Below are 71348 nucleotides of genomic sequence, written 5' to 3' on the forward strand. Positions count from 1 at the left end.
TGTATATCAATAATAGGTTTGTATATACATTTAATATTCATCATTTTGAGTTGGTGTTTCAGGTCAGCCTAACTGAAGTCTGGTGCTTTCATATCCGTATCAGTACAACCTTAAAGGTGACGTGATGCCATTGTTTGAATGCAAGCATAGAGCTTGTTTTCCTGCCTATCTTAGCAAAAAACAACAGATTTGGGACATGATTGATATGATACATACTGTATATATTTTCATTTCATTTTTATATAGAATACAGAAAAGAGTCAAAATAAACACCTCAAAGAAATGTTTTTAGGATACACATTTTCTGTTTAACATGCTGCAGATTGACATCACCCTTCAGTTGAGAAACAGAATCACAACTATTTTGCTCTTGTGATTTATGACGGCTTGCATAGCCTCACCACAGCAAGTATTGTATCATGTTTGCCCATTAGCTGGAAGAAGAAGTTAGACAAACACGATGCTCATGGTGGAGGCAAAAGCAAGCCTGCGTTCCAAAACACATAAACTGCTTTTAGTACATAGTGCAGCTGCCCTTGCAAATTACGTACTGTTGCATGCAGCATGCACTCAATTGGGACATACTACTTTGTCTTAACATTGCACCTCAAACTTTGACCCTTTTTGCTTATTTGTCCGCCAAGCAAATAATTGTGGGTCAGGATAGCCAGAAAAACATGTTGGCTTGCATACTGCAAAATGCGACCGGATGTAGTAGGACATCCTGGCATTTTTTTGACATACTGCATTTGACACACGATATATTGGGACACACTAAATCTTTCTCTGGCATGCTGGCAAGTGAACAGAACAAGATCACAGGGCAAATGAGCAACTGTCACTTCTGTCTTTTGTGAGACATTTTGTTTAAGTGCATATTCCTCTTAACTGTGTAGTGGCAAGTAATGCAAGAAGGGCAGAAACTGTGTGGGTGTTGTGCTGAGATTGAAGACCCACTGGCAGTTTCACCTTTAAAAAGCACAAATAAGTGAGTGAATAATCTAAAACCGTCTTCGGCCAAATAAAAGCAAAGAAAACTTGTTCTGGGAAACACATTTGCATATTATGTGTTTCACCTGGTATGCTGTGGATGTTTGTGTATCCTTTAAGAGAGAGAAAATGTTCTTCTACTGTAGAATAAATGATTTAAATGTCCTGAATCAGTGTTCCTGTACTCTCCACGAAAGTTTAACTCAAGACAACATGCTTTACACGTGTATGGGACAACAAAGTAATGTGATCATGAGTGTGTGTGTAAAGTTGTAGATACTGTATGATGTGCCCTTTTTGACTGCATGTTGTGATACCACGTCACCTTTTTAACACGTGAGTCACATTTGAAAGATTCCCGAGAGGTCACTGCTATTATAAGACAACCACTGGCCCGGCACCTCACACCCTCAACACACCACATAAAACTCTTCACAGGAGCCAAGCGTCATATGGCGGAGTGATTCCGGTTACTTTTCCTTGGAGCTGCTGATTCGGGCGTAAATAATGTCCACAGTTTTCACACCGCAGCAGCTGGGGATATTGTTTATTTGCAGTGGTTCCCTTTCTAGAGACTATTTCACCAGCTGTTGAACTCCGGGGGGTAAAGATAGTGTGAAGAGGGAAACTTCACACCAGGCTGCTCATGTGTGGCAATGCCTTCTGTTTTACACAAAGTAAAAGAGATCTTTTAAAAGTTGCCTTTCATTAGCACACTATGACCAAAACATGAATAAACTACTTACAGCTACCTTTTCATCTGCAAACTAAAAGGGAGGCTTCAAAATAAATAGGAGCTGTAATGTGAATGTTGGCTTGTGAGGACATTTATCCACAACAAGCAAATAATGATAATGCCCCAGATAAATCCATGGACATGATATATCATCCACATGGAAGTTGTAAAGTTTAATTGCAAAAATGTGTGTTTGCAATAAAATATTTTATGTTGCTCATTATGTTTCAACCAAAGTGTCAACTAACTGCAAGCTAACACACTGGGGGTGTGTCTCTTCAAATAGCCTAGGGTGGTTTCCTCTGAGGAATGTGTGCTCTGGAGAATGAAAGTGTTTTGCATTTTTGTCTCATTGCCGTTTGGTCCCAAAAAAAAAAAAAAAAAGAAAAAAAAAAAAAAAAATAGGGTGACACCCCTGATGCTCCCCCTCTTTAGATTCAGTCGGAGGTCAGTTTGTGAGCCGCTGGTGTCAGAGCGGCAGGATGCCAAGTCTTAGTATTGAAAACAACGTTAAATCACACTTCTAACACTACAATTGTTTATTCTGGATTTTCCTTCATGTAGAAATACTTTGTACACATTTACATTTTGAATTTGAGACAGACTAGTGTGAGTTTTCAAACAAACTATAAACACTCGAGAGCTCTAGCATTTATCTAATTTACAATTCTACTATCAGAAGCATGACTAGATATGTTTCAGCTAGAACACACGGAGGGGGAAGTTCAGCTTTTCAATATTTATAAAGTGTGTGCCATAAATACATCAACAACAAGCTTGTCCTCATGAAATGCTAAGAAAAGAATAAAAAAAAAAAAGAAAAAAGGAAACGTGGAGATCAGTCAATCCCTTTAAATGTTCAGTCACTGCACATTCAGGTCTGTGCTCAGAATCTACTGTCCCGCTTCTCTAACAATAGAGATCCAGGTCAACGTGCGGTGGAAACGTCCAGCAGCGGTGGCTCATGCCTGTCCGGAAAGCTCTCTGTGCTTTAGCTCTGCCCGCCTCATCCCTGATACCGGCAGGGCCGAGGGACCTGCTGGCTGCATGGGAGGAGGGGTTCTGGGCGTCCTATTCATAAAAGGCCCTGGCCTAAATTGGGCCTTCACAACCTAAAGTCTAAAAATAACAGAGAGAGCAGGAGAAAGAGAGAGACGGGGTCTGTGCTCGCGTGCAGAGTGAAGAAAAGTAGCACACCTCCTGTATGGGAATTCTGTGTGTGTGTGTGTGTGTGTGTGTGTGTGTGTGTGTGTGTGTGTGTTTTTCCAGTGGCGGCGGTTTGAGAAAGGACTCAGTACATTGCGTCCTCGTATACGTCCGTCCGCAGGCAGAAGAGGATCCCTCCACCCAGCATGAAGATGGTGGCTCCCCAGCCGAGCCCGTAGCCCCAGTTGAACTCGTGATAGGTCTGGAGAACCGTTCCATCGATGAACTTGATCGGGTAGAGGACCAGAGCGCAGGACTGCAGAACCACTAGAACCAAAAGAGTCAAACATACTGTTACAAACACTACTAGACACACACTTATGTTATAAAATACATTTCTGCTATTTCTGTCTCTACATGTTTACTCTTCATCTGTTAAAATGTCAAACTCTCCTTTCATCTTTTCACCTTCTTCACTGCCTTTGTCCAACTCTGAATTTAATGGTTCTTTTTTTCAAGATAAATCCTTCTTTTGAACTTCTTTCTATGTATTCTTTCTGACTTCGCTAGTTTCACACCTAAACACAAAGTAAGTTTGCGCTTTCAGCAATCGCGTTAAGTCCATAACAATGCACTATTCAAGTATAAAACATATGATGTCGGTGGCTTTGCTCCTGTAAAAACACAGATCTGACAGCTAACGAGGCTGCTGAAAAGGCAGAAATGTGACTGTGTCTGGATTTTTTCTTCTTAAAGACGCTGAAGGATAAAGGAGAGAAGGTTTTTCGATGTCTGCAAAGGGAACCGAGAGTCACTGAAGGCAACAAGAGAATGGTTATGTAAAGTGATTAACTTCTTCAAGTCCGTGCTTCTGCTGCTTCATCTCATAAAAATGAGCCGATTTTCTGTGACAAGAATAACAATGAAAAGTTTGAGTGTTTTTAGGGAGTCTGTGGATAAAAACAGGCTTTCGTAATTTGAGGCTTTTAGTACCAAACCTTCCTCGCTGTAGAACGATTTAAATAAATAACAAACAGTATTTAAGAGACTTGAGGAGTAAATTGATTGATTTGTTAAGCTTGATTCCTGTGACGCTTATAAAATAATCGTTTATGAAACAGTAAAATTGTAAAATACATTTAGCCATGGTGCATTTTGTTGAAAGCTTGAAATTAATTTCTTTAGCACTGCTTAATGGAGGACCAACAAGTGATTTAACAGTGTGAGATAAAATTAAGTGCAATAACAAGTTATAAGATGTGTTTTTTCATCAATCATATTTCTATTTCTCACCCAGTCTGACATCTCCACAAAAGATGAAAACATCAAGAGAAACAATCTTTATAACTCTTCTGAAGTGGGTTTCTTGCTCTTCTGAAGTGGCCCGTCTTTGGCCCCCTGACAATGACTTAAACAGCACATTTCTGCACTCAAAAGTAAATCATGTGCATTCCCTTTTTTCTAAAAATTGTCATTCTTCTGACGTTGACATCGCTGAAGGAAAATTACTTTAATGCCTGCATCATCGTGAATCATTTCCCCCTTAAATCATTCAGGACCATGATGAGCTACCGGTGGTAAATGCGTCATTATGAGAGGACGTGCATGTGTGCCATAAAAGGCATGGTCTACTCTCACAGCAGCTACCTTAGCTCCCTTTAGTGCATGCTAGGTGACTCTTGAGGAAGGGACTTTGTGTGACCGCAACTCCGCCTTTCCTTCCTACAGGACGGAGTAGAGGGGCGTACAGGAGGGACGACGGCAGCTCAAGAATGCGCCGTTGTGTTGATGGAGCCCAGACTGAGCGCGCAGCCCGCTGAGGTCATATTTCTGGACAGAAAATAAATACCACACAGCCACGGCCCTGCCAAGGGGCATTTAACAGAGTCCAACTGCTCTGCTGCTGCTGCTGCTGAGGACCGTATGCCTGTAAGGAGACCTTATTCTCGAAAGGCTCTTAAAGCAATTACACACAGGAAAGGATAACGCCGCCTTCCCACGCTTTGCAGTAAATGGCTAACAGTCGAAGGCACAGCCGTTGAGCACACACTGGTCCTTTGTGACTGATGGTTTCAGAGACGGAACTAGAAAAGAATCCCTTGTATTTCCCCTCCAAAGTTAGATGAAACATTTTTGAGAACATTATACTTTATTATCTATCTGATCCGCTTGTTTCAGACATTGAGTCTAATCTATAGAGCTGTTCCCGACCAAAGAAATTCTTTGTCAACTAATCGACAGATCTGTAAAATAGTTTTTCTACAAGGAATCACACAAAGGCACCACATTAAATCTTGTGTTCACCAGAATTGTGCTCATAAGTTTCTTGGAAATAAGTCCTTAAACAAGAAAAAAATATTAAAAAAATAACTGAATGAAAATAAATCTTAGTTGACAAAGAACAAAACGACAAATTAGTCTGCTAATCTACTAAGAGGGGGCAGCACTAAATAAATCTATGAAATGGGCCACATCGAATGGAAAATGATTCTATTTGTATTGACATATTTGGTACAAACAGAAACCTTGGGATCTTATGTGGATTTTAAAACAACATATCTTTCCACACACCATGGGTTTGAAACACTTTGTGGTATATACACTTATTCACTTGCTGAAAGTAAGATGAGAAGATTGATACCGCTCTCCAATGTCTGTATGAAGCTACAGACATCAGCTGGTTAGCTTAGCGTGGCTCAGTCCAAAGGTAACAGACTTCACCTACCAGCACCTCTAAAGCTCACCAATAAACAAGTTATATTTTGTCTCCATCAATGCAAAAACCAAAACTAGCTCTTTCCCCCGTGCTCCCAGTCTTTATGCTAAGCTAAGCTAACAAGCTGCTGGCTGTGGCTTCATTTTGAATGGACGGATATGAAAGTGGAATAAATCTTTTCATTTCCACAAACTCTCACCAAGAAAGCAAATAAGTGAGGAATTTCCAAAATGTCATAACTATTCCTTTAAGTTTAGTCCACGGGCAAGATGTAAAAATGCAGCAGGAGGGGCGTTATTTATGATGCATGACAGAATGTCTGTTTCTTATATAATCTAACTTAATTTTTCAGATCTGGAACTGCACATGAGATAAGTAGCGGTAAGTGGTCAGACTTTCATCACTGCTGTTAAAGTAAATTGAGCACAGGTTATGAGACAGTTATAGTAACGCCTGCATATATGGAACAATGTGTCTTGACTGCTTTGGTTTTAATTATACGTTTCATAAATAGATCCTCCCTCAGCCGTGTCAAAGGACCTTCTCACAAAGCCTGCAGTGCAAACTTGAGGCAGTGCTGGGTGAGGAGTCTGTGCTGGATTTTTTTTTTCCCCTCAGTGACTTCACTTCTGTGGTAAGTCTACAAATTCTGCGGCTGCTTTTTATTTTTTTCCTTGGCTCATGATCCGGCAGCTCCCTAGACTCCACACCACAGAAAGAATGAGCTCAACCAACAGGCCTCATTCAGCTGCTTCTTTCCTTCTGCACCCTTCTACTTGAACAATAAACCCCTGTCTATGGAAATTGTTGTGGTGATTGTATATATGTGCCGTCTTTCTCTTTTCCAAAATGTGCATGATGTGTGGGAACATTGGATAAACATTCGTACAGGGCGGACACACATGTGAATGATTAAAAACTTTTAACGGGGAGACTAATAGAAAGGAAGACGAAGACGTACCTGCAGTGAAGAGCAACACGGCCACGGTGCGGTAGTGGCGCCTCTGTGTCCCCCTGCAGAGGGAAATCAGGGCCACCAGAAAGGCCAGGAGAGTTGCCACAGCACCGGCAACCAGCAGCACCAGGGTGGCAATCTGCCAGTCTGCAGGACGAGACACACGCAGGTTAGAGGGCAGCAACAAAAGCTCGCCTCGCAACGCGGCACTGTTGAATTGAACCGCTGTGTTGACAAACACAAAACAAGAGCTAATCCACACAGAGTGAAGCGAGTGAAGCAGAACGGACTCAGGGCCTGCAGGAGGGACGGGAACCTGATCAGTAACTCTGCCGTCACATTAATCGGATCAAACTAACTAAATGTGCATGTTAATACAAATAATTATAGATTTAGAGGTTTCACGTTTGTACTTCAAACTCTACATCAACAGCCGATGACTTGAAGATGAAGATATTGAAACCACAGCTGCATCCTTCTAGAATACTGTCAGTAATCATCTCCTCGGAGTTTCAGCTTTGCGGCTGCCGGGTCAGCCATGGCGGCTTTTTAACAGCACAATTCTTTTTCTTCTGTTCGTTCCAAACAAACTCCAGTCGCTCCTGGGGGAAAAGTTAAACCCATCACTTCTCCCGAGTCAAATTGTTAATCCTCGGAAAGACCTACACAACATAATATGTCACATTTGAAAAGCCTTTCTGAACTGAGCTTCTATTCAGTAAAGCAGAAATGTATTCAGACGTGCTTTTCCATTCCTGCCTGCATTGTGTTTTTCCGTATTTGATGTCACACTTGTCGGAGGCAGAAGACGGTAACACTCGACTCAAAAGGAGAATTTACATTTGATGAACAATCATCTCTTTCCTCACAGCTCCTGCTTTTATTGACGTCAGGATAGTAAAAAATGTACTTTTCCCAAACCACACATCTGAACTCGATTTGATTCAACCACAGGAAAAAATAATTCTAACATCTTTCCTCCATTATGTGGTTAAAATTCTGGTTTTGTCCAAAAAAACCCACCCTTCTCTTTAAAGAATATTGAACAGTGCACTCTTAATCACAAGTGTATAGAGGCTGTAAGTTATTACACTGTTTTGATCCGCATTATTCTAGTCGCTTGCAATTTATCGTGTCCGCCCGATTACGTCACTCCAAAGACAGACTGAAATTCAAGAATCTTAGGATAAGTATGAGGATGTGTGCATAATAAATCAGCTTTGCCTTTTGGTGAACTGCCCCTTTAACCTCAACACGCCCCTCCACTGTTGCTTTTAATGAGCTCTGCAGACACTCAAAGCAACAAACCCTCCTCCTATTCACCCCAACACATTCCACAATATCAGAGAGCGGTCAGTTACCCCAAAGCTGTGTTTCCCCCCTTGCTGTGCGTGGTGGTGGTAAAACAAAAGAGTCACTCAGGCCCCTTCAAATAAATGAACAGAATTGGCAACAAATGTTAAAAAAAAGCTCAATAAATCTATATTTGATTTTATATGGTTTGCATTTTAGTCTTTTTATCCTCTACTACTAACAGTCCACTGCTGTATGTTTCATAGAGACTACTGTACCCACCACCAGCCAAATGCTGGTAAATCTGGTGCATTTAATGAGGATGTTCTCCCCTGGTGGGGAAAGGAATGGGGCTGGAGGCATAAATACTCCATTCATGTGGCTTCTCTCCTTGACAAAAGGCAACCTGGTGGGTGCAGCCCTGGTGAGGTGGATGATGGAGAAGATGCTGAATGTCTCTCTTCAAAAAAAACCACTCATCTCCTTCTGGTGGTTGGAGTGGGTTAACTCTGTGTGTGCCGTAGGGATTATGCTTCTATGGAAACTGACATTGAATCGACTTAGAAATAGTAATAAAGCATCAATGGAACTAATATAGAATCAACTTTTATATTGGATGCTGATTCACCAGCTTTGTTAACTTAATTATCATTCATAATAACTCTAAAAACACCCTGCCATTTGAACCACCAGCATGGTCATTAAATTCAAACTCATTCTTTCTCGTGAATGAGTCAAACGTTGCTGTAGGAGCTGAGCATCACTGAGTGTTTGACACCACGTCACTGCTCTGGTATGAACAGAGGAAAAAGCACCAGCAGCACTAGAAACCCCTGATCAGCTGCTGCCGAGAGAACAACAAGCCAACTATAACAAACTATTCCTGAGACAGTGTACGTTCATCAAACATTCCTCTTTGTTTATGTCAAACATAGTGATGTGCAGCCTTAATAACAGACCACTGGTAACATGCTATAGTTTGAAACCACCCAGAGTTACTGTTTAAATCACAAAATCGGAGTTTTCCCTAAAAAAAAAAAAGTTCTTTAAATTACTACAACCTTTGCTTTTTTTCTTTCTTCACAATGTCTGGTTATTCTCTCTCCAACAACAACATCCCAACGCCAGGGACAAACACTAATAAACAAACAAATAAACCAAAAGGTGCCAACACAAACACCGTCTACCTACCAGATGTGAGGGTGGAGAAGCAGCTCCACTGAGCCTCCTCCGTCGGATGCCGTGCCTCGGACTGGGAGCAGGACTCCCACAGGGACAGGGAGAAGTGGTCCGCGGTGACCCAGGCTGGGCTCAGCAGAGCAACCACGTCCAAACACAGCGCCAGGAAGACGCACAGCAGAGCGATCAGCTTGAAGGGCCGGAACACATACACCTCGTTCACAGACATCTTCTCACGACACGGTACACCGCCTGCAGGTCAATCACACTGGGAACGAGCTCGCTGGAGGTCCGCGTGCGTCTTCAACCCACCATAGCATTCACTGCTTTGTGTGCGTGTGTGTGTGTGAGTTTGTCCAGCTGGAAAAGTTTAACGGGAGACATCCGGTTGGATTGGGTTTTCAAAATAATCGCACTTCTGTTTGGGACACGTGATAATCACTTCTGAGCTGGGATGAGAAATGTATTATTCTTGTGGCTATCCTATTCCATAACACTATTTTCAAGTACCACTCTTGGACCAATCAATTTAATTGTATTCTGGTTATTATTGCTGACGTAATGCTATTAATCTATTACTCCTCGTTATCATATCTATACCAACGTAAGCCTTTATGTTTTTATCTGACTGCCAAAAATAAAATAAAAAAGGTCCAAAGGAACACAAAACATTGATTTTTACTCCTTTTTTTTTTTTTTTTACAGTCAATTGCTGTTTCATATTATTTCAAAACAAGAGAAACTTAACACTAGCCTACACAAATCAAGAATTATTTCAACCCAATCCCAAATTTAAATGAAATGTGTTGGTCATATTTTCAGTGTTACTGTAAGAGGACATTGGCTGAATGTCAGAGGTCCCGACCTTCGAGGGAAGAAAGCATTATAAAACATACACTTTCAATTCATATAACTTAATATATGTGCTATTTGAGACACGGTAATTTGCTCAGTGTGCTTTTATTTTGAAAGCCAAATTAAGGAAACTAGACTTGTTTTCGCCTTTTGGAGACAGCGTCATCTTTTCAGGAAGTTTAAGGCAGTCAAAAGAAAGTGCTTCCAAGAGTATAAATTCAACAAGGCTGTCCACACACACACACACACACACACACACACACACACACACACACACACACACACACACACACACACACACACACACAGGTTTGTAAGGAGGTGAGGTGATTTAAAAGCAGAGAGGACAGACATTAGTAAACATCAACACCGCAGCAGCAACAATATAAGGATAAGGACATTAAATGCCCTTTAATTGATTATATGAATGCATGTTTTCCCCCCTCAGACTCAAAGGTACCCAAAACCTTTGGGCAATATTTGCATTTATTGCCATATGTACCCTCAGAACAGGTGAGTGACGCTCATTTATGCAGCCAAAAATATTATGCAAATGTATCAAAATTGTTTGAAAAACAAACAGATTTATTATGTTAATATTAATTTCCTTCCATCTCAGTTTAGAATAATGTAGTGTGGGATTAAAGGACTAGTACATATTTTTTTTATATAATATTGATAGCTCTCTGGGGTGGTCCTGAGACATTAGCTCAGTCTTCTATGGACAGAGAATAAGTCTTGCTGTACTGTGGTAACAGTCCAGCAGATGGCAGACATGTGACATTCTGGATGCTAGAACCCACATTATTTCTGCTGTTACTGCTTCTCACCACTAATGCACCACACCTTGTATAATTATTAGTAGCAGATGACATTTTATGGGCAGTAGCAGCTGCAGCATTTATACGGACATATTGACCACAAAAGACATGAATAATCCAGTGCTTGCTGAAAATCGTGGTACAAAATAAGAATAGAGCTGTCTGTCAGCTTCCTGGATTTTTCTTTTAATCCTGTTTTGGCTTCTTCACACAGCCAGTGTGTGGGCCGAGCCCACTGATATTTTTATTTACCTCTTTTGATAACTAAACCTTTGATCCAAGCTCAAACACATGATGAGTTTAATATCTCTCACAAGCAGCTACAGAATTTCTAAACACCTAATAAATCCCCAAAATGAAATGACAAGTATATCATTAGACTAGATTTGTCCCCAATATTGTCTAATATTCATTCAGGTCATATGTTTTGTGAAATATTTCCATCTTGTGGATAACTAAATAATGTATGAATTCTAAAGCAAGACAACAACAACAATGGAGGATGTTTTTTAGTGGAAGTATTACTCGCTAATATATGTGATGGAAACTCTTCACAAGCAGCTAGTAAACTCATAAAATAGTGACATATATAAAGTTCTGGCTTTGATTAATGATCTTATTAATAACACAAGCAAAGTTCAGCAAATGTGGATAATCAGATGGAAGTCAGACAATCCAAATCTTTTACCTATAATCACTTAGGTTCAGGAGAAGATAACCTATCTTAATTATAAGACTGTCTGTCTAACATGGTGAGCTTATCAAGTTTTTTTTACGTGGTTGCAGTCAGTTACTCATCCGCTCCTTGATTTTTCAGAGTGGAGATGATAAAACTTCCTATTTACCAAATCCAGTAAGATTTGTCAAGATTAAAGGAACATTTATCAGCATAAGTAGAGACAAACACCATATCTTCTAGATGTGCTTGTGTGACCTTCTTCACACGTTTTTGGTTGAGTGATTTATTGACCAGCTGTCATGCGTCTGTCTCGTGATGATAACACGCTAATGAGCAGAAACCAGTTTACTGTATGTGAGCTATTGTTTTTTCTAAATATATCTGCTTCAGTCCGTATTAAGTATAGAAAATGTGTATTGCATAGTTGCAAGTTTCATTGATTTTTTGTGGTATATTAGATTTTTTTTTACCAACAAGCTTATTTACCTGTGGCCTGTTCTGGGAGATTAATGTTGTGTTGAGGTTCATGTTTCTGTAGATACTGTCTTTTTCCTTTCTTCCTAATTTTTCTAACTTAATAAATACATAGTACAAATAGAAATACACAATTACTGGTGCTATACAACCCCTCTGTTTGTGTGTACAAGAGGAACTTTCATAGCATTTGTGTAGCAATCAAAAATGAATTCAGTAACTGATTCATATAAAAACATAATGGATTTTGACTTAAAGCTATTCAGTTCTGAGTATTTGCTCTCCAAATAAAGTTATCTAGTGTAAAGTACAAACAAAGCAGATTTGAGTGCTTTGAATTGCACCTCTGCTGCCTTCTTGCCCGGTGTATTTTAATTCTACCCCTCTCATTGATTAGAGGTTTTCAGTGTGTCTGACATAATGAGAGTTCGAGACTAATGCCACCCTTCTCAGTCCTAATGGTGCTGCCAGGCTGCCAGCAGGCCATCTGAGAATCTAGTATTAGGCGTATCCACGGACAGAGCATTGCTCATTTCTTCTAAATGCCCCTCCTCCCCGACAGAACAGGCAGAGCGCTCTGTCATCCTCCTCCAAAAGCCCCTCATTAGAAAATCTGCCGAGCAGACAAAGCTACTTGAGACGGCACAATGGTGACTCCCCGCATGGTGATCTGAAAGAGCATGAAGGGAATCAGGGTCGTGTTTTACTTTTTTTTTATCCTCTCTCCCTAATTCTGAGTTATCCACGAAGCCACCCATCTACAAACCTGTTTAGTTTCATCCACCATGTTTTTAGATATTCAGACTCCAACATGCCAACACAGGGACTCACGTTTACTCTGTGATGAAGAGAATAGACGAAAGTACACAAAACTCAACAAACGTGATGATGACACACATCTGTGATTCAGCATACTTCATGGTGTTGATGAAGGACATATTGGGTCTCTGAGAAAGAAAAAGCTTCTTCACCAACTACTCATCAGATGACGTCATCGTCTATTGCTCATCACAGTCTTCCTGGAGTGGCTGCAGCTGACTAGTCTCAGAATAAGCCTCTCAAGGCTTTTCCGGCTGTGAGTAAGCTTCCATGGAAACCGATGAGGCTTTGTTTAACGATGCCGTCTGTACTACAGAGGTCTGTCCTGCTCAGCTTCCTCTCTTTACTGTAACAAAAACATCACACCATCACGAGTCATGCCGTGGTCAGACTGTGTGAACAGATGTATCTACTTAAAAAAAAACCAACATGCTCTCATTCCAACTTGTCACATACCGACGCTTTGTCAGACATACTTAGCGTCACTTTCTAGCCAAGCGCATGTTTTATACAACAGTTCATTTTTATCTAAAGTAACCAAGTTTTCTTCCCCTCTGATGGCTCAATAAGAGCCACTGAAGCATTCATTTTCTCTGGACTGGTTGTTTAGCTCATCACTGTCTCTCCTAGTTTAACCCGATGGCTCATCACTAATGACACATATCACATGTATCTGTGTCTCCTGAGCAACGTAGTCACCAGAGCACACAGGGTTTGCTCAAAGTCCCCTTGAAACCTCAACCTGTTCAATATTTCGTCATGACAGTTGCATTTTTGTCCCCTTTCGGCGAGTATTTCAAGTCAGTCCAGCATACAAGTGCTTCTCAGAGCAGCTGAGGTTTGAAGTGCCTTGCTCAAGGTCATGTTGACTGATACCGTTGAAGGAGGCGACGGAGCGTCTCCTTTGTTTCCTGCGTCCTGATTTAGCAGCTTGCCAGGGGATTTAAACTGATAGCTTTTCAGTTTCCAGTCTATCCTCAAGACTACTGCGGCTGCGATGACTCTGCAAAATGTTGAGACGGGTTGTAAGAAGGGCAGCGATAGATTCATTTGGACTGCTGAGATGAAGGCTTTCTCATGGCATCATCATCATCATCATCACCGTGTCATCATTTTGTGATTTCAACTTACAACAAGTTGGAAAAGACAGCAATCAGGGTCATGAATATAATTAATATGCTGTTTTTGTTATATTTTCATCAATTGGATTACATGTTTTAAGTGAGACCATCTCAATACTTTGATATTGGACAATGATGGAGTCACATTGTGTGTCAGAACAACAAAGAACAAAGGCATTTTGCAGGGACCGCTGCAACTCTACTATACCTCAGATACAGAATGATAAATATGGGTTTCATTTGTGTTGAGGGGAGACACATGCAAATCCTAAATTTTCATGCACTTGTCAATTTTGAGATTTTGGGCTATTTTGCTCTCATAGGGGTTTGTTCATGTATCATTCATAGCCTGATTCATAGAACATTGTATTCCTAAAAACATTTTTATGGCTGTTGACAATATTTTCTGATTAATGGAATGATACAAAGAGACATCTAACATTGCCCTCAGTAAAAAAACCTTTGATTCTAATATGTAAACCAAATTAAACAACTTTAAACCTGCAACCAATGCTCACATTTCTGTTCTGGAATTGGATGCAATGTAGCACATATTTAAAATTTCAGAAAACTTGTGCAAAACTGGGCAAGTTTCATGAGGTTTCATTTTTTTGACTCAATGAAAAGACTCCAGTGTTTGTGTTGTAAATGCAAAGCTCTGCTTGGCTTCACAGTCCCTCTGCAGTCCCACTGTGTTCGTGGATGTCCACCTGTCTCTCAGTGGTTGGACCGCTCTGGGCCTGTCTGCCAGCTTGCAGACATCTGTTTACTTCCTCCTCCATCAGTCGTCATGGTTGCAACCGCCCCCACAATCGCCACCAGACCCCTCCCCTCGCCTCCCGTCGCCGTCCGGCCTTCTCCACCCCTCTCTCGTGTTTCCCCCAGACACCAGCTGTGAACCACTTATGCTTATCCTGCAGTCAACCTCATTCAGCCTTGTCATATCGACGGCCAGCACAGCACTCTTTCTGTCCTTTGCTGTTTGTTCTGACGCACAAACACTTTATTCAAATATGCACACCGAAGCTGGCTATAAAAACTAATTAGGTAGATTAATGAATACATCCATTGTATGTGTTTACTACACGGCAGGAAATGGCCTCCAGACCTACGACACACGTGATCCTTCTAACTTCTAACATAAAAAATGTACATGTCACTTTTAGCACATTATTTATCATGTGCCTGTTGCACTGGAACCTCTGGTTGACCTGACCAGCATGACGTAAGCTGCAGGCTATAAATCTGTTGTTGGATTCAGTACATTCAATTTTAAGAGCTGTCCATTAGTCATTACTAACAGGAAGGACACGTTTCATCGTGCATCAAGTTGTAACATATAAGTTCAATCAATCCTGGGTTTTCAGATGCACAGTATCCATACTGTATACGTACACATGCTATGTATGTATGCCTAATGTGAAAAGAATAAGAAGTTCCTTCAGGCAATTTAAAGATGAATGCCGACAAATTAAAGTTCTGAAGTGCTGAAATTATTAAAATCAATAAAAATAAAAAAATGACCTCAACCTTCATGCATCATATGGCATGGTAGCACTGTTTCACAGTCAGAGAAATGCTTCTGACGTGTTATATGAAGAGTTTTGTAGTGAAACAAGGAATTATGTGACCAGATTTGAAAAGTCACATGTTCACTTGTGGCATGAAATACAGTGTGAAAAAAGAATTTGACCAAGAGCCAGATCTGCTCCTCCTGTGCCCCTAACCTGATAAACTACCTCCTGCATTGACACGTTCTTGGCTCTCCCCTGTCTCTGAAAGTGGGCAGTGGACAGCAGCCCTTGGGGAGCTCACTGAGGGAGGTGCGGAGCAGCCAGTGATCAGAGTGAATTAGAGTTATGCGTGACATGCAAAGGAGAGGCTCCAGAATGTGACAACAGCTGAGTTTTAAAGTGAAGCTTTTCCGCCTGAGGGGAGAGGAATAGACGACAAAGAGAGCGCGGCCTGCTGTGAAAAGAGTCAACTCCTTTTGTTGGCTTTCTAAAAACTGAACTCTTATCCATTGGTCCTCTCGTTTAATGCGGTGGGCCACTCGGTGATGTCTTTGGCATCAAAGCAGAGCAATTAATGAACGCGACGGTATGAATCATTTTTGCTGGCCTTAATCCAAGCCTTTGTTAATATCCTCACACCCTCAACAGGTGAATTATCATGTGCAGCTATGTAGATAATGGATAGAAAAGAGACCTACTTCCCAAATGTCTTCTTATGTGTTTGTGTTGTTATATTGTGTAGACTAAATTATTTTAAATAAGGGTATAAAGAAGGCAACTTTCAAGTCAAGAAAACCAGCGTTTACATAAACTGTGCTTATTTGCATTAATATAATGAAAACGAATAAATTGTTTGCACTGTTGGACACTTTCTTATTGCCATTATCTTTATTTATCTATATATTAAAAACCTTTTCCTTTCCAGCTTGTTGGGACTCATTTATTTAACTCGTACTTTCATCTTCCGTTTTAAAGTCAGTGAGCACACATTAGACCAAAGAAACTTCATGGAACTTTATTGTATTGTGGCCCAGTTTTGAGGCCCAGTACTGTTCAAGGAATATCATAACAATAGAGTTAATTTGTTTGGGGATTTCTTGCCACACTTTAGCCTGTTGGGAATATCATGTGACGCCTCTGAAACTCTACGTCTCACCTTTCCTGGATGTATGTTACTGCCCATAGAGTCAACACTGTGCCGACAGAGCTGTCACAAAGCCTTTTTATTCAAGTCGGTTACATAGCTACGAGGTTGAGACCAGTTTACATCCAAAAGCTTGTGATTTAATAAGAAATAATGACCAATGTGGGTTGTTTAATGACATGGTGTTTTGGTTTCTGCAGTTTGACAGTTACTTTTCCCTGCGTGATATCTTTAAAGGAACCACACAGCCTTATCCACACAGAAACATATGCATCTATAATAGTAACTGTGCATAAGTTCATGCAAAATCAACCACAAACATTTGTTCTATTGGCCTTTAGGGATCGGCTGCCATTCCCATCAGCAGATATTTTATTATTACCGTCATAATTAAGTGCAAACATGTAAAATCACTTCTTGAAAAGTATAATACAATGACTTTTTTCCCTTTGATGCACTTTTCTTTTGAAGCTGTGTGACATATTTTCAGACTACAGTGCAGGTGCTCTGTCAAAAGCAAAAATAAGAAAGTAGGCTGAATGTGTCACACAGAACGTGAGCGATCTTATGTTTAATCATAAACAGACAAAAACATTGTTTTTCATGCACTAGTCTTTCCAGATTCAATTATATCTATATTTTGAAGGTTTTTGCAGAGGGGTTTGCTCATATGCATAGCCTGATTTACAGAACATTTTATTCCTAAAACATGGCAAAAATGTTATGGTTTTTTTATGGCTGTTTCTGATTTATGAAGTGATACAAAGAGTAATCCAAAATTCACTCTGTAAAAACCTTTGACTCTAATCTTTCAACCAAATGAAACAAGAGCTTTGAACCTGACTCTATCCAACGTTCAGATTTATGTTATGGAAATGTATCAGCACATATTTAATAAGAGAAGGCCTTATTTGCATATCTAGACATGAAATTCAAGAAATCTTCAAATAAAAAAAAATCCCCTAATATATGTTATCAATTGTAAAAGTTTCATGGTGATATCTATTACATATTACCAGCTATGTCGACAGAGTAAGCAAAGCTCCAACAACAACTGACACGGAGGGAGAGCGACTTCATTCTGTGCTCAGGTAGAAATACTATATAAGCACTATATCTATATCTATATCTTTACATAGCAAATAGTTGTTTGCCGGTATATTATGTTCAGAATGTTAAATGCAGCTCTTTAAGGAGTTAAAACATGGTTCCCTGACTGATAATGAAATAGTCAGAAAAAGGGAAGTAAAGCACTGTTAGGCATTGAAGCTTTTTTTTATCTTCCACCAACAGAGCGAAAGCATCAAACTGTGGTTTTTGTCAAAGGGACTCAGCTGATTGCACTGGACACACACAGAAAGCCACAACCTTGTAATCTGGAGCTTAATTCAAGAGAAGAAAATGCTCTATTAACTTTTTGACAGAAAGTAGAAGTGCCCCACACCCAAATATCAGGAGATCTCTAATAAATAGGGTATCTCATCTTTCATCCATAACTTTTGTATTATTATTATTTATTTTATTCACTGCATGTCCATGTACCTTTTGGTGAGGCTGATGTGAGCTCCACCCCAGCCCCACTCTGACTGGTACCTACAGCATTTCCACGGTGGGCGGGTCCAGGACTCGTTGGCTTTAGGACCCAGTGGCTCCTCCAGCGAGGCGGTCTCGGCTCTCACACTGAAGCAGACAAAGGCGAGGGGAGAGACGGCGTGCCGCTATCCTGCAGCATCGACTCAACACGTTCACTGACACTCCCCCCCCCACCACCACCACCACCACCCGAGCACACACTCCCTTCTCTCCGCAAGCAGCGACGCAGGTGAGTCCGCTACTGGGTGATGGGATTATTTCACAGACTTTTACTTGTCAAAGGAGAAATGGAATTGGCACACAATTGGGTTTTCATCTGAAGTGGGGCGAGTTGAGATGACATCGCAGGTACTTGCGTGTGGAATGAATGGTTTTAGGTTTCTCAGATTTGTGCAGGTGGATTGTGAGTAGGTGTGCGCAAACCCAACCCCCCTTTTTTTTCCCTAAAGAAAAACTTGCATTTTCTGCCGCTGCTCTCTGCCATGTGGCCGCATGATAAATGAGAAGTGTGGCATCAGGAAACTTTTTTTTTATTCCTTGCTTTTGCGACTGTGATTTTAAACTAGCTGTGCTGTGGCGTGGTGTCCTTTTTTGTGTGGATTCGATCACTGTGTGTAGATTAGCTCTGGATGAAGAGGACTGGAGAGTCATAATGTGGTTGTCAGGAGTGTGTAGTCACCGGGGTGTGTTGTGTGGGTGGCTCAGCCAAGGAGCACACTAGCAGCCAAATATATCAGTGATTCCACACCAATGTTGCTGCAATGCTGTTAATGCTCGGCACAGCCTCTAGCTTGGGGGGTGCATTCATTTGTTCTGTGTGATTTTTATATTCAGCTATTAAGATGAAACTCTGTGGTGTGTCAATCAACCACAAAGAGAGGTGATGTAAAGCTACATGGCATCTACTTTAACACTGGAAAGCTGTGATAGTAGTGGACCATTATTGCTTCCAAGATGCACTTTCTGGACTCCTGCTGGAGAATGAGCCGGCTGCTCCTCCTCCAGCAGCAGCAGCAGCAGCAGTGATGGTGATGTCACTCTGAAGGAAAGGCCCCCTGGTTGAGACAATGGACTGTCCTAGTTGATGCTCCACTGGGAAGGGTCACTGTTAGCTCAGCCCATTAGTGCAGCAGATGGGCTCGAAACCTGGCCTTTGTCAGCTGAGGAGCCCCCCAGAAGTCCCACCCCTGTCAGTGTGCCTGTCACATAAAAAAAAAAAAAAAAAAAAACCCAAGTCAGCAGCACAGCCATGGGGTTAGCGTGGACTGCAGGGCCCCGCCACATGGATGGGTGGTGGCAGCATGTTTCCTACTATTCTATTTTAATGGCCGCTGTTTGTCCACCATATGCACCGCGCAGCGCATTAAACCATGGAGGACGATAAAGGATTAGAAATGGGACAAATGAGCATTATTAGACATTGTTTCCTTCACTGGTTTAGATGGGTGGAATGAAAAGGGTGAAAATGTTTTTACTTGTTATTATGTTGAATGTTCATTAGAAATAAGATGGTAGTGTGTCATTCAAAGCTGAGGCTGCAACTATTTTCCTTATCGATTAATCTGAAGATTTTCTCTATGAAGTGATTAGTTAATAAATTTGCAGAAAATTTAGAAAAGTGTCCAAGGGGAAATCTTAATGTCTTGTTTTTGTCTGACCACCTCTCAAAACCTAAAGATATTCAAGTTGACATTGATATAAAACAGAGAAAAGTAACAAATCCTCAGATTAGTGAAGCTGGAATCTGAGAACAGTTGCCATTTTTTGCTGGAGAAATGACTGAAACGATTGATTATAGATTAGATCATAGTTGTCAACTAATCTCTTGTCTGTCAGCTAATGATTTATCTGCTAATCATTTCAGTTCTATTAGAAGAAACGGTGTTTGGCTGTTATGCGCCAGACAAAACACTTCAGACATGTGAAAGAAGTGAAAAGACTTGAATTTCATAAGTTTGTAAAGGCGACATGACCGTAAATTCACATTATTACAATTCAAAGCCGATAAATGATAATAGTGCAAAATTTCCCACCTCTACCTAGAAGCTCTTCACTGAGCATTTGGTGGAAAATTGCTACAAAATGGTGCATAATTTCTTTCCAAGCCAAATTGTGCTGTCAGGTCTTGAACTTCAAGGATGAAAACGTGACTTAAAGCATCCTAAAAGACTTACAATGTATGTGTAGTTAACAAGCCACTCAGAGATGACATGAGTTCAAACACCAGTGACCTCATAGTCAATAGAGTTGAGTCCTGTAAGCTGATTACGACCTGGAGGAGAAACAAGTGTCATGTGAAAAAGAGTTCATTGACAATGTGATCATGTCAATAGAACTGAGATGTAAACTGCACGGATATCTTCCTCTTTCATGTGGGTGGGTGGGTGTGAGTGTTTTATGGGTGTGTATCCGTGTTCACTATATGAAAGGTACGGTTCAATGAGTTTCTGTGGCTTTTGAGGACTGGGTTGCGGTCATGAGGTGCAGGTGGGAGGTTAACAGGAAGAGACCAGTCTTTTTAAATGGAAAAGCTGCTTCGGCCTTCGGCCAGTCCGTCTCATAGCATAAGTGGTTTATTGTGTGTTGGCCGAACAGATGCATCTTTTGCATAATTTCTGGGAAGCAGGAAGAGCTGCATCTCCGGTAACATTCAAATCACCACTATTTTGGGACAAATAACAGAGTTAACAATTTCCTTCAAATGAAGAAAGCTTTGAATTTAGTCTAATGTGGTGACATGAATTTGCATAGAAATCCACCAGTAACCAATATGCTGACTTACCGTAACACCAAACCCACCTAACGCTACTCTGAGAGTCCATTATTTTTACTGATGTACAATATCAAATGACTTAGATTTGTGATATTATACACATAACTTTGCCGCACATGCTTCACTAAATGCATTTACATTACATTGAACACATTGGCAGAATATTAACAGCTGGACATATTAACAGCAGCAAAGAAATAGACAAATTCTTCTTCTAATGTGACAAAAACACATCCTGACATGATCTGAGCAGATCAACTCACTGAAACGGGAGAAATTAAATATTGTTTATGGTTATCTGTTGGCTCCTGGAGATTTTGTTATTTAGGTCTCAAATGATTTCCGAAAGACTTATTTAAGAACTGGACCCTTGAGCTTTATTAATAAGCCATGTGATTCATTCGTTCAAAGTAAGACAACCCCTCACAGGTGTATGTGGGCGCCGCAATACAGAAGAAGGGATGTATCGAATGTGCTACATGTCTCCCAAAAGAGTTTCGCCAAAGCAGAGTAACAGTAAATCCACCTAAACATACAATTTCTTTTCAGTTTTTAATACATTTTTAACTTGATTTGTTAATCAAATCTTTGCCATTGGGAACCCTAACCAATGTTTGCCATGTAGTTGGTCAGACATCTTAATCTCCATCTGTGTATAATCCTGTTTTCCTACCCGACAAAATCTACATTTTTTAAATCCCATGTTGAATGAAAACTGATTCAAACATGCTGTGAAAAGTATTTATCTTAATTGACATCAGAATTGCCACTGCCCTGTGCCACAGGAGGCCCATTGGATCATCTGTAAAGATCAATTTTACGTTTTTAATATGTGAGGGATTGCAGTGCCGTAATATTCAGCACAGTAGTAGTTCAAGGACTCAAACTTTGTATTAATGAAGCCACATACACAGCGTTCTTTGAAGTGGTCAGGATGTGTCATCAATCACTACTTTTTAATACAGACACATTTGTCTGGAGCCCTTAAGACCAGCATTCAATAGCAGTCCTTTAGTCTCACTTAAAATGATTAGTGGTTTAATTCATTGTCTGCCTGTATGCATCAGATGAAACCATTATCGTTGTTGTAGGTTTATAGAATTTGATGTTTAAAGTTAAATGAAAATGCATGTCACCTTGTATGTACTAGAAACTCATAGTAGGGCTCTTAATTGACTTCAGATTTCTTTACTCAATTAGTCTTTTTAATGTTTTTTTTCATGCTGCATGACTTCCTCCCAAGAATCTGTTTGGTAAACACCAGATTTAAAGTGGTGCTTTTGTATGAGTCCTTATGTAGAGTCTGAGTTTTCCAGATCTGTCGATGAAACTTCACTAAAAATGGATTGAAGAGTTAAGTTCACCTTGTGTTATGGTGAAGTCATCCAGGACGAGATGAAGTCATATTTTTTTGGTGACTGATAGTAGAAATGATCCTAATATACTAGAGGATATTAGACTAATATCACTAATCAGACATAGTGTGATTATTGGTGACTTTATCCATAGCTTGTTTGGGCCATGTTGTTGGACCAAGCCAATATTAAATCCCAATTTTTTATTATTACTGCAGCATTTTACTTTACATGCATTGTTTTCCCTTTTCCCCAGACTCTCCGGAGCTGGTCCCCACCACCACCACACATCTGTCACAACCATCTCAACCTAAGTCATCATGGAGCTAGACTTTGGACACTTTGACGAGCGAGACAAGACATCCCGTAACCCGCGCGGCGGGCGCCTGAATGGACTTCCCAGCCCTACCCACAGCGCCCACTGCAGCTTCTACCGCACCCGCACTCTGCAGGCCCTCACCAATGAGAAGAAGGCCAAAAAGGTGCGCTTCTACCGCAACGGAGACCGCTACTTCAAGGGCATCGTGTACGCTGTGGCCAACGACCGATTCCGCACCTTTGACGCGCTCCTGGCCGACCTCACACGCTCACTTTCTGATCACATCAACTTGCCGCAAGGTGTCCGCTTCATCTTCACTATTGATGGCGCGACCAAGATCGACTCAATGGATGAGCTAGAGGAAGGTAAGCCTATCTGGTAGGATGCACTGGTCGCTTATTATTATGTCATTTACTGAGATGAGGGATCATTTGGATCGGGGTTTTCTTGCTCTGCAGTTTCAAGTCAGTTTCTGCGCTGAGAAGATTTGAAGCATAACATTTCCAGTTTGGAGATTAGGAGTCTTATGTTTTCGGTCTAGACTCCTGTAATCTCTTCATATGATGTGTGGTCTTCCAATCTGAGGGGTTGCTTTGGGGCAGTCGAGTGACATGGTCCACCTCTCAACTTTTTGCACATTGTATATTTTGTTAGGCTATTAAGAGGAAACGTGTATATGACACTTTCTTAAAATCACACATCATGCCTTGTTAGAACTAAACAGCCATTACTCGTATGAGATTGTATTTCATGGGTCTACCTTCATAGAATTCTTGAACTTGCTGTTAAAGCTGAAAGCAGGTCTTCTATGTTGGCCTTCATTGGACTCAGTTTTTGGGCATTTAGCTTTAGACTCTGGCAGGGGTTCATACTGAGCCGTAAAGCCAGCTCTCTACGGCTCAGTATGGGGTAAATGGTTCATTAACAGACAACAACAGCATCAAATTGATTAAATAAACCTCCAGCCACAATTTTTGGGTTTTTACTGTCAAGCGTCTCCTCATGAACAGTGGGTGGAAATCCCAATTAAAACTACAAAGTGAAAAGAAAGGAGTTTTTTTGTTCTATCTGATAGATGAGCTAGTATGAAGGAGTTGGTTGTTGTCTATATTTGGCATCAGAAGTAAATTACATGCGTACAGAATAATGTTCCCAAAGATGATTTGAAATCCTGTTTTGGTTATGGAATAAAATCTTTGCTTGGCACCAGACTAGATGATCCAGGCATCTGCCTGCCTGAGGAAAGTCATATTTCAGTGCAACCTTTGCCTAGATGCAGCAACATACATTTTTAGATCAACAACCATCAATCAGATGTTTCCCAAGAATAATTCATAAGACCAGAGTTTAAGTCCTGGCCCACTTTATGGAATCGTTCTAAGGAAATGGGGCGAGGTGAACTTGGGGTAAAGTTAGAAGAAAAGCTGCTGCGTAATTTGTTCAGAATGAGATCAACATCTCTGCTGTGTGTGTGTGTGTGTGTGTGTGTGTGTGTGTGTGTGTGTGTGTGTGTGTGTGTGTGTGTGTGTGTGTGTGTGTGCGCGCGCGCAGCAAAGACGGGGCAGCACAATAAGCACTGTGGGTGGTGGTGGTGGTGGGGCACATCATTGTGCTTCCTCTTGCGGGATATAATTAATTGCTCAATCTCCTCTGCACTGTATAATCCAGTTCTGTGCCTTTTGTCGTAATTTCTCCACATTTGGCCTAATTGTTGCCTTCTAGATTCCGCTTTTGTCCAAATTTCTCTTTACCTCCGCCTCTTTCCCCCTTCTGCATTTTGCCTCTACTTCAACTTCTCTCCCTGTCTGAGCAAGAACGGCAGAGTCTGCTGTAAAGGCTGGCGGTCGATAAATGGTGATTTAAAATGGAAGATTGTTTAGACAATTTGATGAAGAATCAGCCAATTTAAGAAAAAAGACATTTGTGATGAGGCTGTAGAATATTTGAACCCCTTTGCCAGATTTATATTTTCTAAAAAAAATGGTAATTTCAAAGAATTCTTGGACCTTTTTATGACTGAATAATGACGAACAAGGAAGTCGGTCAGTCTCACAACAGGCTTCATCTGGAAGAAAGATTGTTCATATTTAAGTCTAAAAGTGAAGTTGTGTCTCTGCTGTATTGCTGTTACTATTGGTGTGTGCTGTGAAGCAGGTACCTGGTTTCAGAACCTTGAAGTTTACATTTTTTTTTCCCTTTAACACCAGACAAAGACATGCAGGTGTGAGCTACAGCATAGTTCATAATCATTTTTATACCCTTAAATAGTCTTTAACAGGAAATCTCAGTTTGTTTCCCGTCTCAAGAGGATTTTGAAATTTACTTTAAACCTTAAATCACTAAAACAAAACATTTCCCACATCATCCCAGTTGAATCTAACCAACCAGATACTGTAGTTTTTGTGTTCAGACATCCAATCCAGAGACTCCTGTCACTCCTTTAATTACGATGGCGATGATTGGCATTTAGTTTGTGGAGCTCTAAGGATTAAGAAATAACATTTTGAAAGCTCAATAGCAACATGTCTCTGCAGAACCAATCTGGTTACTCGAGGCCTGCTTGTGTACAGTTTTTATTGACACCATCTTCACTATGTGATATTTTCATAAAGTGAAATTATTTTTGTTGTGACATTAGATTGTTGTTAGAAAGCCCAGAGATTCCCCCCACTGGTCTCGATGTCTGATAAATTGAGTTCCTGCAGGTTCAAAGGTTTCTGAGCGAATGCCTCTGGGAGTCTCAGGTGTCGGAGTGGAATAGCTGAGTGTGTTACAACACACTAACCCAATTTTTCTTCTGCCGTCACAGGGGAAAGCTATGTTTGTGCATCGGAGAACTTCTACAAGAAGGTCGACTACACAAAGAACGTCAACCCCAACTGGTCCGTGAATGTAAAGGCCTCTGCGAGTCAGAAGAACATGCAGGCCTTTGCTGCCAGAGCTGCCGGCGATTCCAGGGAGGGCAAGGACTTTGTTCGACCCAAGCTGGTGACGGTGATGCGCAGCGGCGTGAAACCACGCAAGGCTGTGCGCATCCTGCTGAATAAGAAAACGGCACACTCCTTCGAGCAGGTGCTCACCGACATCACAGAGGCCATTAAACTTGAAAGTGGCGTGGTCAAGAAGATCTACACACTTGATGGGAAGCAGGTATGTCTAAGCTTTTAGCCATTGCTCGGCTTACAACATGCTTCCTGGTGAAAGGCATTGGGTCACATGTGCTGCTGCAAACCAAAGTTTGAAAAACGTACCCTCTAAATAATCCTATAATCCAAATGTACCAAGCCACAAAAGCCTTTTTTGTGTGTGCATTTGAGTAATACGGAATAGGGCCCTTTGTTCTAGAAAATACTGGAACAAAGGTGCTTCAGTATGTAAGCAAAGTTATCTGGTAGCCAGTAGGAAAATTTGTGGTCAGGGTGAGAACAGTTGATCATTCATATATTCACCCACACCCAGCCAGGTATCGGGATCAAGGGAAAGCAGGACACACAATGATTTGGTTATGAAAAACAAAACAAACAAAAAAAACAATTGAATTGCATCTTCGGTGAATAAATTTAAAGTCATCTACTTTCAAAATGTCCGCCCCTACCTTCAGTCAACAGTGACACGGCAGGTCCATGAGAACCTCGAGCGTCCATGAGAACAACCCGTTTACACAAAGTCCTTCATTGTCTGCCATCTCTAACCTGACTTTTGTCTGATGCAACATATTCTCCTGTCTTGTGGTTCATGGCATCCGTAACCTGTCCACCAGCCTTTGTTGTGGAGTTGGTTTTTAGGCCATGAGTCCTTCTGTCATTGAAAAGTCCTGGGAAGTTTTGTCTTCCACCCACCATGGTCGTGTACAAAGGGCCAAACCCTGTTGTGGTGTTTGATCATCTTGCCCCCATTGTTACTCTCTTTGGGATGGTGCATGCTGGTATTTTAGTAAAGAATGGTGAGAATATGGTTCTAGATAACCTTTACTTCAGCATGTGAAAGTAACTAATGTAAACCAGGACGCTGAGGATTTTAAACTTGCACTACTCTTCCAACTTATAACCCTTGCACTTAACTCCATACAGCTCAGAATCATTAATCTTACTTTTCTTGTGCATATGTCATGCACAAAGAATTCATGTTAGACATGATATGTCGGGTAGAATATAGCTCTTTTTTTGTTTTGGTTGCTGAGACACATCCAAATTTGGGGCTAAAACATTTTGAAAGAAAATGATCAGCCTCCTGTCATCAGACAGACTTTGAGACAGTAATTCTATCGGAGATACTGCCACATCTGAATTCTTGGCATGAGTTCCCATTGTAAGAGGATGAGGATCATAATGAAAGAAATGTATTTTGCTCTATAAAAAATGCCACAGAAAAAAGGTCAAAGTGTCTTTATCGGCCTCGACTATTCTCTGGTGTTCAGTCAACGGATCATTTGGCCGTTGTAGCCAAACAGAAATCAGGGCACACAAATCCCCACGAGAAGAAAGGTTTAGTTTCCACTGACTGGGTGTGGACAGTTAAAACCTGCACTGACATCAGACCTGTATATTAAATACACAAACGTATGAGATTAAAGGTAATGCAGTGTCTCCTGAACTAAAACTATTTAGAATAAATGCTTGATTTCATCCCCAGGAAACATTGCAACCTTATTAACACACTGGCAATAGTTAACATTTAAACTGGGAAAGATGCACATCAGACAGTCATTCTTTATTTCATGGGAAATATTTAAACACACATCCTACATGTTTGGTTTATAGCTAACTGAATCCCTGGGTAGCTAGTTAGTATTAGTATAGCTACTTGATTTGCTTACCTGTTGAATTCAACAGCAGAATATATATATTTTCTTGTTCCCTCGCGTTTTCAAGAGCATATTGTGAGAAAATTAAGATAGTTGGCTTGGCAACAGTCACATTTAAACTGTGCTTCATTTCACTTCTGTTATAATAAAGTGCATTCATTTCTTGTGTAGGCTAGTACCTCCAATAAAGGTTTACCGTGAAGATTAGCAGATAACATAATGTACAATGGGACACTATTGTTATCTCGGCTGAAACAAAAATGGCGAAATCAAATGATCCATATGAGGGACACAAAAAGCTTTAACTTTACCTAAAAGTCACTCCCTGGGGAAGACTATTGTTTTGTCAACACACTGGCTAAGCTAAAAGGACGTAATGTTTTATTCATAGTTGTGCTTTATTGGAGCAGCAGGGTCAGCCACCTGGAAGGCTGTGGGGTCTTATAGCAACATATGTGTTACTTTATAAAGTACTAAATACAATGTGTGTGTAAGCGGTTTGGGTCTAACAAATAGGGAGCAGCATCAACAAATTAAAACTAACTTTTGACAACAAAAACATTCAACCACCATGATAGAAATGTATCTCGCAGATAGATGCAGGTACTGATCTATCTTATCTCTTGATAATAACTTAATGCACACCTGCTACTGACTGCACAGATCAAATACCTTTGCTTTCCAGACTATTGTGAGTTGCAGTTAATTAACGGGGGTGTGTGTGTGTGTGTGAGTGTGTGTGTGTGTGTGTGTGTGTGTGTGTGTGTGAGAACATCTGTTCCTCAGTCCTCTCTTTGATATGGTTAAATGTTCACTAATTCTCCTGTGGGGACCTTTTCCTGTATTATTCATTACAGATGGACTGGGGTTCATGCCCTGCTGAGGTCCTTTTTAGGTGTTTCACTTCTTCGTGTTTTGTCCTCTGTATTAATAAGGCTGGAATCACATGTGTCTTGGAGGAGGGGAGGTGTGCTGAAATGATAGATAGGGGAATTTGATTTTTAATGCCCTCTCCTTTGGGTGTAGTCTGGCTGCCTCAGGTCTCCGACCGGTTTTCCTACAGACACATTTGCTTATATGTTCAAATGTTGTAACCAGCTTATGGAATATGACTTTTATTCTTATATGTCAGTGTTTTTGTCTTTGTGGTTGGGCTGTGGTTAGGATTGGTTCTTCTTGCCATGCATTTTTCTCCATGCATTTTTAATATGTTCCCACAAAAATTAAATTTAATAGCCGCCATATGGTAGCTGTTTCAATCCGAGTATATTGATTAATTTGTCTTCGCTCTAGATAAAGATGAATTATTTTGTGATTGGTGTCCACTAATCTTGGACTCGTGCCAGATTCGTTGCTGCGCACATTATTGCGGCGTTCTTTGTGTGCAGAGGCACACTGCAGCTGCTCTGTTGGTGGAGGTGATATGGTGGAAGCAATATTGATGCAGTGCTCGCCCCTCCCTGACTCTGCGCCGATCCTCCTCTTCCCATTCCATTGCGATAGCTGCTGGGACCGGTTGCTAGGAGACCACATCCCAGGCACAAAGAGAGCCCAGCTGGTGTGGACCGGTCTGTCAGATACCACATCCTGTAGTGTTGTGTAGTGTGAGCGTTTACCATCAATGCAAGCCTCGCATGTCATGCTTTTTTTTACCTGTATACGTTCCATCAATGGGTTTGAATTGGAAGCACGATGGACTTCATCGTGTTGGCATATGGAGTTTAAAAGGAACAGTTTGTGGCCGAGAAGAAAGGTGATTTAGGATATTGGAGCATCTTTTTAAATGCCTGCTTTTCACTCTTGATCTTCCTCTTTTCCCTTTAGTGCTGTGCAGACTCTAAAGACAGCATGCCCTCCTCTCTTTGTCGTCATTGTGAACAAAATGACTCCCATTTTCCCCTCCAAAAGCTGGTGCTTTTCACTTCAATCAGGAAGGGTGGGGCCGATGGATTCAGCAGTCATTTTTCCATTCTCGGAGCAAATTATTATCATTTTATTTTCACTGAAGGGCAATACTAATTTCCTGTCCCTAAAAAGAAAAATACTTGATCTGCCCTCACTGCTTCTACAGGCTACATTAAATCGGAGGGTTAATTGCTGACAGCCATTTTGTATTCATTCCTTTTGATAGAGGTTGTCTGCATAAGAGAATAGTTCTGATTTGCATTTAAGATCCTCTGCATGTTCATCTGAATTGCACTTTAGTCGGGTTTTGCATCTGGTAGATGCCAAATGTAATCTGTGAAATATGTTTTTATTTTGACCCGGCTTAGAAATGAGCTTTGCATTTAAGTCTTTAACCGATGTATCAAACAAAGAGCCGCACAGGAATAGAAACGGATGCTTCAGGCACGCTTTAGGCACAAGGTCACACTGTTATTGTTGGAGAACAAAAGATTCCAATTTTCTTTTTAAAAGTTAAAAACTCACAGTAAGAAATGATTCACTGAATAGGATATGTACACTGCAATGGGTTTAGGAGGCTTCTTAATGTCTAAAATAAATCCAGTAATGGGGAAGAAAAGCCTGCGTTTCCTCGGTTATCAGTGCTCTCGCAGTCTGCCTGCTCTTTGCCATGCTGCAGGAGCAGTTGTCATGGCAATAAGCTCTACTGTGATGGATTCGGTTTGTGACAATGGCTGTAATACGCTGAGTGTGCTCTTTACATTGGGTCTTACCTGCTCGCCCGTCACCACAGCTCACTGCAGTCACATTTCACACACACACACACACACACACACACACACACACACACACACACACACACACACACACACACACACACACACACACACACACACACACACACACACACACACACACCGAGTGTTACACAGAGGCAGACAATCAGGCTGACAGAGGGGCGTGGTCGCCATGATGAAGCATGCCGAGCTGGCTTGGTAGCCTGTATGCGTCCTCTGTGCCTGAATCCTCTCACAGCACCCTCCCCCCTTTTCCTGCACGAGGACCACATCAACAAGTGAGCATGACCTGCGGGGAAGAAAAGGAAGCACAATTTAATAATGCTCAGGCCACATCAGTCAGCCAAATGGAGAAGCCTGCTTCCTCGGGGGTTGTGGAGGGGTGGTGTTAAAACAACAGCATGCACCAGCTGCTCCCCATGACTGTGCAGTTACCGCTGCCTAACTGGCTCATCTGTGCTCCAAATGCATCCGGAGCACCTACAGTAGCACCCAGACACTGTACCAGTGCACCGAGTTCACAGACGGGTCAGGAAGGCAATGATCATCGTTAGAGCGGGGACAAATCACTGCTCAAATGGAGGCTGTCTTTATATTATACTTCTATCCATAAACTGAGCTGTTGATGCAAAAGCAGACGAGCTGTGAAACTGTCTGCTGAAATGGACAAAATAGAGACGCTGCGTGTATTTTGGAGGAATATTCCACTTGGTGCAGAGGCGCTGATATTGATCAGGTCTGTGTGCCTACAGTGAAGGAGTTGGTGTGGGAGTTTACCCATGGGTTTGCAAAGCAAGGTCTTACTGGCTCTTTTTCAGCCTTTCTTTCTTTCTTTTCTTTTTTTTTTTCATTTTTCTTTTGCAGGGCTCAGTAATGCTGAGACTATATCACAAGCTCATTTGCTCACGGGGAGATTTGTGTTTTTGTCTTTAGGTACGTGCTCTGCCCTCAACCTTACACATCCCCACAGTCATATCCTCTGCTAACATAAAGAATACTCAGTCAATCAGTGATCCTTTGCAAAGTCACTGTCTGAATTTCAAGATTTATTTTATTTTCAGCTGACTTGTATTGAGGCAGAGGGAAACCCTCACAGACGGATCTGAGATGAATCCTCTATGGTGTCTGTCCGAGCACAGCGGATTAATATAATCAGTTTTCAGTGTTTGACTTTACTCACTGACCATTTGCTGACTCTTTAGCGCAGATGGTACGCCTTTGTGTTCATAATATATGTGCTGATTAGAGTTAAAACGGCGTAAAGCAGCACCGAATAGTTTTGCTCCTGCATATAGATCAATTGACATGGCTGTGTGGAGTCTGAGGATTCTCCTGGTCCAGTATCTGTTGAAGATCTGTTGTTCATTCATCATTGCTCTGACTGCTGCTGAAGTCAAAGACAAGCAGCTGCTTGCATAAGACAAAGGATGCAGGAGCTTTGTTTGACGATGTTTCCTGCGGCTTCACACACAAGCTGTAGCAAGGAACTGCGGTTTGATTACTGACCTGAGATATTTCATTTGTTGCGCAGACCAAATAGTTTAACAGTCTGGCATAGGTTTAGTTTGAGTTACATGTGGAATGCTGGCTTTAACAGAAAATATACGTCTTACCAGATATTTGACAGAAAACCGAGGCTCTGCCCAGATTAGTTGTTTTTATTACTCATATGGTCCCAATAACGTTTCCCATCTACAGTGAAATATTGCCTGTCTGCAACCAGAGGAGGGTGATATGTTATTCGCTTCACTAAAATCTTTTTTCATAACGTGCATTAATGTTTAATGATGCTGGATAAAATTGGTATTATTTGGTTCATTTATTATATTGACTTCATAGGTGATGCTGTATGTCGTGGTCAATTTCCCTGTAGCTTGTTACCTCGTGGTTTCATGAATGAATCCTATAAACGGTGAAACATCTCACTATCTGAGGTAAATCCCAGATGTTTTCGGTTTTGTAGAACAAACACTGAATTGGAAAAACCGTCCATTGAGCACCACAAGGAGAAAGTATAGAAACTCCACTAACTTGTGGCCGTCTTACTTTCCACCGGGAAGTTAACAATAACAGAGCGCGACTGCCACGACCTAATGAAATGTCTGGACGGTCAGCCAGAGTCGGGCCAAAGGAACCCTGAATAATTCAGTTGTTGTAGTTGGTGGATCCCTGCATAGCTGCTGGTGGTGTTGGTGGTTTTTAAGGGGTCATGTGGTCCGGACAGCTGGTGAGGCAGAGATTAGGGAAGGGCTTGGTGGGACTGAGGGTGAGGGGGCACCTGCAGTCTGGAAGGAGCCAGTTTTACCCGCCTTGCTCCAATAAACAAACAAATGTTTCATTATATATATATATATTTTTAGAAGATCTACACAGTGACTCTGATGTGTGGATTACATGTGCAATATGTAAATATGCAATATGCTAAGGTTTTTGAGAATCTGATGGCATCATTTCTTCTCATATTGTCCTTTTCCGCTGCCAGGTGGGTCTCTGACGCAGTCGACTGACCTTTTTGAAATTGAGAGCAGATGCTTCTTAACCTGTATCCCAATGTTCCCGAGACGACCTGCCCTTTCCTCACTGCAGCCATGTTTCAAAGGGACGCTGACATTTCACACTTGATCTGATCACATGCAAAGCAGAGCTGTTTTCCCACAACAGTTCCATCAACTGTAGGCAGATCTGTCGGGCCAAAATTCGCTGCGACAGTTAACCCATGATTGGCATCCCGTGTGAGAGGAGACGCGAATGCCTGATGATGCTGTTTATTGGTCAGACGGTTGTGCACATGCAGGGCAGGTTTTGGTTTGTCTGAAGGACATTGGATACACACTGTACATTAATTATTTGTTGGCTTAATGATTCAAGGAGCACCGGTTAAAGATCTGCACTGTAACTGTACAGATAATGTGGATCTTAAGTGATCATTGTAGAGAATAGGATTAGTGGGATTGCTTAGAAGGATTCAATGTTTTTTGATAAGGAGTCTTAATGCTTTCTGAAACATGGAGTTAAACCCATGCTATCTTAGACCATGCTATGTTTGCACCCTGCTCACCCTGCTTCTCAATGTTTCTTTGTGAAAGTTCCTTTGCAAAAATACAAAAACAACATGCAACATCTTTGTTTTGTGGGATTTCTATTGGATCTCCTTCCTCTCAGGTGGTGCTGCCACTCAGAAACCACCAGACAAGACGGAGTCCTCATTTCGAATGGAGATTCTGTTAAAGGAGATTAAGGTAGCAGTCTGTTGGATAAACACTTTATCCCTTTAATCGGCTCTGTTCTTAAAGCTATTAAAACATAGACTAGCCTCTCCTCTCCTCCACCCGCTGGCCTTGAGGGGGGGAAAAGAGCACTTCCTTAATGCTTATGATTCACCGTCAGGTCCACTCATGCCACAAAACCGTTTAACCTAATGAAAGTAACATGTATCTAATCTCTTGATAATGAGCACGGAAGAAAACCTACATTTGCAGCCTTTTAAATTTAGGCTTGAAAACCAATTAGATCTTGATCCCTGGAGTCAAAGCACCATCTCTGTACCACAGCAAGGATCTTTCAGGCCTGTATAAAGGGAATCTTGTGGGGCACAGAGAGAGGTACAGCTGTTGGATGCCTCGCCAGCGAGTCACCACCACACAGTTTTAGCTTGTCTAGCAGGACAGAGAATCAACATGGCAGCTGCTGGGGTGGGGTGTTCCCAATTTATCTGCAGCTCATAGTTTGCATGTGTACCACAAAGGAAACCATGATGCATCCTGACTATCTTGGCGACTGTCCCAACACGGGGTACTATAGTCTCTCTGGTCATGGACTTCATCAGAGAGACCAGCAGGAGAGTCTCCAGTCAGGGAGAGTCTTGTGTTTTTAGAAAAATTAGCCCTGTGAATAAAGGCAGTGAGTCACGTAGTTGAATTCAATTAGTTAATTTGTCTTGATCCAATAAATCCAGCTAGAAATAACAAATGGCGACTGGTGTTGAAAGCTGAACTGGAAATGAGGCAGAGATGCTTTGTAATGAATCTCATCTGCACCAGAAAAAAAAAACAAGGGGAAACGCAGCTTTTTAGCTTGAATGGCTTTAATAGGCGTGCCTGAGCTGGTAACGGGGCCTGTATAATGGAGAGGAGAAGGTGTGGCCCAAAGACATCTGTCCTCTCAGGCCATATTGTGTCAACAGCTGCTATAGAGTGAAAAAGACCCTGGGGAAGGAAGTTGAATCATTTGAACATTACGGCAAAGGTGTAACATTATACTCTCTGTTTGGTCTTTTTTGTGCCTTTTGTGTTTTGTTACATGCAGCTACTGTAGCTAGAGGCATGTTAACATGACAAGTAAACACAAAGGTGGGTTAGCTCACTAAATCCTTTGGCTGGCAGACACTGAAGACTTTACTCAGTGGATTAATCCACATACGGCTGTGTGTGTGTTTACAGAGTTCATCGTTTTTTTTATTAATGGATGTAATCAACATCTTCGTTTCTGACATCAAGTCTGAGCACATCATCCATGGGGCTTCTTCTCTACAGCTGGTAGCAATGCTTCCTGATGCTGGAAGTACCTGTATGGATTACATTTTTAATGAATCATTTCAAATGCACTTTATTAAATCATGAATCATAACAACATAAATATAATCAGATGAAAAGGGTTAGGGTTGCTTAGCCTCAACATTTTAGCATAGGCATTGTTGGCATGCTGATGTTAGCGTTTAGCTCAAAGAACTGTACACTTACAGCTACACTAAACGATGATGATGCCAGATTATTACGGGTCTCAAGATTTCTGTCTTCTGGCTTCACAGGTCACCTGCCTTCAAGATTTCTTTGGAGAGGACGACGTCTTCATTGCATGTGGACCAGAGAAATTCCGCTACGCCCAGGACGACTTCTCTCTGGATGTGAACGGTGAGCGTGACAGCATTAGTCTGTATTTTACATCTTGGACATAGTCTTGACATGGCGGTGAACGGTTTATCAGCTTTGTGCAATATTATTGTAAAAACCCATGATAAACACACGGTATGAGCTTTGTAATAATCATGCAGCGATGTCGACTAAAAGACGGTAAATCGTTATAGCTGTGAGAAGGTTCTTGAAATGTTTAACGGCAAATCCAATCATGCATTTGAGCCCCTAAAATACATTGTGTAAAATGAAAATGTCCACATAGATCAGTGTACCATCAGGGGCTCTTTTGACTTATCATAATGGATTTTTATTTTTTTTTTTCTGTAAAAAATGTTCATTCACATACAAAGCTGTGTGCTTGTTTGAAGTGAGGAGAAAAATGATGTATGTAAGAGAGAGGCCGAGAAGGAGAGGAGTCTGTTATCTGCAGCCAGCAGAAGGGTTAGGAAAAAAAGGTAGAGGAGAAGAAGAGACATTAATCTGTCCGGTGACGGGTTTAGGCCAGCTGATCTTTTGGTGCTGATACTGCTGAGAAGTCTGGGGGAGAAAATGTAAAAACCCAATCCTCTCACAGAGTCTCTGCTCCCCTCAGACCTGGAAAAACCTAATTTTAACAACCCACTTCCACCTAATGTCCCCTCCTCGAATCGTTCAGTATCTTCTAAATGTCTTTTAATCTTAAAAGTGCTGATACAGAGCTGATTTGTCATTACGCTTCCCTTCATCCAGCCGCCCCCCCCCCCCCCCCCCCCCCAGTTCCTTGTCTTGGTAGGGTGGAGATGCCAGTACATTTATAATGATCTAGGTTCTTTTCTTTCAGCATACCCCTCCCAATCCCCCAATGGAACCAAACCTATATTGTTTCACTCCGTCTATAATAACCTTGGGGCAATACTAGATAAAATGGCTGAGAGTCTGGAGCATCCAGACATCCCTGAGTAGATGAGGGGAGAGCCCTGTGTGTGATACATTACATTAGGACACACTGATCACTCTGGATGATGATTTATGGTCAAATCCTGACGTTTTGTAAGGTGATTCTCCCCACAACGATAAATGATAAGTTCCCTTTGATGTGTTTCCAAGGAGATGACGTTCCATATATGCAAAAGTCCGAGACACACGTGCCCTTTTAAATGTATTTTCTTCTACTGACACGGCTTTTAAGCTTGTTTTGGCAGTATTTCCTAAATAGATTTAAATCCCATGTGGTTATTTTTCACCCTCCTTATGTTAAATTGAAGCCTGTGATGGACGTGCAGACAGAGAGGAGGACTTGTGTACCTGCAGCTCTGTTTATGCAGCGACAACGTCAGTGGAAGCGGAGAGGGAACCTGCGCAGGTAGACTCTGGGATATTTAGAGACCACCGAGTAGATGAGACGAGCTGCCAGTCCTGAAGCATTGTCAGCAGCTCGGTGGCACACCTTGCAAACAACGGCGCACAAATGTGCGTCTGTATCCGCCGGTGTGTGAAGGTTAAGAGAGAGAAGACAGACGTGGTGCGATCCCAGGAGACGGAGGGAGGACAGAGAGTATAATTAGCATCAAAAGTGGAAGAGAGCAGGGAGGGGGGAGGAAAGAGAGAGCCTGACAGTACAAACGGGGGGGGGGGGGGGGGGGGGGGGGTGCAGAGGGAGGAGTAGCAATGTCTGGAGTCTGTCTTCCCTGATTTTATACAGTGACCCAGAATACCCCTCATACATTTCTATATGATTTGTATAAACACTCATTGTTATGTGCATGAATTCATAAGCAACACGCTTGAATAATGGCCATAAAACTCAGAACTACAAAGATGGCAATCAAACTATTTCCAATAAGGGTTGGGAATTGTTCACATTTGCTCAATACCATTGCCAATAACATATCACCACCAAAATACCTTACACTGAAGTGTAATGAACCTGTCCTATTTCACAAAGGAAGCAACGTTTCTCAAATATTAAATGTTGTCTAAACACAAGCAGTCAAACTTTGACTTTACCTAAATACAACCAATAGAAAAAGGCAGTTTGTTATTATATACTGTATATCTTAAACTTACTACATCGTAAACTATGATGCCACCAATAAATACCACTTTTCTGTTTTTTTCGTTGCTCAGTGCCAACCTGGACACATGTTGGTCGGTGTTGAGGTTTGCTTTATAATAATTAAAGTCTACCAAGCTTCTGCTAATTGTCTTTCTTCAACATGTTAAACAAATATGATATAAAAACAAAGCACATCAAAATAATCCGTTGTAGTTGACGCATCTGTGCACAATGTGGCCCTCATTGACCATTTTAAAAGCTGTTGTCTTGACAAGAGACATTCTGCAGAAAATGGACTCTTCATGTTTGTTGTATTTTATGCTTCTCCACTTTAGTCCCGCTTATTTTCCGTCTCCTTATCGTGCTTACACACAAAAGAATGCATTTACCCATTTCACATCATCAAGTTAGCGGCGTATTTGAAAGGTCTGTTAATACAAATTATAAAAACAAACAAACGTTTATTATCGCTTACCTCCTAGTATTATTTAGCCATGTGGTATCTAGGTAGAGCTTACACTTGTATTTTGGACAGAACTTCACTTCACCACCAAACATGAACACATGCAGTTCACTCTTTTAATTTGGGGAGATGTGATGTTTTCTAACTTTCTTTGTGCTTCTTTCCACAGAATGCAGGGTGATGAAGGGAGTCAAAGCTCAACGTGGTTCAATTAAGAGTCCTGGTCCGATCAGGCGCATGAAGTCTCCTGCTGAATCAAGTGAGCCTGTTATTACCTCACCCACACTGTAGTGCTCCCTGTTTTAAAGTACAGCAGAAATTGACCTCATCTTCTTCTACAAACCAAAACAAAGCCAGCTAGCTGTTGGAATACACAACTAGGCCTTTTCTGTTGCTGTAGAAAGAACTCGTACATAAAAATGAGCAGCTCTTTGTGCCAGTCTGTTTGCAGACCTCGACCGTTGACCTTTCTCTGTTAGGAATGGTTAACATAAGGAAGGAGTTCTCTTTTAGGATCAATAGTGTATGATAGAAGATTGCTAAAAAAAAAAAAAAAGATCAAGCTTGTTTCCAATGAGTAAATTGCAGAGATGCTAATTTTTAGCATCGCCTATCTTCATTTTGCTGTCTGGAATTTGACAAATGGGCAGAGGAGGACTTAAATTCCTGGTTCCTCGCTGTTTTCTGGAGTCGGACTGTTTGCTACTGGGGGGTCCAAACAAGACCAGCTCCTTAATCTCACTACAACACCTCCTAAATCCCTCTAATACTGGAGAAGTGGAACAGTAAAAACCGAGCCTTTTAGTCACTGAGGCTAATCTGATTAGATTTAGAATAAGGTTGCTCTTGCAGTTTCTTTAAAAAAAAAAAAAAACATGAATAAAACATGAAAAGTAAACAAAGGCAGTGTAAACAGCTTTCAGCTGTTTGTTTGACAATCAGCCATTTTAACATTTAATAATATCCAGGAGGCAGTAGAACATAATAGAGACACTGGTGCCTGCTCAAGCTTGAATTTTATGTGAAAAACAGCTTTTAACATTGTAAAAAAGTGCTATACCTCTTTGTTACAATGCTGTCTGAGTTCATGTAGCTGCACCTTTTAGCTGGTTGGTGCCATGAAATCTGATCGGGTTCAGACATGAGGGGGGAAAAAAGCAGTTTTCTTCGACAGCTTTCACCCAAACTATAAACACTGGAGAAAGGAGAAACTCATGTTTCACATAACTGGTTGAAGTTATACATATGCTAAATTTGTAATTTTAAAAACTGCATTAGTTCTTCCACTAGTTGTTGCTTTGCACCATGATGACACACCCACATAGAGGTTTTACGTGTTCTTAAAGTCTGTGAAAGTATGAGCAGTGTGACGGTGTCTCTCAAACAGTGGACAGACACAGCAGGTGAGTCATTACATCCCCTGGAGGATAAATGCAGAGCGTTGATGTTCAGTGTTGGTAGCAGCAGATAGTCCACGGTTGTTGTTTCACGCCACTTTACACGATAAGTGGGGGGGTTTGTCTTCTCCAGCACTGCGGGGCTCCTCAGTCCTCCAGCGGTCTTGAATATTTTATTGATTACTGATGGGGCCGACGGCCTTTAGAACAGCAGATGGTTGGCCAACATGCTGGGGAGGCAGTAAACTGTTGAGCATTAATCACCTCTGTGATACCTGAGAGGTCAGCTCATGAGACATGGAAAAAGAGGATTCCGTCTCTTTTTATGGGGTGTGGAAGGTTACTTTTTAGTATGAATGTCGTATATTATTTTAATGTGCCACACCTGTACTTTCTTCACCCTCTGACATCTTAAAAAAAGCTGCTTGTATTAGGGTGCACTGGGTTTAATGAGTTGAATGCATTGAATGTGTGTTTGTCATGTGATGGAAGCCTTCAATGAAACAAAGAACTCTTCAATTCCCTCACTGGAATGAGTTTTCTACAGAGGAAGAATAAGTCTAAATGTAGAAATCTGGAGACAACCTGGACAATGTGGGCAACTTTGCTGTATATAGAGAAAAGGTTACTCTCTCATTGCTGCAGCTGAATGTTTGGTTTCTAAATGAAACAGCTGCACTCTCTGTTCAGTATTGTGTGGGAGAGCTGTTCATGTTTGGATATACAGGTTTTAAGATTCCAAGATAATAGGACTTGTGATTTCAGGTTCGTGCTTTTTAAAGTGTTTAAATGGCTTGTAAAGTCCACATTTGTAAATCTGGCTGAGTGGTTAAATGAAGCCCGTGGCATTAAGTTGGTTAACAATGAAGCGTTGTGTTTTCAACACTCATTGGCTCAAATTTACTCCGGCCATCTGGCTCATAGTCTTCACAACTCTTTTCATCTCTTCAAAAAAAAACAAAAAAAAAAACCTCTTTTAAAGCACTTAACACACACAACTACATCCAATCGCTCTGCTCATAGATATAAACACAATGTTCCACACTGAGGGACTCCTAGCAACGTGGCAGGACGCAGAGTGAGTGAATAAAATGTCATCTAACAAACGCTGAGCTCGTCGGCCACCTAGACCTGGACCGCCAGCGTCCCCGTACGCTGAAGCCAAATGAGGCCACAGTTCAGGAATGACTTTCCTCCAGAGCCAAGAAAAAGAAGTTCAGGCCTCTCTTCATCTACACTACTGTTTACCTCTTCTTCTTTTTTTCCTCTCCCTCATCCCTCCCTTTTATCCCTCTCCTCTTTGTCGGCTCTCTCAGCCAACGGGACGGGCTCCAGCAGCCAGCTCTCCACCCCCAACAGTCCAGGCCTTGTCAACAAGCAGAAGGTACCCTCTCCTCTCTCCCTCTCCTCGCCCCTTCATCTTTTTACTCTTTTGTGTCCAAATTCATATTCATTTTTTTGCTCTTAACAGTGAATTTACACATGTGGTTTTGCCCCCCCCCCCCCCCCCCCCCCCCGTGTTTGCAGGATCTCTACTTGCCCTTATCTCTGGATGATGAGGACTCTCTCGGCGAATCGATGTAGACTCTCCTCCTGCAGCCTGCGTCCTTTTTGGCCTGAAACACAGAAGTTTTTATACCTCTGCTGCTTTCCACTTTTACTCACAGTGCCACCTGTTGTCTAGGACAACCATTCTTTGTCTCTTTTTAAGGCCTTAGCCTCCAGGGCTATGACACCATTTGCTGCTTGAGAATAACACAAACCAGTTTTTCTTTTTAGTTCTTTTTAAATCAGTTTCAACCACGTCGTAACGGTTCACTTCAGACGTATGTTTCCATGTGCAGGTTAGCTGCTATTTCTCAAAAAGGGCACACAGTTCACTGACCAGCAGATTACACGCTGTAAAAATGTCACTTTGGTCTCAAACATTTTTGTTAAAGCATGCGCTCTTACTTTAATATTTCGGTCACAGAATTCCAAGCAGCAAATGGATCTTTTTAGGGGTGTTAGTCAGAGCTGACTCAACTTTTTTATCACTTGTATTCGTAACGTTCCTCCGTGTCCTCCTGTCCTACAGTCAAAGGTGTGAAAGGTAATGGTTCCTTGTCAGAGGAAATCTGCTAAGCCCGATAAAGTCTTTCTTACCCGCTGTAAATACTGTGTATAGCTAGCCATCATAACATCTCTGCCATTGCTCTGCTTCCATAACGTCACTACAATGTCCGTCTAACATTTGCTCAACATGATACAGGGTATGGTCAAAGTAAAAGAAGCGCCAACAAAACAAAGTCCCACCACAGAGGGTGAGGATGAGTGGGATGCAGCTCCCGACTGAGGATTATCAGAAGCCAAAGCCTCCTCACTTCATGTTCCCACCTGAATATATAAACAAGAGGATTATAAAACCATCTATAAATTGACACTTTTAAACCACAACGGAGGCCTCAAAATCCTTATGTTGGCAGTAATTGGCATTCATCTTGTCTAATCGGGGACAAGGAAATAACTTTGTAAGAAAAAGCTTCCCACGTAGCCCTCAGTGAAGTCTTTGTGTTGGGGTTTCCTCTATTTTGACCCTCTACATAGACCGTAGGCTATACATGGTATACACCATCTGTGTTTTAGATTTTCACAAACTGCAGTGCATGATATTGATGAATGATTATGAAACTTAAGATGAAGCTGATTTGAAGGACCTAAATGGTGCATAAAAACAACCAAAGGAAAAAAATATTAGGCCCTTTTTTAAAAAAAAAACAAAGCTCACACATTAAGTATACCGTCTAAATCATTCCCTTTATGCCAGGTGGTGACGTTTAATAGTACAATATGTGAAATTGAAAGATAAGAAATAAAGGTGTCAAAGCCAAAGTATGTTTTAAGTATGATGATTTTTAGACCAATAATTATAGGAAAGGAAAAATATGTAACTTTATTAGTTAGTAAATATGCTGGAGGAAGCACACCTGGAGATTTATGCATGTTACTTTTAACGCATCAAAATAACGTTGAGATTAAATCACAAATCCTGCTCATTTGGGGTAATTAGAGTTCTATCAGGGCGCTAAACAGTAGTTGGGTTTCTCCTATTTTGCATGGCTCAGCATAGTTCTCTGATACAGAAAACTTAATGTTCGTCTAAATCTATGTGTGGGTTTTAAATTTTTATAAATTTGTATTAATTTATATCAAGGGTACTTGTCTAGGATTTCTTTCTCGGTGCTCACATGAGCTCTTAACACTAGTACTTTTTTTCAAGCCTCTGTGTGCAACTTTCTACGGCCATATTTCCTTTTCTGTCGTCACGACTTGTGTCGTGTTTCTTACAAATCCACTGAGAAGAGTTTTTCTCAGATCTTTGCAGGGAATCAAGCCTGAGAATCGCTAAATTGGACGACACTGAAGCACAAAGCAGGGAGCTACTTATTTATCACAGCAACAGACACTTTACGGTCTACTTGCCAGCATTTAAACGCGTGACAATTCATTTTTTTTATTCAAATAAAACATGCTGCACATGTAGCATCCTTTAAATTCTATGCATTCGGATTCAAGAATAGTTAAAAATATTTGTTTTTGTTTTCGGTAGGAATGACCTTTTTATACCCAATAGCGTAATGAGAAATAAACTCAGACAAAACAATGTCCATTCAGGTAATCGATTGTGATGATGTGACTGATGAGTCTGAAAGTTGTAGGAGTGATCTGGTGCTGAAAGCTACATCTTTCTCCTGCAGGGAGAGCTGTCACGCCAGCACAATAGCTAATAATATCAGCTAATCCAACAGCAGGGACACCTCACTTTACCCACCGTTTGTACAAAAACCCCAGTTGTTGTCACACAGTTCTGTATAACCTTACATGCTAACAATGTTTTTGTTGTCTTGATTTTTCTACAGCTTATTACAGCGCTACAGCATATAAAGCATTAACAGAAAATGTTGGTTGTCTTGTGTTAACCTGCCTCCACCATGTAAGACTGATGGTGTGAATTCATCACCTACAGTGGTGCCTTTTTTTTTTTTTTTTTTTTAGGATTACTGTTTTTTGATAAAAATGAAATGGGACTTCGAAGGCTTGATCTTTGTTAACGGCTGTTTGTAAAACATTTTTAAACGTTGTGAATGATGAGGCCTCCCAACACGCTTTGTTTTGTAGAGCTACAGGACACTTTATCGTGGTGTAAATACGCTCCCTTCCTGTTCTCTTTCATATGTATGCCTTTCTGATCGAATGAATGACTTTTTGTTTTTCTTGGAAATTAACAATGTCCTTTTTAGTGGTATTTTGCAATGTCACAGTGGCTTGTTTCAGTGGTTCATTCAGTGTATTAACCGGTATCCTTTTGCAATTAAAACGGTTGTATTTCACCTCTCTGGTCTTGAGTTTTTTTTACAATGATGGCCACAATTTACATTTTAGAGTCTCATTGTGTGTCTCAAATCACTGCAACAATACTATTCACTATTCCATCCATCATTCAGAATTTTACAATCAAAGCAATAGTATGTGTTTGTGTGCATATGTGTGCTACGAATCTGTCGGGAGACGTATAAATAGATAAAAGATTGTGGGTATAAAAATAGTATTGAGTTCATGTGGAGATCACTACATAACCATCTTTATCACCATGGGAACAGGAACTGTCTCTCACGTTTCCAATGTTGGCCAAACATGTCAAAAAATGGCTGAACTGTTAACATTGTCTATAAATTAATCAAAACATAATACTGAATGATGAATGGTAGAAATGCCATGCTCTTTTGTCTATTAGCAAAGTTTCCAAGAATTAGCAAGCAAATTCAAATCACGACCTTCACATTTGTGTGGAAAGCTAAAAGTAAATTAGCAAAGCTGAAGCCCAGATGATAAGATTAGTATGCAACACCTTAATATAGATTAATAACAGCACATTATGCTGTTATATGACTGTATAACAACATTTTGAATGTTGTATTCTGTTCCTTCTCACTGCTACATTATACCACACTGGATCTGACAGGCCTGCTCTGGCGGCCTCTGCTGCAAGTAAGGACACATAGACGCCATTTTTATTAACACCTACTGTATAAGGCAGACATTCATTTACCATAATGAATGTCCTGCCATCTGCTGACTACGATGTGTGCATGATGTAACTTATGACTCCCTAATGAGAACAACTGAGGCTTCACTAAAATAATGTTTTGGTCAGCTTCCTGCCAAACATAAAGAAAGAAACGGGAACTAAAATGTTATCAGTCACTGTCTCAAACTGTAAATGTACAATGAATGGACTGTAAATGTTTAACGCAGGCGCTGATGATTTAATGTCTGTCTTTGTTGCCAACCATTGGAGGCCATGCAAGCTTAAAGCCGCTCTACACCCACACAGGTGTTTTCAGTTATTGGCTTATTATAGGATCAGGTTGCATGGGGCCAAAGCTTTGTTTGGAATTACAACTCTTCATCTACCAATAAGAATGATATGGGTGCAATTTGTCCCGCCCTAACAGGTGCAAGAAAGCTAACAGGACACTCGGGGAGATGTCAATCAATTAGTCTTCACACATCCACAGAGTTCTGAGAAGAGCGCTAATCAGCCAGATTAACTGTAAACACCTGTCTGGGTGTTCAGAGGCTGTAAACTCTTGAAACCATCAGCAGCAACACCTAATTTTTCTGTTACTGTGCTTTAAAGTTTCCACAGAAGTGAGGCTGCATGACGTAATGGTAGATATGATGGGAAAAGGAACATTTCCAGTGCACAGGCTTTGTAGAAATACTTAATGCAGGAATTCATATATGTAATTCCTGAGGTATTATTTAGTAAACAAAACTCTAATCTCTGATGACACTGAGCAGCTCAGTTGACGTTGTGGACTCTGCTATTTATTTTGTGCCAGAGAGTGTACTCTTATTCCAAATATATTGTGCTTTTATGGCCAACCCGCTTCTCACGCTCTAGATAAGTTTCAGATTTCACATCATGGCGACATTTAGGGTTAAAGTTCACTGCCCTCTGGCTTCGAGAGAAATAGATTTAATGTTCACAAATATTGGCTGCTGGACAGACATTTCTCTTTGACCTGTCCTGTTCCAATCTAAGTCAAACACTAGCTAGTGTACATCGCAAAAGCTTGTTTCTGGGGTGATGATTTAGAAAGATGACAAAGAAATAGTTTAATTATGGTGTGGGACAGATCTCTGCTGGAAGCAGAAAGCTGTCAGCTGCTGCTTTTCTAAAAGCGAAATGAAATGTATAAATCTCTGCTAATAGACGCAAGGGGCTGTGATGGTCCTGACATCCCACGGTAACAAAGCATTCAACAGAGTATACTACATAGTGATATAATAATGGTGCAATTTGCCGAGCCGTAGCGGTGGAGTTGAAAGTGTACAGTTCGTCCTCAGGGTGGCGCTAGAGGAAAGGACATGTGGCTAAAGTCTCTGTGGAAAGTTTAATTTCAGTGTGCTTATCAGTTTATGACATATTTTAAGTATATTTTTGGCCTGAAAGAGAGGTCATGGAGTGTCCAAAAATGAAAGGTTTTATCCTCGAGGGAGCATGAATATACTCAGTAAATGTCATAAAAATCTGCACATTGCATTTTGATGTTTCTAGTGTGCGCGTAGAATTTCATAAACATTTGGCAAGTAGATGATGAGATATTTTTCTCTGGAACAAATCGTTTGGCAGAACAGACCAACTGACCGACATCATCCTCCTCAGACCCCGCTGAGTGGGCCAATAGGTCTAAATGACCAAATATGTACAGTGTTCAGTACACCATAATGAAATAACACATAAATCAATTGTGTAAAGCAATATCTAAAGCAGTATATTATGAAACAACTAAACAAACATTTCATTTTTAACAGCTTTAACACATTTTTTTATTGAATTATACCATTATTTCAATGGCACTTTTATTTCATGACAGTTTTTTATTTCATGTCCATTTTCATAATGCCATTTTTCTATTTCATAATCTCAGTTTGTCATTATAACAGTATTGTTGTCACCAGGTACCACGGACTCAGCTTTCAGTCTTAAGCAAGGAAGCTCAAATTTGTGGTGGTCAAAAAATACTAAGAAATAAAAAGTGACATAGAATACAAGTGCCACTGGGAATAATTATGGCATTATGAAATAAAAATAGACAATTATATTATGAAACTAAATTAAACTTCAATAAAACTATTCATTATTATTATTATTTGTGGTTTGTGATATTGTGCTATATAAATAAAAAGGGATGTAATTTAACATACACTATATTGAATTGGCCATTCATATATTGAAAGACATTTTAAAATATTTAGAATAATGACAATAATGTTCAGAATTTGTCCAACAAATAGGGGTTTAGCTTTTTTATGACATTTTCTATAAATTTATACATTGCCAAGAAAGATACCTTTTGACCCTTGACCTAGTGGCGCGATCAGACCACACTTCTATAACTACAGTCATTTACAGTGTAATGGGCACTGTGAAAGGCCTTACTGATGGTCTTCTTTTTAAATAGGTTCATGCCAAACTCTTCGTGACTAGATATTTTTCTTTCCCTCTCTCAAACAAGCCTTTTCTCATGAACTTGTGATCACATCTGAAACTTCTCAGTGGTCCTCTCTCATATCACAGTTAATCCAAATGATTAACTTTAATTTCATGATTTTCTTCGGTGTCTTCTTCTTCCTGTCTACTTAAGTCTTGCATGGATTGACCTCATTGCTGTTGGCTCTCCACTAGCATTCTTCTTCAGATCTGTGTTTCAAAGCTGGAATTTTCCAGACGAGATTTGTCTGTCTGAAGGAGTCAAAGCGCATCTTGTGCTCCTTAACATTAAAGGTGCAAGATACCAGATAAGGCTTGCATTGTTTTCCTAAGTACTCCACTTTATCTTTACATAGTAAATAGTTTTTTGCTGCTATATTGTTTAGAATGTAAAATACAACTCCAAACTGCAGAGAGCCTGCCAATTTATTTTATTACCACAGTACACATTAAGTATATGGCTCATTAGTTGTTGTTTGATCGACCTCTGGCCAAAAGCAGAATTTCCTTATGGGTGAGGCAAAACAATGCACAACAAATGAATTATCATCTGCTATTGTAATATAACAAACACTATAAAGGACAAGTGTTAACTTGTTTCACCTATGAGTTGTTGGGTGGTGGGAGTGAAAAGGTGTTCAATTTCAGTCTCTCCTTCCCTCCCTCCTTGCAATCAACATAACACCTCCTGCTGCAGAGAGGTTCTGGTCAGACCAGTTTTCAGGCTGTGTTTGTGTGCGAATGAACGTGTTTGGGGAAGCCCTCGTAGCCTGAAGCTGATACTGAAGAAACTGGATTTGGTTCTAAGAAACATCTGTTTTTTGTAAAAGAAATGTTGGCTTGATGTGAACACACCGAACAGGACAAGAGGACGTTGAATGTGTTTGAGCTTATCACTGCAAGGAAAAGACATTTCACCACAGGTGAGTGTTACCTTTTATGTTACTAAATGACATGCTGATTTGTGCTGATGAGTCTACAAGGGGTGTTTTACACTTCTCTGTGTTCATTTAATACTTTACAAAGATGTTTTCTCAGGTACAAGTCAGTACAAACTCATTTAAAATGGGAAATATTTAAACATGGCTGCAGCCAGATCATATGTGGTCTTATCTGATCTGATGTGTTTGTTTTCTTGCTGGGACAGCGCTGAAAAAGATTTTAAACAATGTCGCAAATATCACCACAGAGTGCCGGCACCGAATGGAATGTGACCTGCTGTCACCTTTTACACATATTACAATTACCAAACACAGAAAATAAGACCTAATACTGTAAACGAATGTTGTCGATGTAATAAAGGAAACATTTTACAGACCTTTTGTTACACTCACAATCCACTAAAGAAGAGCAAATAACCAAACAAAAATAACCTGCCTGACCACTTTAGCCAGGAACTCTCAAACAGATAACACAGACTCACAACCTTGTTTACCCGAACACCCAGAGCCACTGAATGATTCATTTTCTCAGTCGCAAACATATGGTGACAATGACGTCTTGAAGGTATCTCACTCCTTCTTCCTAATGTCACGTTAAACAATAACAGGTAAGGTAATAAAATCCAATGATGAATTGAACAAACAGCCTGGGTGTGGCTCTAACAATGTGCATGTGGTGCATAAGTAGGCCTCTTGTGCGTGGGAGGGCGATACAGGCAGGTAAAGCGTTTGGAAACTTCTGTATTGTGGCGCAGGAAGGAACAAGTTTCAGGCTGCTGTCTGAGCGGTACAGTGGATATTTGCTGTTTCTTCGTTACATTCAGGGTATTATCACCTATTTTTAGATTAGTTCCAGATATTTAATTTATCTCTGCCTGTCAGATCTGGTTAATTATTTTTTTTTACTAATTGGTTTAACTTCTAAATATATTTATATTGTTTTGGGTCTTCTTGTGAAGACCACGCTTCCTGTCATTTTCTTGCTGCTTCCGGTAAATTAACTTCTGTAGGCTTTAGTGTGTTACTCTTGGCAAACATAAAATATCAAGATTTCATCCAAAATGATTATATTGGCACATGGTCAGTGTGATGAGACAAAAAAAATTGAGTTAAAATATTGTAATTCTCCAGAGAATACAGCTGTGTTGTGTGTCATAAATGGCCGTAAGATGTTTTTTTTGAGGAAAAATCCAGCCTTCAACACGTTACTTGTTCTTTACAATACTGCACAGTTTAGGTCAAAACAGATCAACAAACTGCCAATCACACACACACACACACACACACACACACACACACACACACACACACACACACACACACACACACACGGTGGCAGCCTTTGTTGCCTGTTGTTGATGTGGGAAAGACGTGTGCTTATTTTTACTTTCCTGTCAGTCTTAATGGATAACAGAAAGTAAAATTTAAAAGACATTTGTGAATTCCTTTTGTCCATCAGACTATTGCAGGACACCAAGCTTACAACAAATGTTAGCTTTAGTGAGATACCTTTTTACCTTTATTTTATTTTTCTAAAATGCTATAAATAACATTTTATATCTGCACCGACAAGAACTGTTTGCTCATCTACTAGTCTCTCTGGAGAGACTCTGGGTCACACAGCAGGCAGCTGTTAATCTGAGAATAATTAAGCAGTAAAGATTTTTAATGGGTGCACTTAAGCTGGCTTCGCCCCAAAAATGAGTCAAAAGTTAGAGGGAGATCCTCCCTACAGCTAAACTCTATATAAAGTCTGACAACGTCTGGTGTCTGTCATCATTCTGCAGCTGTGAAACTTCAGCGTCTGGACCATGTTCTCCTCTGCTGTCCCGTACAAAAACCAGCACTACTCTGAACTGAAGAGCAACTGTATCAAAGACAAGAAGCTATTTGAGGATCCAGAGTTCCCAGCCACAAATTCATCGCTGTACTTCAAGAAACCACCTCCTGGTTATGTGGAGTGGAAACGACCAGGGGTGAGTGGCCCAGGTGGTAGTGGTACATCAGGCAATGAAATTATTGCTACAAATGAATATGGTCATAGCTTACTGTACAAGTCATTTTGAAAAGTGCCACGTAGAATGCTGAATAAGTGTAACATCCATCTTCACTTTTCTGTTGTAGGAGATAAGCAGTGAGCCCCATCTGTTTGTGAAGGGCATCAGCTCCCATGACCTGAACCAGGGAGTTGTGGGAAACTGTTGGTTCGTTGCAGCCTGCTCCTGCCTGGCTTTGAAGCCAAACCTCTGGAAGAAGGTGAGTTAATTTGGTTGTGAACATGTGAGCCAAAGGGCTGGCGTCTGTAATGTTGGTAACCAAATTTTAAAAAGGCTTATGTACTGTAGCTCCGAGGAGTAAACTGCAGGTACAACAGCACTGAGGTAAATGGTTAGGGTAAAATTATGTAACCGGCTGGCAGCTCAGGTCAGCCGTAATTCACCTGCGGCATGATGTCAGTAAAACCAAAACAACTTATACGACACATTTGTCTTTGCTGGTAGATTATATAATCTAAATCACAATAATGCAGACCTATTATAGCTGCATTGTTTTTAACATAATCTTAATATTTTTACTCTTAAGTCTCAAGAGGTGTAGGATTGGACCGCAGCAGGATTTATTGACTAAATAAACTTCAAAAGTCCAAATGAAACAGAAGACAGGCAGGAAATGGGAAACTAAAACCTGGAACACCAAGCACAGTGAACACAATGAAGGACTGGGACAATAGATATGTAAAAAGGTGAACTAGGCTAGTAGATGATGACTGATTGTGGAAGTGAGAACAGGTGAGCAGGAGGAGTGGCTGCAGGACTAATGGGGGACAGGTGAAACTAATCAAAACTGGCAGGAAAACACCCAAAGGCAGCTGAAGTGAAAAAACATAACATCTTGGAGCAGGATGGAGAATGATATTTACATCAACAAAAATAAATGGTTAATGGCAATTATGGAAGAGGAAGATCCAATATCAGCAATGTCACATATTTTGATCCTATCTATTAATAAGTTCTTTTAAAAGTTTACAAGGAGGGGTGACTTGATTGGTTACGCAGAAATGCCCTGAGCAGGGTGTCTCTGGTTTGAACCTTGGCTGGCTGGACCAATCACTGTATATCTTTTCCCACGTTTCCTGTTTTGCTTTTATTTAAGTCAAGGACCATGTGGCACTTACAGTAACTGAGCTGCAAAACTCACTGGAAATGACTCATTAATCACACTTGTTGCATTGTGTTTGTGTGTGTGTGTGTTTCCAGGTAATTCCTGACCATGCGACGCAGGAGTGGGATCAAAAACACCCGGAGAACTATGCTGGAATCTTCCACTTTCAGTTCTGGGTGTTTGGAGAGTGGATGGATGTGGTGGTGGACGACCAGCTGCCGACAGTCAACGGTGAACTCATCTACTGTCACTCAAAAGACAACAACGAATTCTGGAGTGCTCTGCTGGAGAAGGCCTACGCCAAGTCAGTATAACCTGCAGGGGCCAGTTGCGTGACCATAGACCTAGTCTTTGTCTTGCATAACTTGCTCTACTACTGATCTTCTCCTCTCCACCCTTACTTCTTCTTTGGACAAACTCTGTCCCTTCACCTCCAGGCCTGCACGCCCAACTCCACCTGCCCCGTGGCTGTCGGACTCAGTGCGTACTGATAGACGGAGCCTAAGAGAGGCTGAGCGTAAATGGAGAAAAGGCAAACTCCCGGAGGACCTTCTTAACTTCCAAGCTCTTCTTTCCACTTTTTCCTCCTCTCTATCTACTGCTAAAGCTGCGTTCTTCCGCTCTAAAATCCTAACCTCTGCTTCCAATCCTAAAAAACTCTTTGAAACTTTCACTTCACTCCTCCAACCCCCACCCCCTCCTCCTACTTCCTCCCTTCTCCCTGATGATTTCGCCAACTTCTTTGACAAGAAGGTAAACGATATCAGATCCTCCTTCTCTCAGCCCCTCTCTCCCTGTCCAATCCTGCCCCCACAGCTCTCCCTCCCATCTCCACGCCCCATCTTACCCTTTCTGGCTCCTCTCTCCCCTAACGAGGTCCTCAACCTTGTTACATCTAACCGCCCCACCACGTGCTCCCTTGACCCGATCCCTTCCCCTCTTCTTCAGTCTATTGCGACTGAACTCCTTCCTTTCCTCACCCACCTCATCAACACATCTCTTGTTTCAGGATGCTTTCCCACGGCCTTCAAGACCGCCAGAGTCACCCCCCTTCTGAAGAAACCATCACTTGACCCCTCTGATGTCAAAAACTTCAGACCAGTTTCTCTTCTACCCTTTCTATCCAAAACACTTGAACGTGCTGTCTTTAACCAACTGTCTTCCTATCTCCACCAAAACAACCTTTTGGACCCCCACCAGTCCGGGTTCAAAGTGGGTCACTCGACAGAGACGGCCCTCCTTGCGATGACAGAGTCGCTTCACGCCGCGAGAGCTAACTCTCTCTCCTCTGTCCTGATTCTCCTGGACTTGTCTGTGGCGTCTGACACTGTGAACCATCAAATCCTCCTCTCATCCCTCGAGGGGATGGGCGTCTCAGGCTCTGCACTCTCCCTGTTTGCATCCTACCTGACGGGTCGATCCTACCAGGTGACCTGGAGGGGGGCCATGTCGGAACCACGCATGCTGACTACGGGGGTTCCGCAAGGGTCCTGGCGGCCGATCGACTTGGTCACAGCTGTTTTCTGTCCTGGCCCCACAGTGGTGGAATGAACTTCCCACTGACGTCAGGACAGCGGGGTCGCTGCCCATCTTTCGGCGCAGGCTGAAAACCCACCTCTTCAGGAAGTGCTACCCTGAGCCTTCCACTTAGCACTTATTGTATTCATACTAGCTTGTTGCACTTATTGTATTCATATTACTTATAGCACTAACTGTTTTTCTTGTTTCTGCACTGTACTTTGGCTCTGAGTTATGCTCTGCTTCATGCTCTTAGATGCTTGTTTGGAAAAGGAAATGTACTTATGACTTCTGGTGACTAGTAGTTCTTTTGATTACCAATGTTGAATGCACTTATTGTAAGTCGCTTTGGATAAAAGCGTCTGCTAAATGACTGTAATGTAACTTTTAGTCAGACCTGGTATAGACACTTCCATGGATATGTTGCATAAACGCATTGACTGTAGCATAAACTTCCCTACGAGTGACTTGTATGCAACTCTCGCGCTATGCATTATGGGTCAAATTAGACTTCACCGAAGAGAACAAATGGCAGATGCAACAGCGCCACCACACAAAGCATAGGAAAAGAATAAAAGCTAAAATGCATAAATTCAACTGTCGTTAGAACCGTTTAGGATATTCATAAACGATTCAAGAATAGGGTACAAGAATCCCAAAAAGTTGGATAAACAATAGAAATAGTGAGCTAAAAGTAACGTTAATGTTAGCAGTTGAAATAAAATAGGTTAGTTAACTAACGTTTGTTAAAAATTTGTTAAAAGTAATGGGTTAACAGTCAAAATAGTTAAGTTAATAGTTAAAAGTTAACTAGCTTAATGGATAGCATTAAACAGTTGAAATAGTTAACGTTAGGTCAGTTGCCGTTAGCTAACTAGCTAACGTAAACAAATTGTTGTAATGGCAACAACGCTCTCACTTCAGTCGTAGCCAGGGGGAGAGGTGGTTTACTGTCCTACCTCAAATTAAGTCTGTCTTAATATTTATGCAACAGAAAGGGCAGGTTTAATCAATTAGACTTTTCTAACCTGACAATCTAAGACCACTCTTTGGCCAAAATTAGTCTTAAACACATTTTATGCAACTGGCAACTATAATGTTTTCATGTTTCTGTAACACATCAAACTTCTTACTAAACTTCGGATTACCTTGCACCTTTCGCATCAAGGCTTACTGGCTGCTATGAGGCCTTGGAGGGGGGAAACACCGGAGATGCTGTGGTGGATTTCAGTGGAGCTGTGGCAGAAGCCATCGACCTGGAGAAAGAAGCTTACTATAAGGACCAGAAAAAGCAAGACCAGCTGTTTGAGGATCTGCTAAAGGCCTACGACCGTGGAGGAATAATAAGCTGCTCAATTAAGGTCTGTGCTCTTCCTGCATGTTTGCTTCTTTGTCTCTATACTTCAGAGATACTGACCAGTTGTCTTTATAATTTCATCAGGCAGAGCGTCATGAGATTGAACTCCGAATGGCAAACGGCCTGGTGAAAGGCCATGCATACTCAATAACTGCAGTGAAGAAAGTGCGCATGGGTCACGGACTGCTGGCCTACTTCAAGAACGAAACCATTCCTCTGATCCGCATGAGGAACCCCTGGGGCAAGACTGAGTGGAAAGGAGCCTGGAGTGACAGGTGAGGAGTGCTTTAAGTCCATTTCTTCTAGACTGTTGTAATTCTAACCAGAGAAAGAGCAGGAAGTGAGGGCTGTGCAAACAATATACTCCTGCTCACAAGGGTCATGTATAATGATTAAGATCGTAATTTGCCATATTTTGTTGAAAACAAGGACAGTGCATATGGAGGGACAGCAGAGAAGTTGATAATGGACAACCTTCTCTTCTGTTGTGAGATGTTGTCATATTTGAGATTTAATGTAACCTTTTGTAACCGGACTTGAGGACCGATTCTTTGTGAAAAAGCAAAAGCCGTATTTTATGACTCAAAAGGTGGATCTAAAATATATCTAGTAGTAATTTATAAGTGCATTAATCATCTTAATTTGCTTTGCTTGCTGTTTGTCAGCTCTGAGGAATGGTCAAAGGTTGGTGATTTGGAGAGGGGCAATCTTGGCATCACAGTAGAGGACGATGGGGAGTTTTGGTGAGCGATTCAGTTCCTTTAATCACAACGGTCAACCTGTTGAGTTTATCTCCTCTTTCAGAGTGTAATAATACATTTTCTGTTCATTTTGACAGGATGGAATTCACAGACTGGTGCAAGTTCTTTACAGATGTAGATGTTTGCCGTCTCATCAATACCTCTCTGATCACTGTCCATAAGAATTGGAATGAGGTTGTGCACTTTGGGAGTTGGACCAAAAACGCAGAGCCGCTCTTAAACCGCTGCGGTGGCTGCGCTAACCACAAGCTGACATACCTGCAGAACCCACAGGTACTGCAGGCTCTGAATGGATTCCTCACATCACCTGTGTTCATGCACATGTACACATTTATTATAACTAATATTCAACCTCTTCTTCTTTTGCAGTACTTGTTTGATGTTACAAAGGAGGCCGACGAGGTTCTCATTGCTTTGCAACAGAAAGACATGAAGAGCCACAGAAAATATGGTCAAGGAGAAAATCTAAGCATTGGTTTCAGTGTCATCAAGGTAATACTTCCACCATGATTTATTAATCTATTAATGAATGTTTGATAACTGATCTATAACTGCTTATGTCATCATAAATCAGGGGTATATAACATTAAAAGATTTTAAGGATTTGTGACCAGTGATGAGTTCATTACAGAGGAAATAGTGTTCATGTGGGACGCAGACGTTAGTCAAAGGTCAGTTTATTTAAGGGGGAAAACAGGGTAGTTTATTTTTTTTTTAGTTAGTTTGGCTTTGGTCAAAGAATTTGGCATCATTTGACTTTTCTACTCATTTGTTGAGCAAACAGTGAACAGTTGTTATGTGATTGTAATGACAGGCAGACATGACTTTATAGGTTTATCGTAACCAAAACAGACCATTTCAACAAGAGCCTAAATCCCACATGATTAAACGCAACAAATGCACGTACTTTAGTTGATTGTTTCAATATGAACAACAGAGGGGAAGCAAACGCAGTTAGTGACAATTTCTTCTGAACTCCCAGTAAAGTGCAAAGAGTTCAGTCACCTGTACAGCTGCAATTTCTTTTAAATCGCATGAATTATGGGCATATTTGGTGGTTGGTCCAGATTTTTAAAAGAGCGATTCCTTCTGCATTACAATATAGTGCACGTGAAACCAAAACCTCTGCTTTAAATGCAGAATTCTACAATAGAGATAATTATGTCTAGAACTTTTATAGGGACAAATAAAGCTCAGTAATGTTTTCCAGTCGAGGCCTTAACTAAGTCTTAAACTGCAAAGTCAATGCTGCCCTTTCATGCAAATGTAAAACTTGCCAAACTAGATTTGATCCTACTTACTGGGATTAGATTATCACATTCAAATGAGGTAATGTAACAGTGAAACTGACATCACATTTCCCGTAATACTTGTTAGAGACCTGGCTACATACACACACTACACACTCTTATCACTCTGACAGAAGTGTTGCGAAAGGGGCAGTTCTGAACGGCAATAAATGCTGGTGCCACAAGGAGCATGTGACTAAGAAAGCAAGCTGTGTGCGTATGGCCTGTTGCACTGCTGTGAGCCTGAACCTGAATTTAACCCTGGTCATCTATGGTCATCATACCAGTGATGTGTCCTCCTCCTTCATCTGACGGAGTCCAGACACTGGGTCCACATTCTCTGCTTTTTATGTTGTCACCCACAACACTTTGTGTTTCCCTGTTTGAGAAGATTATCAGTGGTTGACAAAGGATTTTCTGTCTGGTATTTCTTTTGACAGTTATGAACCAGAATACACATTTTAATAAAAATGTATTAGTGGGGCAAATCTGAGGGCAACTCGGTGAAAGCCTGGAGGACCAATGTGACAATTATGTCAATTTATGACTGGCTGTTAACTACTCAAAAAAGAAGAATATGCAGAATAAGCAGTTTTACTTTTTGCCTAATTAACACACCATTCATCTTACTAGTGCACAAATTATATTACTCTGTCCATAGACACACTTTTTTATTTATTTTTTCTACCACCAGGAGGCAGAATAATCTGTGTAGGCAGCAAACATATTTTATTATCACTCCTTCAAATATTGTTTAAACTATTAATATTACATTTTAAATCTGTATAGATTAGATTGACTTTATTAACCACCTCAGTGAAAATTTGTCTTTGCCTTTCCTCGAAATACAGCAAAGGTACATACAATGCACAGAACATGGCACATCATCATCATCAAAAAAATGTTTAATGATGATAACAGTATTATAACAGTATTATACAATAATGCAAGTGGGCAAGTAGCAGAAAATATATAAACAATACAAAAGAGCAATCTTAGAATGACAGAATCAGAAAACATTTTTTTTGTGTGTTCAATGTCTGTATGACAGGTTAAAAAAAACAACAACTTCTACTCTGTATTGTAAGTATATTGCATATCATGCACACATTGCACCGTACAATTTTGGGAGTGTTCAGATTTGGTATATAATGTTTGCATGAAACAGCTTTTCTTATTCCTTTTTACATTGAAATTGAATTTTCCGATCATCAGTTGTGTCTTAATTTCTCACAATCTGAGCCATTTTGTTCTGCAAACAAATTTTTTTCTAAAACCTGAATTAGGTGTTTAAAGCCACAGTGTCCTGGTTTCTGTTGAAACATCTTATCCAGGTTTCTCAAAACCAGGATAAGATATTAACATGTGTGAGCACATTTCCAGAATACTGCAAAAACACAATCACAACCAGGATACTTGAGTGCACATGTAATTGCAATGATCTGTTCAGTGATATTTAAATGCTTTTCCTTTTCCAGGTGGAACTGAACAGGAAGTATCGGATGCACGACATCCTGACCCAGCAGTGTGTGGAGACGTCCGCCTACATCAATGCTCGTACGGTGTTCATGAGATGCACACTCCAACAGGGCCGTTACATCATCATCCCCACCACCTTCCAGCCTTACACGCTGGGGGACTACATGATCCGAGTTTTCACCGATGTGGATTCAGGCTGCAGGTACGTCCGTGGTGAAGGTGTGGTGGAGGCATGGTGTCGAACCAGCGACTGTGTGTAGTTGTGAATCAGCTGCATGGCTGTGTTTTTATGTTGTCAGACAGAAATGTAACATCCACTAACAATTATCAGGTCTTAAGAGACACTGAGCCTGAATACAGCTGTTCTTTCACTGTTCAATTCAGAGACTGTTGGAGGGATTTTATCCAAAGAAAGCACTCAAAGTGACTGTTTTGGAGAATGGAGACTATACAATTATGTTCACATTAATCACTTGCAAAGTAACATTCCTATCCCACTGCTTTTCTTGGCCAAGGATTTTGTTTTGCCAGATTTTGTTGCTGAACTTCTTGTTGGCAGACTTTAACACCAAATCATATTGGCTCTAGGGATGCACCGATTTCTGGCCGATACCGACTCAAATAGCTGGATTGGTTGTCGGTGTCAATGGCACCGCTCCATTCAATTCAGTTTTATACTATATACATAAGGTCCTGGAATTTTAATTCTTGTTTTAGTTTAGACTATTTTGTTGCTGCATTAAAAAGTTGCTGCATTTTCTTTAAGATTCTTTTCAACAAATTGCTTGTGTACAATTATTTTTATAATAACAATTCAACAACGATTCAATTAATTCATATCTGTGCATTTATTTGTTAGATTTAGTTTTACAAAGACAGGAAAGCAGTGTTTAGGTCAAGTCTGGTGTTGCCAGTCACTTCCACCATGAGGCATCTATTTTATTAATCAAATGCTGGTATCTGAACTGCACTTGGTATCGGCTGATACATAAAACCCAGGTATCGCTATTGAAAACTGGAAAAGTGTCCAAATTGATGATGGCAAGATCTATGTGAGAGTACCAAGATATAGGCTCTCCTCCTCTCCTGGTCCTTAAATTCTCCTTACTCTTGCAGGGACCTGACGGAGGATAAGCCGAAGGTAAAATGCTGGAGTTCATTCCTTGGATACCCACAAGCTGTGACTCACATCTACGTCCACGGAGCTGAGGAGCTGCAGAACCAGGACAGTACAGGAGGTTAGAGGACTTTACACAAGCCAGACTTTTACCTGAAATCTACTAAGTGTGATCAGTCCACCAATATGGTTTGCTGAGATGGATCTTTACATTTGTTCATGCAGGTGCAGACCCGTATGTCATTATATCTTGTGAGGGCCGGTCAGTACGATCCTCCATCAAGAAGGACACCCTGCAACCAGAGTTTACAACCAGCGGCATTTTCTACAGGAAGAAGCCCAGAAAGCCCATAACTGTGGAGGTAAGATGGCATCCCTCTCATCCTGATGACTGTAATTAATCTCAGTGACCGGCGGTAGAAAGGCACTGTGAGTCACTGTCCTGTGGAAACCATGTATCTCGAAAATGTCAACTTTCAGACTCAGAAAAGCAGCTTTGTTTTAAGCTCAAAAACGAGGCATTATTCAATGATCTAAAATGGTTTTGGGAACAAAGAGTTGGAGCATGTTTGAGAAAAATAATCCTTTAATTTATATAAGAAATAAAAAATTATAAAAATCGGAGATATATAACTACCAAGTAACTTGTTAAGCAGCCGCTAATATACTTGTTGAAGTCAGATTTGAGTGTTTTCATATTGAAAAATAAGATGCGATGTGCTTTTGGAGTTCTTGTGGGGAATTTTTACACTGCAAAGCAAAAAAAACACCTTTTTTAATAAAACTAGTGCTTGGATATTATTAGCTCAACAGTATTAGTTTCAATGGTGTGGCAATTCTTTCATGAAAAACAAAATTGAATATAGACTAATAAGAAAACCACAGTTTCTCAGTTTTTTATTTCCATTTTTAATGCATTTTTTCACATTCATTTTATTTTCAAATCTATGTTCGATGCACAATAACTAAAAATGATGAGAAAATGAACTGACTGAGTCCATAAACAAGAAAGGCTGACAGTGATCAACTGACATATAATGGCAGCTTATTATTATAATTATATTATTATTAGCAGTAATATTATTATTATTATTATTATTATTATTATTATTATTATTATTATTATTATTGGCAGTAATTGAAAGCACAGGACATGATCTTTGCCTGATGACGTTATCGCTCAACATAATCAAATCAGAGTCACCAACCACTCTGTCAAAGCCCTGCAGATGATCTGTTGTCCTTTTGTCATATGCGACGGTAAATCATACATTTAACACTCGACTGGTCTTCGTCAGGTGTGGAACAGCAACGGAGTGAAGGACGAGTTCATGGGCCAAGTGGTGCTGTCCGGGTCGGTGAAGGACACCTCCGAACCTCAGAGGCTTCAGCTGAGGAAGCGAGGACGGCAGATGGCTGACGAGATGCCCGGTAACATCAGTGTGCGGATTATCACGTCCACTCAGCTGACCGCTATGTGATCTCATCACTGACCTGAGCGAGGCCTGAATTGTTTTTTTAAGTGCTAAACTATGTGGCGAACATCTTGTGAAACTTACTTGGCATGTGCCATCATCGAAGCACCGAGAACAGTTGTGGTTTAACTCGTTTTCTACTGTTTGATGTCCATGCTTGTGCCTGATTTTACACTATAATTTGCACGTTAGTGAATTGTTTGCAAAGTTAACAGGTGAGCTGTTTGGGACAGACTGAATGTCAATTCCTGTCATTTTTATCCAAATGTTTAATCTTTTAAATTCTTTTTACTTTATAAATTGGTGTCTTATAAAGTATTTTTATATTGACATTTTGTAAGTTGTGTGCCAAGATATCATTCCTTTTTTATGCTACACTATAGATACTGTGAGTGATATGACCGTAATCTGTCATTCAAGTCTTAACATACATAAGTTTAATTTTGTCCTTTATGTTCACCTTTTATGCATAAAAACTTGTACAAGACATAATAATGTATCCATTTCTTTAATGAACCGTCTGCTCTTTTCTTCCATCAGTTTATATCATGTATTATTCTCATGATTATTAAAAAAAAAAATGCAAAACACTGAATGGCATAAATAATTGAAAGAAATTCAACCTAAGAATCACAATGGCATTAACACAACTCTGGTTTTCTTCCTCTTTTTATTTCAGTCCAGTTCCCAAACTGCAATATTTTGTTTTTATACACTCAAGACACAGCCATGCACAATTCAAAGTTCAAAAAGTCTATTGCTTCAACCACAATTAAAAATAGTTTATCCAAAACCTCATTTCCCCGTCGCTCATTTGTCCTTTTTCAAAGATGGGGAAAGGCCTGCTGAGGTATGCCGGGTGGATCAGCAGTTTTACAAAGCTAGACAATAATAAGAGTAGTAATAATAATGATAATAATTTAAAAAGTAACATTTTTTGTCTTTGTTCCATTCTCTTGATACACATTAATAGAGGAATTTTCACGCCACATGTACAGGTTTACACATTCAGAAGAAAGGAATGTACAGGAGCAACCACAGAAAAAGGGGCACGTCAGCAGTGTCTCTTGTCCCGAAATTCACCTTTGTGCTCATAGTTCAGACCTGTACATGGGGGCCCGACGTCCCAGGGGCCGGCGGAGCTTACGGTCAGGCCGCCCACACCTACCGCACACACGCATACATGTACTAACACTCAGCAGTGGTACTCGGGACAGACTGTGTGGGCCCGCACACAGAGCGCTGCATTCATCGGCTCTCTGTCCAGATGGAGGAGTTTTTCCGATAAAGCCCAGACAGGAGAGCCGGATCCAGGAGTGCAGAGACGGCGTGTGTTCGGTTTCTCTCTTTTTTTTTTTGATTTTTCAGGGTGCAAAACATCTATTGATACATACCATAGAGCAACCTGAATATTGTTATTTTAAGTTACATAATTCTGAAAAAAAAGGGGGGGAGGGGGGCGGTTCCCATCATATTTACATACATACATACATATCCTAACAATCTTAACCTATTTGAAGATGAGTTACAGTGTATAGTTTTGTTTTACATGCATGGATTCTGTTGCATCCTCCTGTCTAACATCCCCCCTTCATCTTCTGTACAGTTGCTGTACATGGAGGTACAATATGACTAAGCAGCTACCCTGCACCTCAAAGTCAAGGTGGACAACACGAGTGAGGCGTCTTCTAGTGCAGATTGAGGTAGCCTCCCTAACACACACAAACGCACACACTCACACAGCGAGGGACGCTACATGGGAAATGCCCGACGAAGCTACCAAATACCAACACAAAGTAGATAACCTCTGTACAGGAATCAGATAACCAGGTATGGAAGGAATGTTAGCAAACAATATGAACCTCTACTACGGGTTTCCTGCTTCCAGTGCTCATTAGGACAAGGTACAATCATAAAATGGCAACCACTCCACTACTTCACTCAGTGGATAACATTCCCCCCCTCTCTGATCTGCCACGCGTTCCAACGAGTCACGACAAAACGTACAGATCATATGACAGAAGACACATGAAGCACCATTAAAGGATGAAAGGACACTGAAGCATGAACGAGAGCAGCAGCTTAGATACAAAAGGAGAAGACGGGGGAGGGGGCAGGTGGGCGAGGAGGACAGTTGGTTCCCGGCGTTTTCGTTGGTATTAGATCCAAACATGTAAAGTCACAGTCGCATCATGTGTTCTGCAATGTAAGACCACAAGACTTGTGCTTCTGGAGAGAAAAGATTGGAGAATTACTTAAATTATCTACGTTTTACATTTCTGTTCATACTTTAAAGTTATTTTAAGTCACCACAAATAACTGATTAAATAATGAATGAATTACAAGACGAAGAAAATGTCTTACTCCCTCCACATCTTGTTGCAGTTCGTTGTTCTGACTGACCATTTTGGATTGAATATATAGTCAGCGTATTTTATGTTTTGTATAATTTTTTTTGTCAATGAGCATCTTTCCTGCTTCAGGTTTGAGGTTACAGGGATGCGTGGGGACAATGTGTGACACTACACCATCAACTCACTGCAGGTAAATAAACATTTAAACCTTCCGTTTGAAAATAGTTGAAAGGCTGAGATGTTGGTCCATTGTGTGCAAGCTCCTTGAAAAGGGCCATCCATCGCTCAATATAGATATTTAAGTGAAAACATTTATATTTAGTGTCTGATCTGGTATTGGTCTTTCTGGAATTTCTTGCATTAGTAAACAAGCGGACATTGCTTTATAGTCCCTCTGATCATTTTTGCCACATGGAATAAGAAGAGTGTTCAGTACACAATGTTGCATTTAAATGTGCGACAGATCATCTCCATGTCGAAGTGTCTTTAACTACATCACAACACTTTCCTCTTGAAATTGATATGAAGGTATGTGCATTATGTATTTAGATGTAAATATTTGCACGTTTAATCTACAATTGAGTCACATGTTCTGGATAATTCAATCCTTTGTGTTGGCAAATTGTGCACCAACAGTGTTTCAATATTTTTTTTAATAATCAGAACAGTAAATCTGATAAAATGCAGCCAGTTTTAGAGAGAAAATAAGCAAATTAATTGAAGGTAACCTGAACTCTGAAAGAAGTTGTCTCAAATGAAATACGGGACTCGTCTCCCTTCGCCGATATGAAGCATATTGATGAAGGATGTTTAAAGCTGGCATAAGTCATGTGAAATGATTCCTGACGTATTCCCCTGTAGCTGCACCCCCCTACACACAATCACACACATACACATAAATATGCCACCTTGAGATGTGACAATCTGCAGAGGAGTAGCGATGTTTCTCCACAGAGCCATAGTCATGCAGGCAAAGGTTGGGTCCAGAGTCACTCTCTCACATCAGCCACTGCAGGTGCAAGTGTGGCCTGATTGTGCTCCATGGAGGAACTCCAGGAAAGAAAACCCAGCCTAAAGCTGGGCAGGGAAGGAATCTCAGGCTCTTCAGTTTTGACAGTTGCTCCTCTTCTCTCCTGAAGTTTCCTCTTGGAAATGTTTCTTGGTTTGGGGAGCGACTGCTGCCGAACAAGACGTATGACACAAAGAGATGTGCACAGTTGGTACGCACGCACACGCACACACACACACACACACACACACACACACATACACTTGTGATGGACTGCTCTACATGTACAGAGTGCTGGAGAAGTAAACAAGGAGGCAAGGTCTTTTTCAGCAGCATGGGCCGAGAGGCTGCAAGGCCAGATGTCCGTCCCACGTATGAGGCCTGGGGGTCTTTTGTCCTTGTGCTGTCACGGTAAGTCACACAACCCCCCCCCCCCCACACACACACACACACTCCCCACACTCCTTGTGCTGCCACTGTCACGTCACCCACCAGCCAAACACCCAAGCCCCTGCCCCCCCATGAACGCACACATCACAGGCAGGGCTCCAGCCTCGGGTGGGGACAGAGGGCACACACTAGCGACTGCTGTTCTTTATGGCTTCCTTCGCAGCTACAATCAGAGGCGTCAGGCTGGATAGAGGCTTCGCCAGCTTGAGGAAGGAATGCTGCAAGAGAACAGAGATTATATAAATATATTTTAAAAAATGTAGCTATGGAGCCAAAGTGAGATGCATGCACATTTATTATTATAAATAGTTGACTTTTAGTGCGATTTGCTGACATCTGCAGGACATTAAAGTGTTTGCACATGCTTGTGCGTTTATTGAGGTTCTAGTCTTGGTTGTACCTGGAGCAGCTCCTTGGCAGAGCCTCTGCGGTCCACATCCATCTCCAGACAGCGGTTGAGGAAGTCTCTGAACACAGATGACAGCCTCTCTGGGTTCTGCAGCTCTGGAGTCCCGTTGGTAGCTATCAGGTACAGCGCCTGGAGAGATGGAAGAGGTCAAACAGACCATCAAAAAAAAAATCGGAATATTTGATCTTCATCCTGTATGACCACTAGGGGGCCAGTGTTGTGTCTTACCCTGAGTGGATTCTCATTCAGGTAGGGCGGTTCTCCCTCCACCATCTCTATTGCCATGATCCCCAGAGACCAGATATCCACTTTTGGGCCATAAGCCTTTCGAGTCACCACCTCGGGCGCCATCCAGTAGGGCGTTCCCACCATCGTGCTGCGCTTGTTCTGCTCTGGAGTGATCTGGGCACAGAAGCCAAAGTCGGCTGCAGAGGGAGAGAGATGCAGTGGTGACTGTTATAGTCTTTGTTTGCATTTTGCTTTATTACATTAAATATACAGTTTTACTTGCAACGTACCCCATGTTTAATCTAAGTAGTCTTTCATTTGTCACAGTGCCATCTCCCTTAAAACATAAATCTCAAACACTTCTCTCTCAGAAACGGTGCTTTGTTACTTTAATTCTACCACACGAAAGACAGATAAACTGTATGTTTGAACAAAAATATGTAGACTTACTGAGCTTGACGGATCCGTCCATACCCAAGAGGATGTTGTCACTTTTTATATCTCTGTGGATCACCTGGTTGGAGTGTAGGAAGTCCAGGGCTTGAAGACACTGAAGAGAAAGAGAAAGAAAAAAGCTTTAGTTCTCATTTTAGTTGAAATGTTTGCATTATGTCAGGGTCAGCTCTTCCTGGCCACAGAAGTAATCGGGGTTATTGCTGATGTCTAAACTTGGCTTCTTACCTCTCTGCAGACTGCAGCGATCTGGCCCTCATCCATGCAGGTCTCCGTCACTACATCTGTCAGCGAGCCACCGGCCAAATACTCCATCACCACCCACAGCTCATCTCCTACTAAGTAACTAAAACAAGCCAGAAGGAAAAATACAGTTTTAGCGTGACATGCATTTTATATTAGGGTTTTAGGTTCAGTCGTTGCTTTGACGAATCAATAATCTAGGCGAGACGGTTGGACACTTGGCACACGGAGGATAAAATGAGAACAAAACTTCCCAAAAAGAAGGGCACAAAGCAGCATCTCTACAACTTCCAACTCACGATGCAGAGTCGATTACAACACACAGTAGGTGCTCAAGCATGTCACTGCCAGCTGTGAACAACAGCTGAAAGACCAATGTAATGAAATCCGAGCCGAGCGGAGCAGATGCTTAAACATTTGATAGAAAATTAGTGATTGTGTGGTTAAATTCTTTTAAAACAGTAGGTGGCAGTCATGTACCGAATGACGAATGCTGACCACCATTAAAAGGCAAAAAAAAAAAAGAGGAAGAAGAAGAACGGGGCTCTAGGAAGAAAGCTCAGAGGATCCTTCAATGTCATTAATGATAACAACATGCACTGGCCTTACGTTCTGACCACAAACCAGTTGCTATTGGCAAATGAACATCAAATACATTTAACTGTCTTTATAAAGGTACTAATAACTGTGTAGTATACCTGTTAATGTTTTTTTAGGAGTCGATATGGGTTTGTATGATTTGCTGCTTTTCTCTAATATATATTTTATAACAATAATTTAACATATTTAGATTTTGGACTGCAACCAATGTGAAGACATCCTCTTGGACTCTGGGAAAATGTGATTTATTCTGAGGCAAAATTCACTGTGTGTGATATATGTGTGATATATGACCCTGTGTGTGAAAACGGACCTGTCCAGGTAGTTCACTATGTTGGAGTTTTTGTTTTCCCTCATCACCAGGATCTCATTGATGATCAGCTCTTTCTTGGGCTGCTGCTGCAGGTTCATTTGCTTGATGGCCACCTGAGAAAACAGACGAGGAGGAATGTGTGGCTCAGCTCACAGGGGAAACCTCAACGGCTTGAGAAGTAAAAAATAAATACTATACAGTGTGTGATTGTTGTATAATCAACATCAGAACCCGACTCACCTCTTGGCCAGTTGCTATGTCGATGGCAGTGTACACAGTGCCGGACGCTCTGGAGAAACACAAGATCAAAATCACATTAATTACAATCATAATAAATGACAATCCTAAAAAAATATTTAATTTCAAGTCCAAAAAATTCACAATTCAACAACTGTTTTTACCCAAAAGTAAAAGGTGTCATCATATGATTACTGTCTATTCGTTACAGCGTCAGGTAGCTTTGAAAATGTAGTAATTTATCAAAAAGATTCAAGAGACTTATAGCATATACTTCTACAAATTCTAAGTTGTAAGCATCAGTTTCACTGCAGTCAGACCACAGACTGCTGGCTGATTATAACTTAATTAAACTTAAAGGGAAATACAGTAAAACAGTCGACACTTGACGCCAGAGTCCTATTTGGCTCTTCATTAATAAACTGTATGTCACAGTGATGAGCACAAAGATCTACAAGAAGTTTATGGTTTCCAATAGGAATGGTATGCAGCCATCCTGTCCTGTCCTTATTAGTATCGGGAAGTGTACTTCCCGATACTAACAACCTTCCACTGTGAGTTTAGTCTTCTGGTCTTTCCACTTTCTCTTGCCGTCAGCTACACCTGTGTACTGTCAGAAGCTAGTTTATGAATAACAGCGCATAGTTCCTGGTACTAAAAAGTGAAAGATAGCCCGGCACAGAGTAAATAGACAGTTATCTACTGTTTAAGATAGGAGCTTCCTGATCAAATATGGAAATAAAGAGCATGTCAGAGCAGATAACAACCACACAGCTTTTGTCTGCAGATTGTGTAAAACACAGAAAGACAAGGAGAGAGAGACAGAGAAATGAGCTAGTCTGGCCTTTGGCCATTTCAGGATACGCTTCTCATTTCCTCTCTGCTTATTTCTCTCCCAGTCCTTCAGCCCAACCCTCCCACTGCCTCCGTCTCACTAAAGTGGTCACTACAGCTCCATCTCTCCCGGCAAGACTGACTGCTCCCGAAATTGCTCTGTTTGAGTAACCGCATCGACTAGTTTGTAATCGTGAACTTACCCTTGTCCTATTTTCTCGAAGCGTGTGTACTTCTTTTTGGGATCCCCCACGCTCACAATACTCCCTGAGTCAGAGAGAAAGCAGATATGTCATGATTGAGCTTGTGTGGGCGCACACATTCATGAAGGCTTTAACACAAATACACAAAGAAACATCAGCATAAAACGTTTCCGACCCTTCTATTTCAGACATTGTAGTGCAGTACATGCATCTCTACTTCACGCTGCATGCTGGTAGTTTGGGCTTAAGTCATATTGCAGAGAGAGGAGCGGTCTAGAGAAAACTGCAGCTAAGGACAAAAAGTACTTCTTTGTCCAAATTTGATTACAGTAGTGCTCCCTGTTCTTTTGCACATTTCTTTCTCTAAATACACAGAATCTGTGCACTTGAAATAATAATGTGGAAAACAGCCACTGGAATCCAAATATCCAGCCCGTCTTCTGAATCACTACACAGTGAATTATTCAACACTGAAGTCGTGTCCTCAGTATTGTTTTTGGAAATGTGTAGATTCCTACAAATTGTGGATGACTACGATTTCTTTTTTAAACTCCACATTTTTATATTTAATTGTTTTTAGGCAAAGAAAGATAAAAAAAATCAAGAGATTTAGGATTTCTACATCAAAACCGTTCCTGGCAGTGTGAAGAAGGCTTTTACAATCATTTATGGAGATACTTTTCACAGACAATACATTTGATCATCTGTTTTTGTGACTCATGAAAAGTGTCTGAGGCACGTACTGAGTCTCTCCAGAATTTCCTCATCCGTCATTTTGGACTTCTTCCTCTGACGGTCAGTGTGGCGATACATTGTGTTGGACGTGTTATCCGGCTGGACCTGCGATTCCGGTGGAGTCAACACTTCTTTCACGGGAGTGGGAGGCTTCGGCTCCAAGACAGAGCGCGTGTAGATCTGCGAAAAGAACGGAGTCAAAGACATGCAGAGGGGATTTTGGATTTCACCCATCACCCAGCGGCGTATTACAAACTCACAGATTTGGTGTGCTCGGGCCGGGGCGCGATAACCGGGGGCAGCTCGTCGTCATCGTCCTCTTCTTCCTCCTCCTCCTCCTCTTCTTCTTCTTCCTCATCCTCCTCTTCTGACACAGGTGGAGCGATCGGGGGCTCTGACGACGATGTTTTGGCACCCTGGAGGGTAGAGATGGAAGTGAGTCTTGATGCGTGTGCCATGTAGGAGCGTGGAATGAAAAGAGCATGTGCAGATCTTCGCATTTATGTATTATAAATACATGTAAAATTTACCACAGTAAACAACCTGCAAACCCCAAACCAACCATGAACAGAGTTTGAGTTTTGGCCAGTTGAGTTTCAAAAAGAACATTCAAGCTGTGTGTGATGGTGAATTCATTTTTAGATTGTATCAACCGTATAACAGATTCAAATGTCAACAATTTATTCCAAAGTGGTGACATAAATTGCACAACACAACAACATAAACAAAATACAGTTAATCTGTTGCGATACATCTGACAGTTTGTGTAAAAAAACGAATATGATTGGGGTTAAATTGTTGGGAGCGATTGTGTTAATAGTGAAGGGAAGTGTTATGAGTCCAGTGAGCGCTAAAGAGACAAGCATTAAAAGAGTGAGGTGCCATCCAGTGCAGTTTATCTCAAGGTTTTTACGTTTACAAGGGGTCGAGTCAGGTGTGCCATGAGCCAACGATGAGAATGCATTTACTTTATTTAAGTACCAAACTGCTGTATTTCACTGTGCTGGAGGAGAAGACATGCTGCCACATTGCAGTAATGTGCAATATGGTGATGAACCGTAGACATCCTCTTGATACCTTTTAACAAGTCGGATTAATAAGCCTCAGGAATATTTATTATGCCTAATGCTCAGCCTTTATTCCCCCCAATCCAAAAAATAAAATAAAAACTCTGCTAGCCTTGGATCATCTTCCTCTTATGGAGTGGAAACATTTCATCCATTTCCAGTCTTGTCATGCATAAATGAAGCAGTGCAGCTTAGTTCTGGTGATTAAAGGGAAAGGGTTTGGCTGAAGGAAAGTCCCAGTCCTTCATTCAGACATACTGGGCCTCTGACCCGTTCCAAGGAGAGCTGGGCCAAGACTGCAGTGCAGCAATGAGTGTCTAACTGTAAGCAGTGCCATGTGGGTTATTTCTTTTACAGAGCCATGCGGTAATGTCTACAATGGTGATGAAGGCATATTATTGGCGATTGTAAAGAATGTGAGCTCATACATGCAGTTTGACAGTCATCACAACCCTCTGTGGCATGCGTCCCTGCCCTGCCATTTCAGAGACGGTCTATTTGAAAAAAGATAAGAGGTGCTCTTGTGGAAGATAACAAACACATCAGTAACATCAAAAAGTAATATACCCCCACCCAAGAAATTTCAATACAAAGAGAGTGATGATGCGTCTGAAATCATATACTTATGTGCGTTTTGCAGTTTGAATAATCAAAATTAGGAGATCAAATTTAGCTTCAAAGCCAATGCAGAGATACATTATGTGGAAAGTAATATGGAGGAGTTACCTTGTCAAATAATGCGCTGCAGGTTCTAAGGCTGACAGGAGGCCCAGATGACAGCAGTCGGTTCTGAATGTGAAGGTTGAAAATGGATTTACTCAAATGGATTTACTCAAAACAAACCCAAACAATGTTTAAGAGGGCAGGGGGAGGAGGGGGGGGGGGGGGGGGGGGGGCAGGGTTACGCTCCTGAGGGACATTAGGTCCGTAAATTGTCCTCCTGTTATTGAAACCAGTGCTCTGGTATGCACTTTGACAACAAGATGAAGAAGTAAAAAGTAATTTTTTTGGGATACTAAAAGTTAATCAAACTTTGTTTCACTGTAAATAAAAAGAGAGCTGGCTCTATAACGCTGCTCTCAGTGATCTGATTGGACAAATGCTGTTTTCTATTAGTGTTAGATAATCTTCTTATTTCCTGAGAGTACTCTTCCCAGGATTAGACTACTAAACATTTATGAGCACCATAATTATGAACACGTAATGAAGAAACATTGCGTCATGTCCTTGCAATTGTTATTGACTTCTGCACATCAATTCATTTCTGATTAACTGTCTATGTGGGGATTAGACTGATGAAGAACAATGACTGTCTTAGGACGAACAATGACAGAGTCATGCGGCTGTTAGACCTGACTGAACTGACAACAGTTTGATGAGACAAATCATGCTGAGCCATGTATTGTCTGAACTGCAAGGTGTCTCGAAGGAATAATCAGAGGAAAATTGTGGCCTCCATGTAGCAACAATGCTGGATCCTGAGGGTTTTTGTGAAGTTGAACAGCCATGTCGACAATACACAAGAAATGAAACGTCAAGTACAATGTGAGGCTAACACTTTCTCTGATAAACAGACGGTCAATGCTGAGTCCTGTGGTCTGGCACTCAGGACTTCCTGGTTTATGGCAGAACCAATATGAAATGAAAGATATGACTAAACTGACTGCAGCAATAAAAGAGGTAATAAAATGAACCCTGAAACACTGCCAATGTAGCTTACGTTTCATCTTCATTTCTGTTTAATATGAAAAGTGTTTCAGAGAAGACAATTTCTTGGGTGAATCTATTGTCTGGTAGAGGTGGACACTGAGAACAATATTTAACCCGTCAGGCACAGGAAGAGAAGTCGAGATCCTAGAAACATATACAACTTGGTCTGACCAAAGCTTGAATTATAATGCAACACAGTGTCCCCTCTCGCTGCATTATGCATGGTTATAAATACACGCTGAGCTAAGGTCAAGGTGAGGCACTCGATCGACCTACAGCATGAACGACTGCTTCAAACAGAATGAAGGTAAATCTTACAGTATGAGTCCTTTTTTTCCATCTGACTAAAATAAGTTATTTTTCTTCTTTAATCCCTAATGACAAGACAAGAAAACTGCAGGGTATACCTGGACTGCAGCAGGCGATAAGAAGAGAGGCAAGTTGCTTGAGGAAAACAACACACCAGCTCTCAAATATTTACCTGCATTGCAGGTTAGTAGTTGTTGCTGTTCAAAATAATCTGACAGGGAGCATCAGGTAGCCCATGTTGGGTTACTGTTCCTCTCTCTAAGGAGAAAGTTGGTCTACAGATCAAATATTAGCACCTCTCCCGTAGTTCTGCTTGCCTGAGACAGTGAAGGACCAAACCTATGGTGAAGTGTGTGTCACCGTAGCCAACATCTGAGTCACCTCTGCAGGCCGAGAATCTCTGCGACGGTCCAAAGGCTGAGATGCTCTCAAACACCTTCACTGGGCTCGCACAACCTTTTAGACTCAGTGCCACACCCGCGTTCCCTTCACTGGCAAAGAGCTCTCTCAGGCAACAGCCCTGCATTAGGGGATCCCATTGTAGTTTGCCTCGGGCAGCGAATCCCACTGAACAGACTTGGTTTTCCACTTCTTCACCCGGGTGAGCGTGTGCAGGCCGAGGCATTCAAAGCATAGATTACTCTGGTCAAAGCCTGGAATGAGGTCACCACAGCGGGAGTCCTTCTAGATGCAGTTGAGCTTTTCAGTGAAGCTTGTCTATCGCTATTTCAAAATCTGGTTGAGTAGATTGGAAAAATA

At 41.1% G+C, this 71348-nt stretch overlaps 4 protein-coding genes across 7 annotated transcripts in view; 2 read left to right on the plus strand and 2 right to left on the minus strand.

Annotated features, from left to right (window-relative positions):
* Nucleotides 1-200: 200 nt before the first annotated feature.
* Nucleotides 201-9362, minus strand: LOC137876302 (transmembrane protein 47-like). Its single transcript, XM_068715758.1, has 3 exons — nucleotides 9028-9362; nucleotides 6550-6690; nucleotides 201-3199 (listed from the first exon to the last, which is right to left on the minus strand). Exons 1-3 carry the CDS (start codon nucleotides 9242-9244, stop codon nucleotides 3018-3020), a joined length of 540 nt encoding a protein of 179 aa, XP_068571859.1. The 5' UTR covers nucleotides 9245-9362; the 3' UTR covers nucleotides 201-3017.
* An 8755-nt stretch (nucleotides 9363-18117) lies between these two features.
* LOC137876303 (neuronal migration protein doublecortin-like) lies at nucleotides 18118-43166 on the plus strand. Its single transcript, XM_068715759.1, has 7 exons — nucleotides 18118-18264; nucleotides 22420-22847; nucleotides 25292-25632; nucleotides 34796-34898; nucleotides 37569-37658; nucleotides 40113-40180; nucleotides 40324-43166. Exons 2-7 carry the CDS (start codon nucleotides 22484-22486, stop codon nucleotides 40378-40380), a joined length of 1023 nt encoding a protein of 340 aa, XP_068571860.1. The 5' UTR covers nucleotides 18118-18264; nucleotides 22420-22483; the 3' UTR covers nucleotides 40381-43166.
* Nucleotides 43167-47018: 3852 nt separating this feature from the next.
* On the plus strand, nucleotides 47019-60025 carry LOC137876304 (calpain-5-like). Of its 2 annotated transcripts, none has more exons than XM_068715760.1 (13): nucleotides 47019-47259; nucleotides 49065-49253; nucleotides 49402-49533; nucleotides 50535-50743; nucleotides 53126-53318; nucleotides 53399-53589; nucleotides 53980-54057; nucleotides 54153-54348; nucleotides 54445-54567; nucleotides 56843-57045; nucleotides 57960-58081; nucleotides 58186-58322; nucleotides 59259-60025. In XM_068715760.1, exons 2-13 carry the CDS (start codon nucleotides 49089-49091, stop codon nucleotides 59439-59441), a joined length of 1932 nt encoding a protein of 643 aa, XP_068571861.1. In that variant the 5' UTR covers nucleotides 47019-47259; nucleotides 49065-49088; the 3' UTR covers nucleotides 59442-60025. The 2 variants fall into 2 exon arrangements, with proteins under 2 accessions (XP_068571861.1, XP_068571862.1); XM_068715761.1 differs by lacking the exon at nucleotides 47019-47259 and adding an exon at nucleotides 48024-48064.
* Nucleotides 60026-63289: 3264 nt separating this feature from the next.
* LOC137876305 (serine/threonine-protein kinase PAK 3) overlaps nucleotides 63290-71348 on the minus strand; it is a 24074-nt gene continuing 16015 nt past the window's right edge. Inside the window, exons 6-17 of one of the 3 annotated variants that reach the window (XM_068715762.1) lie at nucleotides 69297-69359; nucleotides 68999-69064; nucleotides 67764-67919; nucleotides 67512-67683; nucleotides 66769-66832; nucleotides 65735-65783; nucleotides 65495-65607; nucleotides 64567-64684; nucleotides 64336-64435; nucleotides 63886-64082; nucleotides 63649-63786; nucleotides 63290-63466 (exon numbers count right to left, since the gene is read on the minus strand). In XM_068715762.1, coding sequence (XP_068571863.1) covers nucleotides 63377-63466; nucleotides 63649-63786; nucleotides 63886-64082; nucleotides 64336-64435; nucleotides 64567-64684; nucleotides 65495-65607; nucleotides 65735-65783; nucleotides 66769-66832; nucleotides 67512-67683; nucleotides 67764-67919; nucleotides 68999-69064; nucleotides 69297-69359 — 1326 coding nt within the window. In that variant the 3' untranslated portion in view covers nucleotides 63290-63376. The remainder of the gene's footprint in view (nucleotides 63467-63648; nucleotides 63787-63885; nucleotides 64083-64335; nucleotides 64436-64566; nucleotides 64685-65494; nucleotides 65608-65734; nucleotides 65784-66768; nucleotides 66833-67511; nucleotides 67684-67763; nucleotides 67920-68998; nucleotides 69065-69296; nucleotides 69360-71348) is intronic. The other 2 variants (XM_068715763.1, XM_068715766.1) reach the window with 2 other exon arrangements.

This window comes from Cebidichthys violaceus, unplaced genomic scaffold (assembly GCF_023349555.1).
Source record: "Cebidichthys violaceus isolate CVI_PGR_0920_01 unplaced genomic scaffold, fCebVio1.0.p SCAF_20, whole genome shotgun sequence".
Classification (NCBI taxonomy): Eukaryota; Metazoa; Chordata; class Actinopteri; order Perciformes; family Stichaeidae; genus Cebidichthys; species Cebidichthys violaceus.

Excerpts from the sequence above, each read along its gene's own strand:
- LOC137876302 (XM_068715758.1), bottom strand. The coding sequence starts at position 9,244 with ATGTCTGTGAACGAGGTGTATGTGTTCCGGCCCTTCAAGCTGATCGCT. Across the intron at positions 6,691-9,027 it reads CTTCTCCACCCTCACATCTG|ACTGGCAGATTGCCACCCTG; the intron begins GTAGGTAGACGG and ends CTCGTCCTGCAG. Across the intron at positions 3,200-6,549 it reads CGTGTTGCTCTTCACTGCAG|TGGTTCTGCAGTCCTGCGCT; the intron begins GTACGTCTTCGT and ends TTTTGGTTCTAG.
- LOC137876303 (XM_068715759.1), top strand. The coding sequence starts at position 22,484 with ATGGAGCTAGACTTTGGACACTTTGACGAGCGAGACAAGACATCCCGT. Across the intron at positions 22,848-25,291 it reads AATGGATGAGCTAGAGGAAG|GGGAAAGCTATGTTTGTGCA; the intron begins GTAAGCCTATCT and ends CTGCCGTCACAG. Across the intron at positions 25,633-34,795 it reads ACACACTTGATGGGAAGCAG|GTCACCTGCCTTCAAGATTT; the intron begins GTATGTCTAAGC and ends CTGGCTTCACAG.
- LOC137876304 (XM_068715760.1), top strand. The coding sequence starts at position 49,089 with ATGTTCTCCTCTGCTGTCCCGTACAAAAACCAGCACTACTCTGAACTG. Across the intron at positions 50,744-53,125 it reads CTGGAGAAGGCCTACGCCAA|GCTTACTGGCTGCTATGAGG; the intron begins GTCAGTATAACC and ends TTTCGCATCAAG. Across the intron at positions 58,323-59,258 it reads GAAAGCCCATAACTGTGGAG|GTGTGGAACAGCAACGGAGT; the intron begins GTAAGATGGCAT and ends GGTCTTCGTCAG.